The sequence below is a fragment of the Balaenoptera physalus genome (assembly GCF_965194825.1).
Source record: "Balaenoptera physalus genome assembly, chromosome: X".
In the NCBI taxonomy this organism is placed as follows: domain Eukaryota; kingdom Metazoa; phylum Chordata; class Mammalia; order Artiodactyla; family Balaenopteridae; genus Balaenoptera; species Balaenoptera physalus.
Genome location: NC_138903.1, coordinates 35989893 through 36061062, shown reverse-complemented (window position 1 = coordinate 36061062; position 71170 = coordinate 35989893). Strand labels below are relative to the sequence as shown.

The window sequence follows — 71170 nt, the reverse complement described above, 5'->3', positions numbered from 1 at the left end:
CATCTGCTAACCCCAAACTCCCAATCCATCCCTCCTCCACGCCCCCACCCTTGGCCACCAGAAGTCTGTTGAGAGCATCATTTTAAATAGCTTTCTTGCGCCCCATGGATTCATCTTAATTTACTTAGCAATTTTCTTATTGCTGGACATGGATGCAGTTCTCAAGTTTTTGTTAATATAAATAATACCGCAATGAACACCTTTGTCAGGGGTTCCTTGAATTTGCTTCTGACATTTTTTTTTCTTGTTATGAAAGTACAATATACTTGGTATAGAAAACCATCGAAAAATACAGAAGAATATAAAGAAGAAAATAAAAACTATCATTGAGAGAGAGAGAGATTGAGAGGAGGGATTCTCTCCCCAGGAAGAAGGTGTCGGGGCCACTCTGCACTCTGTCCTAGAGGCTCCACCCAGCGCCTGGCAGCATAAACACGGCCAGAGTTAAATAACAACCCAGCACAATATGCAGGACGTCATAGGGCTTTAAGTGATTAATTGCCAAGTAAGCACTACGAGTTTCCTAACCAGCAGTGTTTGCTCCTAGTGACCAGCTGGGACAGGGAGAGTCTTTAGCGGTTTTTAAAGAACGCTTTGTTCTGCTGTGTGACAGGTTTCCCAGAGTCTTTACCAGCCGGGAAGCTTTCTTTCCTAAGAGCCTTTAGGACAAGGAGGGCTTTAAATCATCCTCAATCAAGAGGTCCCTCTCCCTCACCCCATCCTCTGGCCCTAGTCAATTTGGGGGCTGCCTCAGAGGTGAGAGCCTACTCTGGCCTCAGCCATCTCCCCAGATCTCCTCTGAAAGCCCTCAGTATTCTGCCGCTCAGATGACTTCCTCCCACACCGCTGAAGGAGGTTCTAGGGCAGGTCTGAAAGGGATGTACCCAACCCAGAGTGGCTTCAGAGGGGGAGAGATGGCTTTGAAGAAAAAGCCTTGGGCCTGTCAGGAGCTTCTGAAGGGATGTGGGCTATGCAGCCTGGAGGAGTTGAGATAGAGGGGCCATGATGGCAGACTCTACGAAATTAACCACCACCAATTTCTCCCAGCCCTACGTGTGTGCGCTGCTACTCCCATCCAAAAGAAGGAACGGTGAGTCTATTTCCCCTCCCCTCGAATCTGGGCTGGCTTTGTGACCTGCTTGGGCCAACAGAATTCATCGGAAGTGTTGCCACGTAACTTCTGAGCTGGGGCATTAAGAGGTCTGGCAGCATCTGTTTTTGTTCCCTCAAACGGAACTGCCAGGTGAGAAGCCCAGGCCATCCTGCTGGAGAGGCCGAGTGGAGGAGAACAGAGCCATGTCAGCCAACAGCTGCCACCAAGTGCCAAAGACGCGAATGAGGCCGTCCGGGATGTCCCAGACCCAGCCAGACTCCCAGCTGAGTGCGGCTGCGTGAGTGTCTCCAGCCGATGTGGGACAGAAGAACCACCCGCTGAGCCGAGCCAACCCATCAATCGTGAGAAAAAGTCGATTGTTGTTTTATGGCACTGAGTTTTGGGTTGCTTCTCAGGCAGCAGTAGATAACCAAAACACTGCTGTTTCAAATACAGCTAATGCTCCCACAACATGGGCTTGAACTGCACGAGTCCACTTACACACAGATTTTTTTCAGTAAATGCATATGCACGATCGTAATACCCGATCTGCGGTTGGTTGAATCTGCAGATGCGGAACCGTGGAAATGGCGGGCTGACAGTGAAGGTATACGTGGATTTTTGACTGCATGGGGTCCGGCGCCCCTAACTCCCACGTCATTCAAGGGTCAACTGTATTTGAAGAGCTGTTGGTGGCAGAGGAGTGAGATTTGCCCTTGCAAGCCCCTGGGAGCAGAGCAAGGGAGTAGCCCCTTTTGGCTCAGTAGAGGTGGGGACTCTGAGACATCGACAGCCATCTAAATTAGACCATGTGTGACCTTGTGTGACCTTGGTGTGCTCCCTGCGGGGCACGAGGGGAAAGCCCAGGCTGCTTGTCGGCGTCTGGAAGGGGACCTGGGGGGCCAGATGACTGGCACACCGTCCCACCCGAAGCTTCTTCGATTCTTTACTCTCCTCCACATTCCTTCCATCTGTTTCCCACACAGGGAACTCTGCCGGCCCCGCCACCCCTGCTGAAGGGCAGAGCCAGTCCCCCTGCCTGTCCCATCTCCGTGCGCTTTTCTCAGCCTAGGCATTTTTGAAGTTCAAATGCCACCTCTTTCTGAAAGCTTTTCATGTAACCTTGGCTTCTTTGGAACCGATGACCTTTACCAGCTACAGTGCCTGGATGGCAAGCTCTCTAAAGAAAGGGATCCTGTTTTATTTATTTCTCTATTCGCCCAGTGCCTAGCACGGGGCTGATGGCTCGGGCTCGATGCAGGGGTTTGGACTTAGCAGGCAAATCACACACCTGGAGGCTGGATCTTGGCTCCCTTGCCACGTCGGGGCAGGAGGAGCAGCTTAGAAGGGGACCGGCTTGGAACAAGGGGGTGAAGCCAGGGCAACCTGGGGAAGGATCTCCGGAATTCAGCAGCCACCGGCTGGTTTGTCACATCTGTTCTCCGTGTCTGTGGGCCCCACGAGTGTTCAGGAGGGTCTCTGTCAAGCTGGCTGTGGAGCCTGGAGAATCTTCCTCAGAGAAGCAGGATGTGTACACACACACACACACACACACACACAGACTCAGCACTCAAGCACGGAGACTGCCTCAGGGGAGACACTGTCTGCAGGAACCAGACTCCACAGCCTCCCAAGGGACTCGTCATCACATCTCTCGTCAAAGTGTCACTTGTCAGGCGCGGTTCTAGCTCAGCGGAACTCACCCCCTCACTCACACTGAAGGAAGGGCCTCGGAGGGGAGTGGGCTCCGCGGAGTTTGCAAGCAGACACCGCCTGTCTTGTCCTTGGCAATTTCTTGGCCCGGCCCCAGAAAGCCTAATGAGCCGGTGGCATGAAGAGCAGACACCATGGGGGTTATCAGAGGTGCCCACGTGGGGCTTCGGGAACCTGCCTCGTCCTCCGCCGCGTGCGGGCGTCACTCAGATTCCCAGCAATGCCCAGAGAGGAGCAGGTCTGAGCAGGGCTGGTCCTCTCCTTTGTGCACAAAGAAAAGGAAGAAGAAAAGAAAAAGGGATCTCGGGTCAGTCAGGCAGCAGCAGGGAGGGGATGGGAGTCGGGGAAGATGGTCTGAGGGTGAGCGGGTCGGGCGGCGGCCTTTAGCTTCCTAATGGCCTCAGGCCTGGTCCGAGGGGTCTCTCTGCAGAAGGGGAGCCCTGTTGCCAGTTTTGCTTGAGGAGCCTCTCGTCCAGCTCAGCTCTACCCTGAGCAATTCTCCTCCCCAGCCCTGGGGTCTGAACTGCAGCCCCCCACTCTGACCCCAACAGCCCAGAGCAGCCAAGCCCATGGCCCAGCTTTCCTTGAGAAAGGCCTGGATCAAAGCTTGCACACGCTTCTCAACTACAAGTGGTAGTGACCGTCCACTCGTGTAGGGCCTGAGTTCTAGAGGGTCACCAGAAAGAGACAGCAAACAGAGGAATGAATGCTGGGCCAGACCATCCGGCCACACCCCGGGCTGTGATCTGGCATCTGGGGTCACTTGCCCTCCCAGGACCTCAGCCCAGCTAATGCGCCTAGGCAGTCGAAGACCCTAACCCCTGTCCCTTCTCGTTGATTCTTCCGCTCCCCAGCCCTGCCCTCTGTACTCAGGAGCCCCTGGCTGTACCCAGGGAGCCACGGCCCCTTTAGCCAAGGGGCTGGACCCAGTGGTGTGTTGGAGTCGCCTGCAGCTCACAAGAGCCGAGCCCGCTGTGCGTATCCCTTCCCACCTCTGTGTTCAGGGACAAGTAGGTAGCTTGGAACTGGCTAGGGTAGGAGGATTTCTTCTATGGAAATTGGCAAATGCTAGAAATTGAGACTCCTCAGAGCCGGTTGTTAAACCTTCACCAGCACACCACTGGTTAGACCCCCAGAGCGGGCAGCTGAGTGGGTCACTGCCGACCACTGCAGCCTCTCCTGGAGAAGCTCTTCGCTGTGAACGTGGGCAGGGCCAGGCTCCGGCTCAAGCAGGCCTGGGGTGGGCTCCTCTCCCTCCGTCCTCCCCTCTCCACCCAGAAGCCTTCTCCCCAGGCAGCCTGGCCTGGCTGTTTCCCTAAGCCGTTCTCAGGTATTCTGCCCCTCTGGTTGCAAACATCGTCTTTCAGACTCTTGAGTGGAGAGCGCAGATCACCTTGAAAGCCAGGAGAAAAACCCCACCTTTGTCCATGGGCGTCTTGGGTGGGCAGTCCTGGGACAGGAAGTTAGCCGGAGGTAGAGGGGGACACCAAACATCGAGGGCACCAGAAGCTCCCTTCTCTGACCCATCACGCCAACACTCCATTTCTTTCTGCTCCTTGCCATTTCCCGTCTGGGATTTTGCTCAGGACATTCCTCTCCCTGGAATAATCACCCACCCTACCCACCCGGTAAATGCACTCTGTCCTTTCAGTTCTGCTGGAGATGTCACCTTCTTGTGAAACCTTTGCCAGCCCCCAGCTCTCCCCGCCCCCAGAATGCTCCCACCCACCCGGTGGGTCCTCCACTGAATCAGCTGTCACTCACTTGTAGAGCTATAGTCTCCCCCATTAGGCTGTGACTTTTGTCCCCCTCTTCCCAGGGTGTTTCTTCCATAGATATGTCCTGAGTCCCCATAATGTGCTTGGTCCAGGCACGGGGGGGCGGTGAAGATGAGTGAGGGAGTTTGGCCTCTACCCTTGTGGGGCAAACAGTCTGCAGGGAAGATTACACAGACAGTAGCAATACCCGGTGACACGTGCAGTCCTGGGGAACTGGGAACCATGGCAGCACACAGCAGGGACCCCCAACCTATTCGGGGATGGGGGTGTCAGGTAAGTCTTCCTGGAAGAAAGCCTTTTCTTTCTTCCAGACTTTTTCAGTGGAGGCTTCCAAGAGAATCAGAGTTCACAGAGTTGACAGCGTGTGCAGACCTGGGGCACGGAGAGGGTGCAGGTGTGGGTGCTAGGTGTTCGTGGCCTGAGATGTAAGTAGGAGAAAAGGCCGTGGAGACAAATCCATCAAGAAGTCTGGCTGCGAAGGACCAGGGAAAGATGAGGGGCATGCAGCCGGAAGGGGATGAGAGAGAGAAGGACACGTTAATTGCTGATGGGGAGGGCGAGGCTGGGGACACGGGAGGAAAGGGACTAATGTCTAGAGTTGCACTGTACAGTACAGTAGCTACTAGCCATGCTCAATTCTCTCAATTAATTAAAATAAACAAAATAAAACTATTCAGTTCTTTGGTCAGACTAGCCACATTTTAAGTGCTCAACAGCCACACGTGGCTAGTGGCTAGGAAAGTGTAGAACAATTCCATCATTGCAAAAAAGATCTACTGTAGATCTCTGCCCTAGAGTTTGAGCTCCTGGGACTCAGAGTTCAATGGGCTTGGCCACGAGATGAGTGAGAGGATACATTTCCCTTGGCACTGGAGGGCAGGCAGACAGGTTGGTGTGGACAGATGCTGGGGTGGGGGATGGGATGGGGTTAATCTGTGACTCCCGTGGTCTCTGTGAAGTTGGAGCTGAGTGGAGAGTGAGGAGTAGGTGTATGTCAGGTGGGAGAGAGCTGGCTAGGGGAACTGAGGACCCTCAGAAAAGTGGTGGGCTGAAGGGACGGAGCCCAGAGCTGAGCGCCTCGGAAGAGGGGTGGCTCTGTGTACCGTGGCAAGCAGGTCCGTGGTGTGCTTGGAAGGAAGTAGGGGGCTGAAGAGAAGCCACCTGAGCGGGAGATCCAGCTATCTACTACTGGGTAGCAAACTATCCCCAAATTTAGTGGCTTACAACACCAGCATTTAGTTTGCTCACGAATCTGCTGCTTGGGCAGTGCTTGGCAGGGGCAGCTTGTCTGCTCCACTCAGTGTCAGCTGGGTAGCTTAAAGGGTGACGCCACTTGGCATTGACTAGGGTGGATCAAAGGAGTCATTTGAAGGCGCCCTCTTTCACCTATCTGGTGGCTGGTGCTGGCTGTCAGCTAGGACATTAGCGAGAACATCAGGCTGTTGGCTGGGACACCTATCTTGGCCTCTCCATGTGGCCTGGGCTTCCTTACAACATGGTGGCTGGATTCCAAGGGTGACCATCCCGGGAGAGAAAGAGAGTCAGATGGATGCCATATCACCTTCTATGACCTAGACTAGGAAGTCTGCAGTATCACTTGGGCCACATTCTCTTCGTGGAGGTAGTCACAAAGGCCAGACGTGGTTCAAGTGGAGGGGAAACTCCTCCTCCTAAAGGGGGCAAGTGGCAAGGTTCTAGAAGAGCATGTGAGGGCTTCCCTGGTGGCGCAGTGGTTAAGAATCCGCCTGCCAATGCAAGGGACACGGGTTCGTGCCCTGGTCCGGGAAGATCCCACATGCCGCGGAGCAACTAAGCCCGTGCGCCACAACTACTGAGCCTGCGCTCTAGAGCCCGCAAGCCACAACTACTGAGCCTGCGTGCTGCAGCTACTGAAGCCTGTGCGCCTAGAGCCCATGCTCCACAACAAGAGAAGCCCCCACAACGAGAAGCCCACGCACTGCAACGAAGAGTAGCCCCCACCTGCCGCAACTAGAGAAAGCCCGCGTGCAGCAACGAAGACCCAACACAGCCTAAATAAATAAATAAAATACAGAAGAGCATGTGAGACCAGAAATATTGCTGTGGCCATTTCTGGAAAATACGATGTGCCACAGAACTCAAGGAGTGAGAAGCCAAGGTCTTATCTGCTTCTGGGAGAGGAGATGAAGAAGTTGGGCCAAGTTCAAATTTCTTCAATTCATTCATACAACTAATATTTATTGAGCACCTCCTACGTTCCAAGCTTAATTTCAGGTGCTGGGGATACAAGATGGACAAAAATCCCAGTCCTTATGGAGATTACATGGTAGTGGGGAAGACTGATAATAAACAAACAAGAGCTTATTATATTGGGTGATGTTAAATGCTATAAGCATGACTGATGGTCAGCAACAGAAAGTGCAGAATGGAAGGAGGGTAGAAGTTGGAGCTGCTAGGGCCTCCCAGAAGCCCGGATTTTCGGATTTTCTCCAGAGGGAGGAGGGTCTGCAAACCACAGGGAGGATCGGGAGGGTTTGGCCATGCCTTTGAACGCTGTATCCCAGGCACCTAGCTGGTAGGGCTGGATAAACTTGGCAGGGTGTAACCAAAAGGGTTCCCAGGCGCTGAGTCTTTGCCCAAGGTCACCAGCTAGTAAGAAGCAGTGCAGGAACCGGGCTGGCGAAACAGGGAGCACGTTTGATCCGTCATCCCGGAGAACTCTTCCCCCTATCCAGTTTCGGAGCTAAACAGACCGGGGGCTTCTTGGAGAACGGTACCCCGGGGTGTGTGTCTAGCCGCCGTGGTTCTACTCGTACAGAAAGCTGAAGGGGCCGAGGAAGAGCGAGTTTGAGCTGGAAAGGGCTCAGGGAGGAAAAAACGTGGGGATTTCATTGGACTCAGCGAACCCTTCCCGGACCAGCCGGCGCAAACCCTCAGAGGCGGCCGCCAGTGCCTGGCTCTTCTCCGGGCCTGGGGTGCTCGGCGGAAGCGTGGTTGCGGAGGGGGGCGGGGCGCAATCCAGGATCCGTCCTCCCCCTACATCCTTGCGCCTCCCCGACAACCTGCCCTGGCTGGAAGGCCACCAGGACTAGGCTGCTGGCGTGGTGTGAGGACAGGAGGGGACGGAGAGTCCGGGAGGGGTGGGAGGGTGTCCGGGGAGGCAGGGGCCTCCCCGGGAGGGGCAGAGGCTGCGTGGGGGGCGCGGTGGTGGGGGAGATTGGGGGCCCCCGCGGCATCTCCGACACAAAGGGCGGGGGAGCTCGGCCCCGCGGTCTCTGCAAGCAGTATTGATCGAGGGGCGGGCGCAGCGAGCGCGCCGAGAGCGGCTCCATCCATTAGGGCCGCTGTTCGCCTCCAATTAGAAAAAAAATCATTACTCAGCAGCCAGCAGCGGCCTGCGCGCCGCCCGGGACCGCCTGCGAGCGAGCGAGCGAGCTAGGGAACGGCGGGCCTCCCCCCACCCCTCGTGCTCCCCACCCCCAGCCCCCGGCGCCCCGCCTCCCCCGGCCCTAATGACAACTATTAGAACTGCCTCCCCGCACCCACCGCCCGGCGAGCACAAAAGCGCGAGATTCATTTGGTAATCGGGGTAATTACAGCGGGGCGCGGGGGCGCACGCGGCGATGGCGGGCGCGCCGGCAGAATGCTAAGGGGCCGGGCGCGCCGCCCGGTCCCACCCCGCCGCCCTCCCTGCCCGGCCCCTCGCCCGATTGGCGCCCGGGGCCACGTCTCCCCCGCCCCTGCCCTTCCCCCCACCGCCAGCCGTGGGAAGGGGGCTGCCGGGGGGGCTCCTGGGGGCGGGATCAAAAGTCCTCCCGCTCCCCCCGCCACCCCCCGGGCCCCGACCGGCTCCCCATCGGCCTCGGCAGCGCGGCCTGCGGCGCTCAGGACAAGATTTGCCACGTCCGGGAGCCGGAGAAACCCTCCGAGGCCCGGACGCATAATAAATACCGTGTGTAATGTATTTACTCTGCTGCCCCCAGTTAATTTACACACCGCGCCGCGCCGTGCGCCCTCCCCCCGCGCGCGCCCCGGCATGTCGTTCCTACTTACAGGCGCGAGGCGCTGTCCCTCGAGAGGGCCTTTTTTTTTTTTTTGAGAGCTTTAGGATGGATGCAACGTGTCGTTAAACCTGAAAAGGGCTGTTACTTATCTGTAATGGTGTTTTCCACAGGCCTTTCTCCTTACCTGTGCGGGCCCAGGTACTACCTGGATGGTGGATGGGGGTTGGGGGTGCTCCAGGGCCCGGGTAGGGTGGGTAAGCGGCATGTGAGCCCAGCAGGAGGCGGCTGAGGCATCGCTGGAACCCAGCCATGCCCCAAACCGACACCGAGGCCCCGTCTCCACAACCTGGAGGCGGCCCCTCTTTTGCCCCGTACCGTGCTGCACCCCGGGCAGGATTCTTCCTCCACAGCGGCCCGGAACGGCATTGTGTTAGGGGGCCCCTCAGAAAGGCTTCCCCAGCCTTAGCCTGCAAGAAATGCAGCCTCCGGCTTAGCCATTCTTGCAGCAGAAAGGCCCCGTGTGACTCCGGCACTGGACGGCCCTTATCTGGGGCGATTTCCCGTCTGCCTCTCGGGGAAGCAGGATTGTCTTCTGCACAGGACTTATCTTGTTGGGAAGCAGAGCTGTGAGCTAGAGGCAGGCCCGGAGAGTGGAATGCTCACTCGGCCTTGTGTGTGAAAAACAAAACCCTACACCCCCTTAACCCTTCCATGCCCAACCTGGCTGAGAGATTTCCTCGTCCTGCTGTGGTGGCACGCGGAGTCCTCTCGGGACTGCATCCAGGGGCTGCCTCATGGACCTCAGCCCCAGCAGGTCGAAACTTTAGTCTGGCCTGCTACCACTAGGGGTTGGTGGGTGGGGTGTTAACCCTGGTTTTGGAGCGTTTGGAGGAGGGAATTGTCATGCCTTGAAAGCCTGGGGAAGAATTTGAGTTGGTAAGCATTTTTCTGAGAGGAGGGTTCTTAAAGGGATCTGAGATCGCCCCAAAGGTTAAGAACCACCTAGCAGCCGTTTCACCTTGCTCAGATCTTATCTCTGTGCCCAGCTTCATTATCAGGAAGAATGAGGCTGCTCCAAAGCAGTTGTTGTGATCAAAACAATGAGATAATGCTTTAATATTTGTAAACTGTACAGAGTTCTACAAAGATAAATTATTAATGATGCCAAAGATGGCTCTGTACGCGTGCGCGTGCGTGTGTATGTGTGTTTTGTGCGCGCACGCGCATTCATCTGTGAATGGGCAGTGCAGGGGGAGTGTGTGTGTGAGGGGGTCGTTGGGATTACGTTCTCCATTTTAGGGAACTTCTGAACCCCTCATCTCTCTTCCTCAGGGGTGGGGGATGGGGGGGAGTGGACGGCAGGGTCTTCCTGCTACAGCTGCTCTGGTCCTCGGGAGACTCGTGGCCTCTCTTGGGCACAGAGCAGGTGCTTAGTACACCTTTGAGGAATAATCAAACCAACGGGTAGCTGAGTGGTCTTGGCCCGCCCCACCTCCCTTCTGGACTTGCAAATACGACTCTGGACCCTTTCCAGCTTGAATGTAATTATCTCTGGGGTAGAGGCCCCTCAGTCCCCAAATCCTTTCTGATTCCTTATCTACCTTCGAGGAGCTCAAAGATGAAAATAACCAGAATCCAAGGGTGTTCAGCATCCCATAGAGACGAGGACAGATGAGGTGACAGCTAATTCTCTTCATCCACACACCGAGACAAAAAGGGGAGAAAGTTTGTCTGCGGTCAGGAGACCAGGGTTAGAGCTAGTGCACCGCACCCTCCCATACAGCCTCTTGCTTTGGCACAAAAGCACTGTGGCAGCCATGGGGGGGCACTGCCCAGGCTTCCCTTCGGTGGAGAAGGTTCTGGAAGGAGTGCTCTTAGCTGACAGCCCCCAGCCGCTCTACCTTCAGGAGCCACAGCAGCTGAGACCACAGGCTCCCCAGGCTGTCCCACCCAGTGATCGCAAGATGGGGGCACCAGAGCTGGGCCATTCTGTCGGACATGGGACGTCTCTGATGGGCGGTCTTTGCTCCGGGGCTCCCCATCAGCCTGGTGCAGACTTTCTCAGAGCTGCGCTGTGTCTGAGGCTCTTCCCAACCCATCCTCTTTCCTTTCCCCTCCTTTCTCAGGGATCAGACCTGTATCTTGGCCTGAAGGCTCTCCCACCTACTCCTTCTCCCTCCCCCTTGATCCTTCAGGCGCATTACCCCCAATACATCTCCTGAACTTCTGATTCCATGTTGGTGTCTGCTACCTGGAGGACCCGGACAGCCACAGGGACCAACACTCAGACTCCTGTGCTCTCCGTCATTTTAGGTGGAACCCTTGTGTGTGCAGGGTCATGTAGAGTCGAGGGTGAAGCTCGGCGCTCTCGGCTACTCCTTTGCCCCTGTTCCAGAAGGTTGTAGGCACCAGACGCTCTCCCACGTGCCTCTAAGGCTAGGTGGCGCGCTGTCACACTTGGGTGGTCATGATGCTTGTGACTTGTATTTATTCTTCCAGTTGCTCCTGGGTACAGTCGGACTCATCTCTGCCCAGGGCCCCTGCTGCCAAAAAGGCTGGCTCTACCCACCAGCTTGCCCGGCTGCTCTTGGAAAGTCAGTCCTCAGGCCAGGCTGCACTCTGAGGCCCAGAACTCCTTCCGAATGGCCACTCCGAGCATGAATCTGAGAGCTGAACGCCAACCCTGCAAATCTGTACATCGAATCAGAGGCTCCCCTGACCACCTTCCGCCTGATGCCAGGGCGAGCCAGTAGCCTGGGCAGCCCTGCTCTTTAGAGACATGGACTAAAATCAGATTGAAAGGAAGGGAATCAAGGAGAAAAAACATCATTGGAAAACAAAAGAACTGCTAGACTCTCCGCCTGCTCCTGGAAAGGCAGTCACAGCCTAAAGACAGATGAAGCGGAGGGCTGTTTTTTTTTTTTTCTTTTTAAAGGCGGGGGCAGAGGTCATTAGCTCGGAGAATGTGTTATATTTGACATAAGGAGGGTGGTAATTTGAGGCTGGAAAGTGCACTCTGGTCCGGGAGATGCAGTCCGCAGATACTATTCGCTGGGGAGAACGGACAGGCCCTCAACTAGGAGAGTGGCAGAGAGGGGTGCGTTGCGGAGGTCTCCTGTTCTGCCAGCCATTCACAGAACCTCTATCCATCCCCCCACCTTCCTGAAGGGGATCCAACTGTGAACTCTCACTTCTGCCATCCCTGGCAGCTGTGAAGTCTCATGGGACTGAGACCGGCACCCAGTGACCTGGGTTGTAGAGCTTCCAAGACAGCCAGTGCCACCCCTGCAGGCTGTTTGTTTTGTTTTTTTGTCCCCGGAGCCAGACTTTACTTGGTGGTGCCAGGCTGCAGCCCCATGGCCAAGGGCTGTGGGGACAGTACTTTTGGTCATAGCGGGGGTGGGGCTCAAGGGAGATCTCCAAACCCTCCTCGGTTCCTGGGAAACCAGCCTGAAGTGCGCATCCCCTCTGAGGGGGGGTGTTATCTGCTGCTGGGGACCCCTGGGCACTGTGGTTCTTCCCAGTTCTGCGGTGAAGGGAGCCGGAGGCTACGGGGGAGAAACTCGTAGAGGACGTGCTCACCCCGCGGTCCTCATCCACTCCTGCCCGTGCCCCAGACGTCGGTTACAGATGGAAGGATGCAAGGGGGCAGCCAGCCAAGCCTGCGGAGAGCTGGGCGAGCTGCCTCGGATTGCGGCGCGCTAGCTCCGAGCGCATCGTCGCCCGGGGCCCTGTGGATCAAAGGCCGGCTCCTCCAGCTGCACTCAAACTTCATCCACTTCTCCAGGCTTTTCCGGGCCTTCGCTTGGGCCGTGCCCTCAGCCTCAAACACTCTTATCTAACTCCTACCCTTCCTTTCGCTTTCAGCTTAAGCTCCAGGAAGTACGGGTAACCTCCACTGTAAACAAAGCCAAACGTTTTCTTTATCTGGAGCCTTTACTATGCTAATGTACATTGTGAATCTTCGGGGGCGGTGGCGGGGGGAGCGCCAATCTTTTCCAGAGTGTTTGGCCACAAAAGGCCTCCGCCGACCCCCTCATATCTATTAACCCTCTCCCTGAGAAGGAAGAGATTGGGAAAGGGTCCTCTGAGAGAAGCTGGGGCCAGGGAGAGCCGTGCGTTTCTCTGCTAGGTCCTACTTCTTTTAGGTAGCAGCCCAGAAACCCCTCTTTCCCCTCAAGACGCGGGGTGGTGGGAATAGAGTCCCTGTACCGTGGCCTGAACATTAAGCTTTATTAGCGTCAACGTAAAATCCACACCTGTGCAGATGCTTAATTATAGGCATACGTGTAGCTAAGACACGTTCATATGTTAAGCGTGGGTCAAGTGCATGGTCTGGGACAGCTCTTCTTTGGCTCTTTGGTATAGCTCTGCCAGGCCACGGCCAGCCTGGCGTTTGTTCTGCTGGGCCAGGCCTCAAGCAGGTGAGTGGTCTCTGGCGCGTCCTTTTGAGGCCTGCAGCCCGGTGAGGGCAGCACCACATTGGTTGGGCAGATCCGTTTGCCCCCCCCCAGATCTGCTGTCTGTGGATCCCAGGAGGCTGCTCGTCGTGGACCAGATCAGTTGAGTGCCCTTGACCACTGACTCCCGGTTGGGTTAAGGTTTGGCCAGTGAGATGCACCAATGGGCAACCTGGCTGGCAGGAAGAGTCAAGAGGTGGGAGTATTTATTTCCCTGGCTGGGCTGCAGTTTGGTGCGGGCTACATTTCTATGCCCACAGCAGCCTTCACCTATAGCTCTCTCCTGTTCTGCTAACGGCCCTCAGCCCTCGCCTCTTCAGCCCAGGGCCTGGTAGTAGCTTCCCACTGTTGCTAGTCGCAGGGCACTTCCCTATCCCTTGTGGTTTCTGTAATCTGCCCACGTCTCTGTAAATAGCCCCTTCGCTAAACTCTTTCCAATTAACCGTCTTGTTGAGTGTGCCATCCGTTCCTGCTGGGGCCCTGACTCAGGACAGCGTGAGCTGTGCTGTGGGCGGCCTCAAAGTCATCTCACCAATCACAGACAAGATAGCTTGAGTTCCCCATTGGTCAATTTGAATATGCAAATGCTAGGCGTCAATTACTTGGGGTAAGCTTTCCGGAACAGTCTAGGGCCTGGCTGTGGACCCCCTGACTCACCCCTGTCGTGACATTTAGCACGGAACTGGCTTATCTGTGCAGGGTCCCCACTCTTGCTTGTCTAGATGAGGTTATGGAAGGAACATGAGCCCTTTCTCTCCCAACTCTCTGTTTTTTTGAGGTGGGGGAGGACATTGTCCTTTTGGGAGAATGCGATAAAACTGTCCAAAGTGCATGAAAATTGGCCACCTAAATTCTGAGCTTAAATTCTGGTTTCAGCAGTGTGCTGGTAAATGCTTAACGACTGGCTGCCCCACCCACCTCCCTTCCGGAGCTGTAGCATCTGTTGATTTCCATGATGGAAATACTCCAACCCCGGCCAGTCTCAAGCTACTCAGGCGCTGGCTCTGACTGTGGAGCTGGGGAGCGACGTACAATAGCACACCATTAAGTAGCATTTCCACCACACGGATACACAGATTAGCTAATCTCAGAAACACAGATAATAGAAACGGCAGCAAAGTCATCAGGAAGGCGTGAGTTTTGAGTATTTATCACCGTTGTTTTTAATATGGTTTATTCAATGCTCAGTTTTTAATTACTTTAATTGTAATTTAATTTTAGTGATTTTAATTTCATTTGTATTGGGGGTTGCGTTTAACAATTGACTTACAAAACTCCTGAAAATTTAATGATCAGCTCTCACAAACTGGTACTATCCAGCTCCAGCACACCATGGAAGGCTTCTATTTGCTCTGTGGCAATGGAAAGAAAAATTAATTTTCATCAAGATAGAAAACAAAAACAAAGAAAAGCTACGAGTATTTCAATTGCGCCACCTTGTGGCACAACCTAACACTACCACACCCCCTTGTCTGAACTCCCCCACTTTGGACATGTTGGATCTATATCTGGGGTGACAAAGGGTCCTCGTTTGCCTGGGACAAGTCCTGCCTTATGCCTACAACCTTGGTTTAACTATTAATCGCACACCCTTTTGTTCTCAAAAGTGTCCTGGCTTGAACAATAAATGATGTAGTCACCGTCCCTGTGTCCCGCTAGACTGTAACTTCCTTGAGGGTAGGGGTTGTCTTGTTTGCCACTGCATCCCTCTGGCCGAATAAGTCTTTGGGATCTGTTGAATGAGCAGTGAAAGTCAGGGTTACAGAAAAACTTGGTTCTTTGGTTCCATTGATAGCGACTGGGATTTGGACATCTTTTCGTTTTGCAGAGATTTTTATTGTAATGTGGTTGGCCCTGTAATCTCTGACCCTGCAGCCCTCCGCACATAAAAAGCCAGGCGGATAGACGTCAGAGCCTCGTCTCCCAGGGGCGTGTGGCAGCCAGAGGGTGTTGGTCTGGCCATCTGGTGCAGGAACAGTGGAGCCGTGTGGGAGCCCAGCTGGCACGGGAATCCTTGGCTGTCCCCGGCAAACAGCATGGGGAGGCGAGCTGTGGGATCAATAGTAATTTCCTTCAGAAGAACGGTGATGTAGCGCGGTTGGCAATGGTACTGGGCTTTCCCTGGCACGGAGGTCTCTAAATGCACTTGTGCACTTGGTCCTCTTAGCTAGGAAATAGACTTGCAGCAGAACGCTGGACAGGGAAGGAAACAAGGACAGGACTTTCTTGGCTTGAGCCCAAGAGAGATTGCCAGGTTGGCTGTGGAAGCAAGCTTTCTCTGTGCTTGCCTGTCATGGGCAGAAGCCACGTCGACACTTTGAGGCACTGACAGAGTAGAAATCGTGGAAGCTGGAACATTCCCATGGACCTGCCGGCACCTCCCATGCAATATCCATCTACTCAGCACTTAGGGAGAGACTTGCGTGTGGCAAGAACAGTGCTCCAGGCTCAGGGGGTCCCTGGGAAGTAAAGGAGATCCCTGCTTCTCACTGTGTAGACACGGAGAGTAAGGAGTTGTCTGACTTTTCTGAAGCCCAGTGATCAGTACTGAAATAGTGGCGAGTCCCAGGCACCTAGGGAGTGGCTAGAGTCTGGCAAGGATGGGGCAGGCTGTTAATGGAAGGCTGAGCAGGAGTTTTGTAGGGATGGGGTACTCGATGCGGTGGTGTACCACCCAGATCCCCCCTTCAGGGGTTAGGGGGGGACTGCTGTCCACTTAGAATTGCCCTTAGCTGAGGGGTGCTGAGCTGCCTTACCCAACGTAATGCCTCCCTACCCCGGGGGGGCCAACTTGTATTCAATTACTGGTCTTGGCGGGGGGTACTAGGGCACACCCCCTTGCCTCAGTTCGAGACACCTCTGAAGGGCCATCCCAGCTCCAGAACTTTTGGTCGGCTGAGGCCTTTGTTGCAGCTGCACGATAGTTCAACTTCTGTGCCCCATCCTGTTGTTGAACCATCTGGGGGCTCATCTCCCAGGCAACCTGACACAAGCCTGGGAGGGAGGGACGAAGGGAAGGAGGGAGGGGAGGAGGGAGGGACGGACAGTCCTTCTGAGGGAGAGAAACAGTGTGCAGAGGGGCACGGCGCATGGAGAGCAGGCGTTACCTGGGACAATGCAGGGGAGTCCGGATTTCCTCCTGTGCATGGGGACCGGGTCTGTGATGGGCTGGTGACAGAGACGGACAGTAAGTCCTAGGAAGGTCAGAGGAGGGAGGAAGTGTTAGGATGGGCGTAAGGAAGATTGAGAAGGGGCTGTGGGCACAGAGGGTATCAGGAAAGTCTGCAGTGCACATAGTCAGAAGGAAAAAAAGATAATCCTGGGAAGCAGATTCTTGATCCCTAATTTGTGATGGTCAGCGAGGATTCATGGCCCAAAGATCTTGCATTCCTGTGCTTCTGACCGAGGTGTAGCCCGTAAGCGTTACTTTCAGCTGCCTAGTCAGACTTTGGGCTCTTCTTAATATAATTTATGTGTTCCTGCAATGAGCCACGTGTCCCCTGGCCTCTTACCTTCTTAGGTGGGTGCTGTGCCCCGTTTGATCTGGAAAAGTGAGGCTTTGAAAGCAGGTGGGTGTGGGTCCAGATACCTCCCACTACAACGTAGTAGCCGTTGTGGAACTAGGGGCAAATGCCTTGACCCTTTAGAGTCTGTTTCCTGCAAAATGGAGATAATGCCTATAAACGCTTAGCGCGAGGCCTGGCACATGGTAAACACTCAATAGTTACCTTCATTTTCAGTCCTGCCATTTTGGATTCATTTGCTCTACTTTGTACCCCTTTATCACAACTGTTTGGTGTATGGGTCGGGGGGGTCATTGCGGGGGCGTGGTGTTGGTAGGAGTGGGAGGGGCAGAATACACAGACAGACCCCTAAATAAGTCCTTTAGAGATCCGGCCCTCTCCCAAAGCCATCCGACGTGCGGGGCAACCTGACAGTGGAAGCGGGCTTGTCTTTATCACCTCCATTTTCCAGAGGGGAAGACTGAGGTCTGGAGGGAAACTGACTTGGGCAGGTTTCAAAGGACCTGGGTCCTGGGCTTCCAGGGCCCCAGCCCTTTGCCCATCAGGTCTTGTGACACCATGTGCAGGTTTCTGTAATTCCCAGAGGCTTACCCTTGCTGTTTCTACAGCTGGTTCTCCCGGTCTCCCCAAAAGCTGTGAAAGAAGCTGCAGCTTTGGGGCGTGGGCGGGGCTCCCCATGGAGCCAGGACCCGGGCCAGGAACTGCTCTTGTTTGTTCCCGAGCTCGCCAGAAGGACACCTCCTTCCTCCCCACTGATGTCAGCCGATGACGTCTGGGCGCATTCAGGCCATGCTGTCATTTGTCCCATGCTCATTCAGCTGATTAAAAGTCATCAATTGTTTTTTAAGCCGGCAGCAGGCGAGCCACCAGGCGCCATTTGTTATTGCTCGGCCATGCTGTGAGATGCTGTTTAAACTCATGGAGCAAAGCTTTCACCAACCAGAGGCCAAAAGCGTTTTGGGGAGGAAAGAAAATAGGAGAGAAACGAGTGGGCCCACATCTCCGCCAGAAGGAACAATCGGGCCGGCCAGCTGAGGGGCTGGTCCCCCTTTTTAGCAACTCCCACGCGGTTCTTTTCAGGGCCTTTCTTTTGGGGCCAGAGCTCCAGAGGGAGCCCCCTTCATCTCTCTCCCCGGCAATATCATCACCGCTGTGGCTGACAAATGGTTCATTTGGGGACTTTTTCCCTTGTCGCCCCACCTCGGAGTTATTCCCTTGCTTTCTGGCCAGGTTAATGTTCCCCAAACACAGCTCAGTGCCACCCCTGCTCCAGCACCTTCGGTGGCTCCCCACTGCTTATGAATGAGGAGTAAAGCTGTTGCCTGGGACAAAGGCCTTGCCTTCTCCACGGGGTCCCCCAGCTCCCCCTCCGACCTTCCCAGCCACTGCGCTTCAGCCAGGTTGCCCCTTTCAGCCTCCCGCAGACATGACCCTCGCTTGGCTGTCACTGTTCCTGCTGCTCCAGCTATGTGAAATGATGCACCTCTTCCCCACCCCCCCTCAATCAACATATTGGATTCCAGACGATCTTTCGAGGACTATTTTGGGAACCCATCTCTGTCCTGGTGTCTTTACTGAGGTCACAAGTCCATGTCCTCTTCTCCCCCCCTGCCCCATTTCAACCACATGTGCAGCAGATGTTATGCATGCCTCACCCCCATCGCCTTGGGCTCACATTTCTTTCTTTCTTTTTTTTTTTTTTGGCAGCACCGAGGTATGTGGGATCTTAGTTTTCCGACCAGGGATCGAACCCGCGCCCTCCTGCATTGGAAGCGTAGAGTCTTAACCACTGGACCGCCAGGGAAGTCCCTGTGCTCACCATTTCTGTCCTCAGCTGCCAGCACCTGTGTCTAGCCACCCAGGAGCCAGGAAGTGCCAGGGGATTAATGCTGCCTGGGAGCAGCCCTCAACCAATGACTTCGGGGAGCTGGTGGATAAACACCCCAGCTCCCTCACCCCGTGGTGGAACATTCTGGAGTGATTGTCCTGTGCCGGCTTTCAGAGGTCCCCAGTGGGACTGAGCCTCGATTGTCCACAGGGTAACCTGCTCACTGGCTGCCTTCACTTCCTGGCCTCCTACCAGATAAACCACTTGTCTTTGTCTCAGTGGCGGCTACTGGGGGACCCAAGTTCAGATGACATGTCACTTTGTTCCGGTCCTTTGTCCTTGTTTGTTTGGTCCTGGTCCTGCTGAACCAGCCTCAGATCCCCTGCCTGACCCACAGCAGGTACCCTGTAGTGGGTGCCTGGTAAATGCTGAGTGGCTCCAATCTGTATCAGAAAATCCTCTAAATGAAGTAAGCAAACGCTGTTTTTCTGTGGATGGTTCTCTCTGCTCGCACAGGCCAGGGGCATTCCCACCTCTGCCTGGCCCTCCCCTCTCAAGTGGGCCCACCCCAAAAGCTCTTGAATTGCTATTGAATTTAAATAGAGCCATTCCGCTTTGCCCTTGCCCCTTATTTGTCACACGTGTTAATTTTCTCTCTCCTCTGGGCTCTCCCATTCCCAAGGGTGAAGGCCCACAATCCCAAGGGCTTCCTGTTTGTCACTTCTTCTGCACCCGTGAGGAATCAGAAGGTCTGACTCCATATGAATCAGAGAAGTTCAGTGTCATCGGCAGAAACATCTGTTTTTCCAGCCATAGCTCAGACTTTTCCTGAGTAAGAAACTTACAAGCCAAGGCAAGGCCAAGGCCGATTTTGGTGTCCACGGGGGCAGGGGAGGTGGGATGCAGAGAGACGGGAAGGAAGAAAGGGTAGAGCAGCCGGTGGCTATGACCTGCCTTGGCCCCATGAGCTTTATCACCCTGTTCTCGGACTTCAGTGAGAAGTCATGAGTCCCACAGGGGGCGTCTATCACCCGGCTGAACGCACCCCCCTTCAGCTGTCGGGCCAGAGCTGGGCTGGATTAGGCAGCGCAGAAAGCTGACAATCACAGGGGAGAAAGCCTTACACGGACAGCGGTTCCCAATGCTCGCCTGCGGGCCTCCCTCTTCATTTCCAAGTTTCCTTATCAGATGGGGGAAATGTCTCTTGTTCAGGCAAGAAGGACACTGATGTTTTATCTCTGCACCAAGGTCAAAGGGGCACAGTCAAGCTCTCCGGGCCTGGAGTCACTCAAGCACCTGGAAAGAGCATTCTTTCCCCTTCGAGACACAGTTTTCATTTCTACCTTGCTCCAAACAAAAGCCAGGCAGCTGGCCTCGAGCCCCACAGTGGAAAAACAAACTCTGAGCAGGAGTCCCTCTCACATCTCTGCCGACTTTTCCAGACCACAAATGGGGACGTGCTGACGAACAAGAATGGGTGGATTTATGGCAAGACAACAGGAAGAGGTATGGGAAGCAGGAGGTATGGCCTTAAGTGCACCGGGACTGGTGGTGTGTCCTCACCGTGGGTGCTGGCTCGTTGGGCAGGGACCAGGGGAAGTGTCCCTCAGGCTCCAGGCCTGTGTCTCTCCCCAGTGGCCTGAACTCTGAGAGACGTGCAGGACAGGAAAGGCCTTGCTTCCTTAGTGTGGAGCTGCTGTTACCCTGGAAACGGCCCTTCTGGCCTACAGGGCCTAATAACATTCCTCAAAGTTTTTAGGAGTTGTGAGTTTTGGAATGATTACATAAACGTGGCTTTGTGGGCGCAGAGCTCTGCACGGGTAATACCCTTGGAGTTGCGAAGAAAAACACAGCAAAACAAAGGAGAAAATGCAGCCTTGTGGTTTTGAAAGACTGGGGTTGCAGAATCGTAGCTGCCGGATGGGAAACTTCCGTGCGTTTTTCTGCGTCTGAGATGGTAACTCTTTGAGGTGCCTTAGCGCAGTCGGAACTGGGACATAGACGCGGGTATTTTATTTTCTTTTTTGTTTTTGGCCACGCCACGCGGCATGCAGGATCTTAGCTCCACCCGTGCCCCCTGCAGTGGAAGCACGGAGTCCTAACCACTGGACCTCCAGGGAAGTCCCCAGATGCGGGTATTTTAGGATGGCCTTGGCCACGTGCAGGGGCTCCTCATTCTCCAACTATTTGCTCTCTGGGTCGCTGCAGCTGTGTGATTGGGCAGGAAAGCAGAAGTTGTCGTATTAGATAAACAGTCAGTAATGAACTGACCACATGAAGTCGGTCCCTGCTCAAGCATCCCTCCCTGCTTAGCAGCCAAATCGCTCCCGAGTCCCTGAATCTCCAGGATGCGGGCTACAGCCCAATACAGTGCAGTGCAATTGCAAAGTGAAGTCAATAGCTGCTAGATTTCTTGAAGTCAATGAAAACGATGCCAGAGAGTTGCTCCCATCACACAAGAAGCCTCTAATTGGGGTCTGGTCGAGTTGACCAGATTCTCAACGGGAGAGACTGTTCACAAACAGGGAGCATGATGGGAGTTTCCAAAAGAAGACCCTTTGAAGAACAAAGACTCAAGAGAGACTTGGGCTAACTCATGGAGGCCTTGAACCGTTTTGCCAAATGACCCTCTTTATGATGGCATGTGAAATTTAAGGGTGAATTAGAGGCCGTTGTGCCACTAGATGCTTTGGTGGGGCGAGGGGAGGGAAAAGCTTTGAACTCCCAACCAAACTTGTTAGTACTTTGCTACTGTTAAGAATTAGTGCACAGTTGCACTTAGAAGCTCTATTTTGTTAAAGATGAAATAACTTATTTTTATGATTCAGGTGTCATTTTTGAGATCGAGTCCCAGTTAAAAAAATTTTCCCGTATGTACTTGGGAATGTTGATCTCTATTTGAGTGGATTCAGGGTAAGTGGGCTTTCCCCATGTTGGCTGACCTCAGGTGACAAAGGTCTCCAGTATTTCCAGGAGCTGATGAGCCTGGGAGCTTTGTTGTTGTTCTTTGGTGGGGGGAGAGGGCAAAGACTCAGGAGGATGGAGGGATGTGGGCTGCCTATGCCCCAGCCCAGGGAACACAGCAGGATGCTCCTGCCTCAGGGCCTTTGCACTTCCCCATTTTAGGGTCCAAAGCTCAGAAACAGGGCATGGAAGCCCAATCATCTACCAACTTCCTTGACATCACCAATGGGATGTCAGAAAGGCCCCTCCAGCGTGGCCTGGTACCCCCCTCCCCAGCGCCTCTGATCTCCAATCTCCCTCCATCTCAGTAAACAGCTACCCCTTTGTCCTGCATCAAAGGCCCTAACCCTTCGAGTCCCCCTTGCCTCTCTTTCTTTCCTACTCCACATCTGCTTGGTTAGTAAACCCCGCTGGCCTCACTTTCAAAACACCCCCAGACTGTTTTCATGGGTGCCTGCCACCAGCCTGGGTCGAGCCCTGATTTTCCCTCTGCTGTGGCTCCCTGCTTGCCTCTCAGCTTCACCCCTGCCCCCTGCAGTCCGAGTTTCAATGAAGAAGAAGCGGGCCCCTGTCAGGTCATATCATTCCTCTGCTCAAAGCCGTCCAAAGTTTCCCAGCTCACCCAGAGTGAGAGCCTCGCTGACGGCAATTCTATTGTCTCTTGGTGGTGTCTTATAAAGCCCGCACCACCCAGGCTGCCACCTGTCTGACCTCATCTACTTGTCTCTCTTCCTTGATGTCTCTGCTCTGGCCACACTGCCCAGAACACAGCAGGCTGCTTCTGCCTCAGAGCCTTTGCACTTCCTCTTCCCTCTGCCCGGAATCTTCTGCCCCCTGACACTGGCTGATCCCTTCCTCCCTTCAGGTCTTTATGCAGATGTCAGCTTCTCAGGGAGGATTTCCTTGGCTGTTGACTCCCGCACACCCTGTGCCCCCTCCCTGTTTCTTGTACCTCTTGGCAGTTATTACCATCTGAACCACAATATAGTTTATTTGGTTATTTATTTATTTATTTATTTGGATGTGGACCATTTTTTTTTAAAAAACATCTTTATTGGAGTATAATTGCTTTACAATGTTGTGCTTCTGCTGTATAACAAAGTGAATCAGCTATACATATACATATATCCCCATATTCCCTCCCTCTTGCATCTCCCTCCCACCCTCCGTATCCCACCCCTCTAGGTGGTCACAGAGCACCGAGCTGATCTCCCTGTGCTATGCGGCTGCTTCCCACTAGCTATCTATTTGACATTTGGTAGTGTATATATGTCCATGCCACTCTCTCACTTCGTCCCAGCTTACCCTTCCCCCTCCCCGTGTCCTCAAGCCCATTCTCTACGTCTGCTTCTTTATTCCTGGATGTGGACCATTTTTAAAGTCTTTATTGAATTTGTTACAATATTGTTTCTGTTTTATGTTTGGGATTTTTGGCCGCGAGGATCTTAGCTCCCCGAGGAAGGATCGAACCCGCACCCCCTGCATTGGAAGGTAATGTCTTAACCACTGGACCGCCAGGGAAGTCCCTACTCGGTTATTTTGTTTACTTGGTTATCTTGTCTCTGGCCTTACTTTTACCAGAATGGCAGCCTCCATGCTGACAAGGATTTTTTTTTTTTAAATGAAAAAAGCTGTTTTGTGGTTTCTTGCTGTATTTTCAGCATCTAGTTCAGTGCCTGGCACACAGTAGGCTCTCAATATTTGTTGAATATGTGAATGAGTGGGGCTGGGGGCAAATACTGGACTCGTGCGTTGGTAATAAAGTGGGGCTGGAGTGTGAGAAAGAACTATTCTCTCCCCACACCCAGCCCCTCAACTCCCTCACCCCCGACTCCCATGTCATTGACCGAGGCCTTGCCTGGCCACCCTGATGGCCCCGGGAGTCCTGTATGCAGTGCTGTCAGGAAGGCCTCCCCGCTTCCCACCATGGCTGGAGGGCCCCTGAGCAGAGCAGACAGCTCAATGCCGGGCACCTGGGAGGCCCTCTGGGGGGATTCAGGAAATACCCAGGGGAACTTTGGCTAGCACTCAGCTGAGGGGTAGCGTGGAGGAATGACTCGGGGGCATCTTGCTGTTGCTGCTAAGGCTGTTTTCTTTATGCACACTGGCAGGTAAGGCTAGACATAGGCAGACCCTTTTATATCTACCGCAACCCCTAGACCAGCTGCTTGGGCTCTTGCAGATGTTTTAGCTCTGTTTTTGTTGAGTGAAAGGGAAAAAGACACAACAGCAGGTGTCTACACTGGCCGATCCCCGTCAAAGCAGGACGGGCAGTCTTACTTCAGAGAGCTCCTAGAATTCGCGTCTCATGTCTCTAGCCCGCCGCTGGCCTGCCTGCAGGTTTCTTCTTTTGGAGAGCCTTCTTGCCCTGGCAGTGCCCCGCCCACGCCCGCCTATGCCTGGACCTGACCTCACTCAAATTAAATCCTAATCTCTGAGGATGGGACCCAGGCAGCACTGACTTAATAAAAACAAAACAAAACAAAACAAATCACCCCAGGCGATCCTGCGGCGCGACCAGGTCTGAGGCCCAGGGGGGAACCAGTGTAACCGGTGGAGAGATGTACCCTTGGGCCCTGGATCCGGACCTACTGATCTTTGCCATTGGGCCCCCTCCCCTTGGCCAGCTTACATCTTGCCGGCTCTCAAGGCCCATCTCTGGCCCTTACGTTTGCAAAAGGCTTCTGGACACAGGGTCTGATCGCACCAAATGCTCCCTCTCGCCACGTGCTTGCTTTTGGATGTGGGTGTTGGGTAATTCATCACTCCTTCCTGGGCCTGATCTGACCCTTGTGTTATTATTTATTTTCCCCGGTGTTTACTACTTTGACTCGAAGCCGGGTTATGTACTCTCTCCTCTCACTTAACCCCACTTCCGTTGGGTGCAGAATCAATGCGACAAAGAATTTTGAGCCGCAAACGCTCCCGCTTGGGAATGAAGGGCGTTGAGAGATGAGGAGGACAGTCCTGGTCCTCTCAGGTCGGCTGGGGAGGGCGAGAGCCGCCCATAGATCATTCGATTGCAAGGCAGGCGGCAATAAGGGTTTTTGGAGTCGCACCAAACTCCTGGAGGGGAGCTGGCCAGGAAGGAAGTCTGCATTTGGGGCTTTACGCTAGCTTTCAGGTTCGGGAGGGGAGGCCCGATTACATTTGGGAAGCAGAGGGGCGCCCCTCGGGGTTTCCAGCCTCTTAGCACAGGGTGAGCCCACATTAAACATGTATTGATGGGTTGGAGATAGCTCCAGAGGCAGCCGTGGAGCTTCTGGGGACAAGCACACAGCCAGAGGCTGCAAAGAGTGCCTAAGTGCGACCTCCTTTCTTCCCCAGAGTGGACCAGGGCCAGAGGGAGGAAGTAAGCTCTGGAAGGCCACCCAGTGAGCTCCTGGTAGAGCCAGGCCCCAAATCCAGCCCAGCTGCCCCTTCTCCTTCCAGGGCCTCCGGCTGCTTCCTGGAAGGCAGGATTATTAAACTGATAGACGCCAGAAGGTCCGTGAACTTGGATGAGAAGAAAATTTACATCTTTCTTTTCACTAACCTCTAAGCAAAATCTAGCGTTGCCTTTAACGGACGTAGGAAAGAAACCACAGTGAGATTGGCAGTCGCTGTAACTTTGTCACCAACAGAAATCACAGATATTTTCATATCACATTACCGTTATTGCAGATAGTTGCAAATATCATTTACACTCATCATTATTTTGAAATTCTAGCAGTTATTTTGCCTCTCTATTTAATGCATTAAATACGCACATATATGGCTATATCACAAGATATTTGGATGCCTCTTTCAGTATAATTGGCTTGCTTTGCAATCCATGGTGTTTTATTGTATGCGTTTAAAGCATTATTCTGAGAAGGGGTCCATAGGCTTTGCCAGCCTGTGGATGCCACAGGGGTCCATGGTTTAAGAGAGTCCGACCCCTTCTTAAGGACCGCCGTCTATAAAACACACAGGACACCTTTTGTGGCAGACTCAGTTTGATGGGAAGGTTAGCACTCAGCCTTGGTGACAAGAAGGCTGGGTTCCATTGTTAGCTGCTACTCAAGCTTTCTGAACCTCAGCTTCCTTATCCATGAAATAGGATACTAATTGTCCCCATATTTCCAGGCTGTTACGAGGTGAGGGCACACATGCAGTGTTGGTAGAGGCTTGGTCCAGGGTAAGCGTTCAATACGTACTAGTGGTAGTTGCCAAACCCCAGTGTGCTGCCCTGTGGGGTCTTGGGCTGGCGAGAATCATTTCTTTATCTTGGCTGATTCAAGAAGAAGGAGAAGGAGAAGAAGAACATCTTTGCTAATTGGTCCAACTTTTTCAAACCTCAGTTCCCAGGTATCAAAAACTATCGTCTGAGGTCACATGGACTAAAATACTTTTTTTAACTGAAACTGTAACTTATATATCAGAAAGTGCACTTATCTTAAGTGTACAACTCAATACATTTTTACCTATGTCTAGATTCGTGTCCTCACTACCCAGATCAAGATACAAAATATTTCCAGCATTCCAGAAGGTTCCCTCTTGCCCCTTCTCAGTCAATGCTACCCCACCTTTTATTTATTTTTAACACAAACCTCTTTTTAAAATTATTTATTTATTTATTTATTTATTTATTTATTTATTTATTTGGCTGTGTCGGGTGTTCGTTGCGGGCATGCGGGATCTTTCGTTGTGACACGTGGACTCTTTGTTGTGGCGTGCGGGCTCTCTAGTTGTGGTGCACGAGCTTCAGAGAGCTTGGGCTCAGTAGCTGTGGCGCTCGGGCTTAGTTGCCCTGCGGCACGTGGCATCTTAGTTCCCCGATCAGGGGTTGAACCCGTGTCCCCTGCATTGGAAAGCAGATTCTTAACCACTGGACCACCAGGGAAGTCCCAACACAAACTCATTATTTTATTTTATTTTATTTATTTATTTACTTTTGGCTGTGCCACGTGGCTTACAGGATCTTAGCTCCCCGACCAGGGACTGAACCTGGGCCACGGCAGTGAAAGTGCCGGGTCCTAACCACTGGACCGCCAGGGAACTCCCCCTACCCCACTTTTTAAATCACCATCCCGAGTTCTACCACCATTGATTCATTTTGCCTGGTCTGGAACTTCATGTAAATTGAATCAGAATGTAGGTACTCTTTCATGCCTGGCTTTTTTTCAGTCTGAGTGTCTGTGAGGTTCATCTCTGTTGTTACATGTGTCACTAGCTCTTTCTCCTTCATTGCTAGGTGGTATTCCATTGTATGAATACACTATAATTTATGTATCCATTCTCCTGTTGATGGCAATTTGGGTTGTTTCCATTTTTTGGCTCTTATGAAGAAAGTTGCCACAAATGTTCGTATCCGTGACTTTGTGAGGGTGTGTGTACTCCTTTCTCTTGGGTATTCCTAGGAGTGGAATTCCTGGGTCAGAATATTTGTGTGTGTTTCTGTTTAGTTCCAGTTACCTTTAAAAAGATGGATTTTATCAAGAAGGAGGCTTAGATAGTGCGTTAGGTGGGACAGCTGCTCATGAACCAGGGGTTTCCCCATACCTGCCTCCCCAGTCTCACCTGGTGATTCTCCAGACACAAGGCAACAGGAATTCCAGTCCTGAAGTTTTTTTAAAAAGTTGATATTATTGTCATTAATAACCAGCCTTTGTTTGCCAAGCATGGCTCCCTATTTTAGTCCAAGAAAGGGGCTGCAGTGCAGAAGCAGGTGAGGGTGAATTCGAGATAGACACGCGGGAAAGAACTTCCAAAGGGAGTTGAGAAGCCAGGTCCAGGGGCCTGACATGCCCTTGGAGGGGATTAGAGCAAGCCAGAGCAGCCAGCTTGTGTATTCATACAATGGAATACCACCTAGCAATGCAGGAGAAAGAGCTAGCGACACATGTAACAACAGAGATGAACCTCACAGACGTTCGGACTGAACAAAGCCAGGCATGAAAGAGTACCTACATTCTGATTCAATTTACGTGAAGTTCCAGACCAGGCAAAATTAATCAATGGTGGTTGAACTTGGGATGGTGGTTTAAAAGGTGGGGTGGGGGAGTTCCCTGGCGGTCCAGTGGTTAGGACTCTCCAGAGGGAGACAGCCCAGCTCCCCCTCTCTCTGCTTCTTCCTCTGCTTCCCTGCCCACCCCGCAGCAAATCCCTCAAGGTGACCAACTAGGGCTGACCAACCTGACCTCTGTCTCTCGGTATGCATTTTTAATTAAGCAGGTGGCATGTCACAGCTCAGTCGCCTTTCACTAGCAGGCTTCTGCCTCTTCCTCTTAACAAATAGCTTCTTCACGGGAGGGAGGCTTTCTGTAAACCCCAACTCCAGGGCTTCCAGTTAAGTAACAGCTTTATACCTTGCACCTTCTTAATCAGGGTGAACCCCAGGTGGTTGACGCCAGGTAGGTTTTTCAAAAACGCTGGATCTCAAAGTGCGGTCGCTGGAGCGGCCTCAGCATCGCCTGGGAACTGGTGAGAAATGCCGATTCCTGGGCCCTACCCCAGGCCTCAGGATCAGAAGGTCGACAAGCACTCCAGGGGGTTCTGATGCACACTAAGGTTTGAGAACCACTGATCCATTGAGGTTTACAACCTTGGCCTCACATTGGAATCACTTGGGGATTTAAAAATACTGCAGCCTGGTCCACCCCCAGGGATGCAGATGTAATTGGCCTGGGATGCGTAGTCTGGGTCTACGCATTTTTAAAGCTCCCTGGGTGATTCCAATGTGCAGCCAAATGGAAAACCTTGCATCTAGGAGAAAGCTCTTTTGTTCTATTATCTCCCTGGGCTTCCTGGGGCCCTGGCTTAATGCCTCGAGGATTCAGAGGCCAAGTGGCATTGCACAGGCAGCGCTCATCTGCACACACAGCAGATAGTGGGCTTCTCTTCTTGAAATTGCCTGTGGTGGGAGTGTTTACATCACCGAAATGGGCACATGCTACAAATCAGGGCTGTCATCCCTGGGGAACCTTTGTTCATCATCAGCAGGTCACCACTGGGCCGGTACCCTGATTGGAGAACCCAGGCATGGCTGCAGACGGGGAGGGTCAGGACCCAGGCCAGAGGGCCCAATACAGATTGAAATCAGTGAGGGGCAATCTAGAAACTGTGTCAGCACTGAGGATCAAAATATGGGTAAAACATGGGGACAGGACGAGCTACATAATTTGGGGGACCTGGAACAAAATGAAAATTCAAGTTTCCTTATTCAAAAAGCAGGAAAAAAGGTGCCATGAAAGGTACTAACATATGAAACTTTTCCCTTTCTTCTGCAGTCTCTCTTTCAACCACTCATGTTTTTAATTTGTTACTTCATGTCATGTCCCTTTGGGTACAGGGATACTTCTGGGGCAAGTGTACACCGTCACAGGGGCTTGGGGGTCCCGCCTCACCGTTCTGCACCCTTGGCCCACCAGCTGCCAGGTTCCCCCTTTCTTCAGCCAGACCTATGGGGTCTTCCGGCAGGGGAGTCATTCTCCTTTTCACACAGGAATACCCTAAGCTGCCTCCCTGCTGAGATGTGCTTGGTACCAGATGTGGGTGGTGCTACCAGCCTGGGGTGGGCGTGGCCTCCACCGTGCCCCTCCCTACTGTCCTGGGAGAGCCCATCCCACCTCAGCCCTCCTACCAGGGATGGAGAGCCTGGGTGGTTGCTGCGTGGACCGGCAAGGAATGGGGGAGACTGTCATGAGCTGAGCCTCCAAGTCCCCTTTATTATCCTATTAGACTTCACTTACCAAACAACAATCCAAAGATAAATTGTTCGGCATTTCAAGATGGCCACCGCAGAGCATTAAACCCCCAGCACAGGACCCTTCTGAGCCCAGGGCCCTGTGTGATCAGCCATGAAGCCGGCCCTGCCTGATGGTACGACTGACGCTCAAAAGGCTTAGTTTGACAAGACTTGCTACTAGAGGGGTTGCCTATATGTCCTCAGTATTTGGCCTCTAAGTCAGAGTACAACCCGGCCAGCTGGACACCCACCCTGGGCGGCGGGAGTCCAAGAGAGTAGATTCAGCCCACGCCTGGACCAAAGTAGGACATGATGTAGCCACTACCGATTTTCCTATAGAGTGTGAACTTTTCGTTAGAACAATCACCTAAATTATTTAATGCACCCCCGCATAGCAGTCTCTGGTAGTGTATATAACCAAGAGGGACGAGATCAGGCAGGGCCTTGAATAAAGACTCCAGAGCATGTGGTCCATGACTTGAGGGGGTTGGGGTCATGACTTAATAAATCTGTTTTTGTTTTTTTTTTCTCTAGAGCATTGGGATCACACATGGTCCTATCCCTTCCATCTCTGGAACTGCTTTCATGGCAGCTTGGGTATCAGGAGCCACTCTTTTTGAAATGAGACCACCTTCAACTCCATCCTACCCTTATCACCCCTGTTTTAAAAGAGCAAAGCGCTCCTAGGCACTTTGTCAGTTGTGGGCCGTCCCCACTCTCTTTTTTCTGCCTTGGTCAGAAGAGTGGGGAGGCTGGGACCGGTGAAGCACAACTGGTAAAATGCCACCCTTTTCCAAAATGTTGCATAAACCCTCCAGAAAGCGACCTTCCCCACTGTTGTGCCAGCCTGGATAGAAAAGTGATTTTTGCATCGAATAGCTAATTATGATCGTTAAGTAGCCAACAGCTTCAAACCTGCTTTGGGCCTTTCGGATTTTTAAAGGGATTTTTACCATTTGGCCTGTAAACATTTCGAATTACAGTACATTTGAAGGAAACAATTTTTTTTTTTTAAGACAGTAGGTTATAGGGTAATTCCCTTGCTTGTGTGCTTACTTTTTTGGAGATCCTGGTGTGAAAAGAAAAGCCATTCACTTCTGCCCAGGCGGAGGAGGGTGGAGCCCTGCTTGTCGACTGAATGGCCCCCATCTCTGCCTTTTGTCTTTAGCTGTCTTGGGTGGAGGGCTACTGCACATGGGGTTAATTGCCCAGTCGTAACTCTGGTCGTTAAAATTCAAGAGGTGTGCGCTGTAAGACACTTGAGGTAGATGAACTGTCCCGTAACTTTTTATATATGGCACTTCCCCCATTTGCGTTCCCACACTACTGTTGGCCTAAGCCAATTAGGACTCAGTGAGAAGGCCCCAGCCACGTCCCTTCTTGTCTTGTGTTAACTCTTGTTTCCAGCCACAAAGGGTTTGCGTCTTCAATTACAAAATACAGCCACCTCTTCCTTTCCCTCTACTCACAGTTCCAACTTAAATTAAGATCTAATTTTTTTATTATCGTTTTTTTTCTCTTTCCCATTGCCTTTCATGCTCCTTTTGGAAGGTTCCTTTTGAAATTTATCTTCTTTGGGTCAATACTTCACAGCGGTCGAACTGGAAGATTTTTCACCAATGCAATATAGCAAAAGCCACACCTCCCCCCCACCCCCCCAAAAAAAAGAGCCCAGAAGATTGCCCCTTCTGGTTAAGATTCTTCAAACTGGCCAGCAGCAAACGGCTTCCTCATTGGCTCTGTCACTTGGAATCCTCCACTTCCTTGTGGTGCCATCTTGTGAACATTTGAGAACAAAATGGAGAATGAGGAAACTTCATCTGCCTGGGCCATGGAGACGGTCCACCATCTGTGGGGAAGCTCTCATTTCACTGGCTGGGTTCCTTCCCTCATGCAGGACTACAGGCCACACAGATCAGGCTTGTAGGAGCCTTCCAACGATGTGGTTAGCACCTCATTCTCTGTATCTTGTATTCCCTGCTGCGAACTCTGTCATCTCCCTGCCTCTGCATTCTGCCCCTGCCATCCCTCCCCTGCCTCCTGCCCTGTTAGAACGTTCTGCCCTCAGTTTCTCACATACCCCCAGACTCCTTTCTCACTTGTAGAAATCCTATCTCTCCTTTCCAACCCTTTCCAACTCCTTTTCGGCACACAAACAAATCATCTTCCTTAACAGATTGTAAATTTCTTGAGGGCAAAGACCAGTGATATGAGCCTTTCTCACAGCGTAACACACCAGAGGAAGTTCTAGAAAGGACCAGCGACAGTGAGCCAGGCCAAGCACACCGCTTTTCTTCTGCATGATAACCCTTGGGTCAGCCTGACTGCCCCCTGAAGGAATTGGAAAAGTTAGGGGAGCAGGCTTCTGGCATCTATAGGAGACCTGCTGCTCTCTGAGAGTTATTTCATTCTCTCCTTACTTTGAGAGAGAGAATTTTTCCTCCGTTGGATTGCTGGTAGCCAAGCATGGGTTCAGGGCCCTGTTTTTTATAAATGAGGGACTTATCTGGACCTTGTTTGACACAGTTTACCTTCCGCCTGCCTCTCTGGAGCAGTTCCTCAGAGCTCTCTGAAATGCCGTCTCCTGGGCTATTGTCCTCATTTTGCCCCCAATAAGACTTAACTCACAATTCTCATGTTGTGCATTTTTTTTCATTCGACAGCTGGATCATATGGTAGCTCTATTTTTAGTTTTTTAAAGAACCTCCATGCTGTTCTCCATAGTGGCTGCACCAATTTACATTCCCACCAACAGTGTAGGAGGGTAACCTTTTTTCCACACCCTTGACAGAAGTTTTGAAACCTGTGCTGCCTCTTTTTGGGGGTGTTCTTCACTTTCTTTGGATTCACTGACACCTTTGCGAATCTAATGAAAGCTATGGACCCATTCCCTGGAAAAAATGCACACATGCATGCACTTTTGCTGATAGTGCCAAGGAATCCTGAACCCCTTGAATCCTGGTGCATGGCTTCTAGGCTACAAATCTTTGCTTTGGATATTCTGAAGTCTGTCCCATGGGAACCCACCCCAGTGCGGAGACCGCTTTTGGTCCCCACAGAGTGATTTTCCTTGAACGGCATCTAGAAGTTCTCCATCAGCCTATTTTGAAAGAAGCTGAGAAAGTCTCTATGGTGTGTAGAGGTGTACCTTGCTCGCCCTCATTGCCGTATAGCAGTGCGTGTGTGGGTAGAAAGCCTTGTGTTCTGTTGCTGTGTGTAACATGAGAATATTGTTCATGATATTATATTTATGATAATCCATGGTGGAAACTTGCCTCCTCCTTGATCTGCATGTTAAGAATACTTGTGCTTCTCCTGATTGTTGGCTTTGTTTTTACATCACCAGCTCTGTAAATCACAGTGTGACCCGGCTTCCTTTTTCACATGGGTTGCTAGGGAACTCAGCCTCAAACTTGTGTTCTGCTTCCAGTATTTTTGTATAGTCTCCTCACTCTTGGCTCCATCTTACTTCCCTATCCTTGTTTTCCCTTTATCTCCTTTGTTCTTATTTGTCTCTTATTTACTTGTAATTTATTTTATGCTGTTCTAGTGTATGCATCTTTGCAAACCTTAAATACATCTTTGGAACAAGGCAGATATAAATCAATAAAAATGCATAGTGGCTAATGGAAGCTCTGGACAGCTTTCTCTTTGTGAAAACAACTGTCCCTGAATATAGAGGTCTGTTTCATGGGGATGTGGAGGGCAGTTGAGGAGGGAGGTGAGAGAAGAAATGAGGAGAGCCTTGAGGCGTCTTTAAGTGGAGAAGTGCGCATGGCTAGGAAATCTACCCTTACTGGACTAGAAAGAAGTACAGGTCATTGAATTTGGAGTTTTTTCCCCTATCTTTCATTAAAAACAATAATCACAACCCTCCCCCACCCCATGCCGGAAGATATGTATTTTAAAAATAAGGTGATTTTAAAAAAGGTATTTTATCATGGAGAATTTCAAATATACCTGGAAGTAGATTAAACAGAATAGTGAGCCCCCATGTACCACTCACCCAGCCTCAATAACCATCAATCCATGGCCAGTCTTGCCCTATTCATGTGCTTCTCCTGTGTGATTATGATTTTTAATTTTTAAATGAAATATATATATATATATATATGCGTACATCCTGTAAGTAGACACTGAGTTTTCTATCAAGTAAGGAGTGTGGCTCTGGGCTGACGGCAGCCGCTGAAGGCTGGAGTGTTGGTCCCAGCCATTCACCCCCACATCCCAGCTTCCGCTGTCTTCACCTGACAAAGCACTCCGCTCCATAAATTGTCTCAGGCCACACCGTGATTGTCAAAGACTCTTTCAAACAGGGGAAAGGAAGGCGCCGCTCTCCCTGCCCGGCTGTCTGAGAATCACTGGGCTAGAAGACAGCCGCAGAAACAGCTTGGAGAAAATACTTTATTCAGTAGCATTTATTCTTCAAACACTGTGTTTTACTTTCTTCAAAAACTTTTAATTATGGAAATTTTCAAACATAGTCAAGAGTAGAGAGAAGAGGGTAACGAACCTCCATCATGAATCCATGACCCAGCTTCAATAACTCCTCTAAAAAAATTTTTTTTTTCTGGCCACCTCATGTGGCAGGTGGGATCCTAGCTCCCTGAACAAGGATTGAACCCTTGGCCCCTGCAGTGGAAGCACGGAGTCCTAACCACTGGACCACCAGGGAATTCCCTCCTCCAGCATTTATGAGGAAACGAGCTTGCGTTTCAAGATTGCCGATTTTTCATTTGTCTTCCCTCTTCAAACTCCATCAAAATGGTCAAAAAGTAAAAAAAAAAAAAAAATGTTGGGGGGTCCTGAGGGGAAGTGTGACTACAGATGCACCAATTTTGTAGTCATTAAAGCTGGGTGATGGGTCCATGGGGGATTCCTTACAATATTTAAAATATTTAATTGTAGTAAGATACACAAAACATAAAATTTACCATCTTAACCATCTTTAAGTGTCCGGTTCAGCAGTGGTAAGTACAGTCACATTGTTGTGCAACCAATCTCCAGAACTTTCTTCATCTTGCCAAACTTGAAAACTTTTCATCTTGCAACTCTATTCCCATTAAACTCCAACCCTTGCACCCCCTACCTCCCGTCCCATTCTCCCCTCCAACCAGCCCCTGGCAACCACCTTCCTTCCACTTTCTGACTCTATGATTTTGATTACTAGGCACCACACATAAGTGGAATCTTACAGTATTTGTCTGTTTGTAACTGGCTTATTTCACTTAGCTTAATGTTCACTATACGTTTTATCTACTTTTGTACATACATGAAGTTTTTCATACTGAAATGTTACATGAAACCAAGAGCTTAGCTGGGAAGCTGGGAAAGGTGTTATCAGTTGCTCAGAAATTTGGGGAAGATGTAAAGGAGGTAGGATCCTCACAGCGGTGCTGAAGATCCCAGAATTCTACACAGGAGAAAGAAAGCTCTCCCTCTCAAAGGTGAATTTTCTGGAAAACTCTGGAAGAATCCCAAGATCAGAGGCAGCAAGGGCTGGAGGAGGGAGGATGAACTGTGGGACTATTGGTGAGGCTGTGAGTTAAAGGCTGTTTGCCTCCAGGCTAAAGTTGTGAGAACAATTCTCCAATATGGGGGTTGTCACCCAGGAAACCAGCCCCTCCCCCAGTGGCTGGAGAAAAGGGCATGCATGGCCCCAGTTGGTGGACAGTAGGGAAGGCAGTCCCTATGCTCGGAGAACATACTGGCAAATGTCAGCAAGGAAAGGTGGCTTGATCCAAGTCCTTCGTCACCGAAACAATCCTGAGAGTCCAGGCTTCCATAACCAGAACTGGCTTTCACTGTCTTGAGAGCGGGCATTTTTCACTGGAGCTTAGAAAATGCCCACCAGCCTCCACCGTAGATAAGCCTAGAGCTTCGTCTATAATAGGAACAGACAGTACAGAATTATCAAACGTACTCGAGGAAAACCAACACTGTGAAAGAGAGGGACCAAACTAAACAAACAAGAGAACTAATCCCCACAGAATTCTCCCAGGATATGGAGAGAGATTTCAATTAAGTAAAAGTGCTATCCATAAATAAAGAGCTGATTGCTGTCAAAAGAATATATCGGAGTTCTGGGAATGAAAAAAAACTGCTAATATCAGAAGCTCATTGGATGCAGTAGCTGATCGGCCATGGGCAGAGACTGAACCGATGCCTAGGCTGAAAGATTCTCTCAACGCGTACAAAAAGACAAGGAGATTAAAAAAAAAAAAGTATCAGAGAAAAATTAAGAGACATGGATCAAGACCTGAAATTCACATATCGATCTAATAGGAATTTTCAGAAGCAAAGAACAGAGAGCTTGAGGGAGAGGAAATTATCAAAGTAATACTAGAATAAACAGCTTCCCTGAGCTGGAGAAAAACTTCAATCTTTAAATTTAGAGAGCAGACCAAGTGCCCGACAGGAAGATTTATAAAAGACCTGTGCCTAAAGGCATGGCGATTTTGAACTCCGGGGGTAATTACAAAAGAAATCCACATTTTCCAGAAAGATAAAAAATAGTAACCTAGCGTGAAACACCTCAGCTGGAAAGCTAGAAGACAATGTTGCATTTTCTTCAAAGTTCTGAGGGAAGATTATTTTGAGATTTGAATTCCATACTTAACATCAGCCAGGGTCCAACCAGGGAAAGAGGGACCAGGGGCTGCATCTCTTCGGAGGCAGGAACGTCAAGTTTCTCCCTTTCTCCTGCCTTCTCACCTCCTGCCAATGCCTCCTATTGGCAGAACCTACGAGAAAGGCAGCTGGGAAACGTCGTTTGCTGTCTCCCAGCCCCAGCAGTACACAGCTGAGTTTCCAAGGGCGGGTAGAGTGCTGAGACAAGTAAGTATTCAAGTGTGGGAGCATGTGAAGGATGTTTTCGGGTGAGTGAATGTGCGGGAAGGTGGCCTCTGAATGTTGTCTCATCAGAGGTTGAGATGCGGTGGAGGTGTCGGATCTTCCCTGGGAAAATACTTGACCCCGATCCCAGCGCCTTTCCCCTTTTAGCAAAGAAGGGTGAGCCCAGCAGTGTTCCGGGACCCCTCTCCTGGTAGCACCCCACCTGGGCCTCCTGTGCTCTCGTTCTGGCCTCTGGCTCTTTGGTGCCCACTTCCCAGCCAGCCTCTCTGGCCCTGCCCTGTGCTCTCCCCATCACAACCTGCTCTGGGCTGACCAGAGCTACATCATTTGCCATTTAATTTGCACTTTCATAGGAAATAATAGATTAACCAAAGGAACGAAGCACTGACTTTAGACTTTCAGGCTATTTATGGCCAGTGGAAGGGAGGGAGGGCTATTTCGGGACTTCGCAAATTGTTCCAGAGAGGCCACAGTTTTATATAAGCATTTCCAGGGAGGAGAGTCATGCAAAGACAAGAGAGAAATGGAGGTTGGTGGAGAGCTGGTTAGGGAAGGGTGGGGACGGTGCAGGCCCTCTGGATGCCACCTGATGGAAACCACCTTAAAAAGGATCTTAAGAAGCTCAGGTAATAAAGACACGGATTTCCCAAATGTGCCAGGTATTGCCTACCCCCGACCATTCTTCTCTTTTCCTTACTTCTTGTCTTAGTCTACTCAGGCTGCCATAGCAAAGTGCCACAGACCAGGTGGCTTAAACAAGCAGCAATTTATTTTCTTACAGTTTGCCAAGTCCAAGGTCAAGGTGGTGGCACCTTGGCAGGGCTGGTTTCATTTTGAGATCTCTCTCCATGGCTTGTAGATGGTCACCTTCTCTCTGTGTCTTCACGTGGTCTTCCTTCTGTATGTTGTCTGTGTCCTGACGGCGTCTTCTTCTAAGGACACCAGTCAGATTGGATTAGGGCCAGCTCTAATGACCCCATTTAACTTAATCACTTCTTTAAAGACCCTATCTCCAAATACAGTCATACTCTGAAGCACTGGGAGTTAGGACTTTAACATATGAATTGTAGGAAGACACAATAAGCCCATAACATTCATAGAGCTCCGATTTTATGGACGATGGCAATGTACCCAGCTAAAAACATAGATTTGCCAGGCTCGATTGTAGCTACCGGTCAATGAAATGTTAAGCTGGAGTTCTTGGGTGGGATTTCTGGAAAGCTCTTTAGAAGGGAGGCCGAATCAGCTTGGGAACCCCCTCCTGCCCTTTCTCTTTACCCTGCCTGAAATTCTGATGTGATGGCTGGAGGTCCAGTGGCCACCTTAAGAGCATGGGGTGATGGTAACCCCCTCAGAATGAAAAAGAAAAGGGCTGGGTCCTTGGTGGCTGTATGGAGTAGCCGTACCAGCCCTGGATGGCCCATCTCTGGACTGATATTACAGGAGAGAAAAAGAAATCCCTCTCTTTTTGAAGCCACCAGTTTTCAGGCCTGTGTTACTGCAGTTGAACATAATATCTAATTGTCAGGGCAATAAGTACTTTCATTGTCCAGTCCTAGAAACGTGTTCCCTGCAGCTTGACAGGGCAATCTGTAAGGTTGGGCCTGGCTGGAGGAGAAGCAGGTTGGGGAAACCGTGTCTCCGCCACTGATGGAAAAGAGACAGAGAGCGACGCTCCGCGCGGATGACTCCGTAGCTGAGAAATTGGCAGGCGGCGTTAGGCCCTCTGAGGATCTCGAAACAGACGGTGTTTGAAGTGGGGTGGGGATGCCATCCTGCGTCTTCTGAGAAGCACCTGAGGATAAAAGCTCTGGAAGCTGAGGTGTCTGTAAAAGTGACATGCCGAGAATCACTGAATGGCTGTGAAGGCTCCTCAGGTCCTTTATGTTCCCTCTGCGTAGAGCAGGAGGCCCCTCCGCTTAGGCAGACGTTGTCCTACTCTCGAGGGGTCAGTGTGAGTGGCGTTCGTCTGGTGGGGTGTCACCGGTGGGGAGGGAGGGCTGTCGCCGCACGGAGCACGTGGGCAAGGCTTTCAGCGGCATCTTCTCCCTGGGCATGCACTCAACATACCAAATGAACCTGAAGCTGGGATTCGTACATGACAGCAGGGAGATAAGCAGGGAAGAAAAGGCACATGAGGGGGATGATGAATATTCTATTTGTGACATTTTTCCTGTATTCAGTCAAATAGAAGAAAGTGTTCAAATAACGAGCAGTCACTTTGGTGGCTAGTGTGGCAGTTCCTTGGTAACGCGGCACTTAACTCGCTCCCTTCTGAGGAGGGGCGGCCTTTCGTGGGGTGCTGGGGGCAGGTGGGGCGGGGGCGTAAGAGTGGGAACAAGGTAGAGATTCTGGGAGAACGTTCCACGCCCACGTCTGCCCCTGATTTTTGCTGGAGGGGCTCCCTGGGCCTCTTTCGCTCTGATCTTCCTCCCATGGAAGGAATGGAAAGGAAGCTCTTCTGCGGTGGGTGGGAGGAACCAGATGGGGCCCTGGTGTGTGAGGGGGATATGAGTCCTAGGGATGGATACAGGGGTGCCCAGTCCTGGGCCTGACCCCTGGCCCTGACCCCTGGTCTGTTCCTGCTTTGCCACAAAGGCACACACGCCAGCTGTGAGTTGTTTTGGGGGGGGGTCTGTCTTAGCTTGGATGAAGGAGTTGATTCGTGATGGGGGTAGGTATGAGAGAGAAGGAAAGGAAGTCGACACGGAATGTGGTACAATGAGCAGATGAGCGCTGGGGGCCATCGGGGCTCAGCCCCACTGAGGACCTCTAAGAGACAACGTAAAGCTTGCTCACAGGGTGAGAGGCACGAGCCACCAATTCCGTCCAGCAGCAGGAGTGCCAACACTGCAGCCCTTCAATTTCCCTAGCACGCAGCCCAAGCGTGCTCCCGTGCACAGGAAAAGCCCTCGGGCAGAGCTGCAGGCGTCTTCAGTAAAACACTGGTGGTGTGGGATCAGTCAGCGCCAAGGGGTACGGATGGGGCGTGGGGAGTGACTGCTACTGTGCTTGGGCAGTGTGTTGCCTGGGTGTGCGTACAGGTCTGGGCCAAGTAAATGCTATCACGTACACCAGTTTGTTTCCAGATCCATCCCTGCCTTTTCTACCCTGCTCTGTCTCAAGGGGAACTGCATTTCCCTGCTCCCTTGCTTTCTGACTTCCTGGTATGTTTGGCCAACAGGAGACACTGATGGAAATCCCAGGGCAGGAAGAGGGAAGACACCAGGGTATTTCTTCCCACATCCCTGCAGCAGCTGGGTCTCCGCCACAGCTTCAGTTTCTTTCAAAGACTGTGGCTGCAACTTTTGCCAGGTGGCCCCAGCTTCTAAAGCTGTATTTCTACCACCCCCTCCTTTTGACTTTCTAGCTGGAAATGTGGTTGCATGGTTGGACTTGCCCTTTTGCACCTCTGTCATTGCCATGAGAAAGCATTTTCCCCTGTAGCTGCCCCTCGTCCTGGGACCCAGAGTCAGACTTGACCCCAATCTGTGATGAGGAGCCACACCCGGGCAAACTAACAGCCAGAATCAGAGCTGCCCAGTCGAGCCCAGCTGAGATTAGCTGACCTAAAGATGTAAAAGCAAGCATAAATGAGTGTGGTTTTAAACTACTAAGCTTGAGGTGATTTGTTACGCAGCAAACGCTGACTGGTAACACTACCCATTCTCAGCTTCCTTTATAACAAGCACTACTGTATCGTCAGGGAAAGCTGAAGCATGAGAGAATCATCCAGGGTAGTTAGAGAGTTCAGGGAATATGAGATAACATTTTGTTGAGGAGCCATTATGTGCCAGGCACTGTGCAAGAGACTTTGTGTGTGTTTATGTGTTCTTCAATTCTCGTGAAAACGTTGTGAGATGTATACTGTTTGCAGCGTTTTACAGTGAGGAGGATGAGGTTGAGCGCCATTCATTCTCATCACCTCTCACCTGCTTGTCACACAGATGCCCATTCGTTCTTTGGTCCAGGTCTCCGGCCACGCCCACTGTTCGTGGCCATGCCCCGGAACCACCCGCCATCCCTCGCCCTCTGTGGGTGGATACTCAGCAAACGTGGCTCCGTTAAGTCTCTCCCTGAGAGCTGCCAGATCAAAACTGCTTCCCAGGGATTCAGCCATTTCTGGGAACCTTTGAGTGAATTTATTTCACCAGGATGTGTTCATCATCTCTCTCTTTTAGGACATTTCCTACAAGGATGAGATTAGGTCCGTTGAATGCTAATCACATCCAGTGATGTCTGCATGACATCAAGACTGTAGCTTTGTTTGATGCTTCAAATTTATTGGTAACTCAAATTAATTCACTTGGCAAATAATTACTGCTCTCCCACTTGGAGGCAGGCACCATGTGAGGAGCTGGGAAGGCAAAGGTGCATAAGTCACAATCTAACTGAAATTTGAATTTTAAGGATATCATTTTTCATTTGGTATGGCTACCTAAAATATTCGTATGGTTTTTAGTTCCCTCTGAAGAAGTAAGACCAAGTGGCATTTTGGGGCCACCCATGTCTCTTTTGGGAATGATAACCCAAAGGGAAAGTCTGCTGCAGACAGAAGATGGGCGTTTTCTCTCTCTCTGCTCCCATGCATGGTCCTCTGAGTAATCAGTAATGGTTGGATGCCTTTCCTGAAAATTCTGCTTAACCTGTAATAAGAATAGTTTGTTGTTTGTTTTCTCTGTTGGTTTTCAAATAGAAGATGAGGAAAGTTCTGTGATGGGCAAGTCTATCTTTATTCCAGGTAACCCTCCCAGGCCATCAGCAAGTTCTGTAGTTCGGGGCTGGGGAGGGGGTTATGGGAATCTTCTGACTCTGAAATCAACAGCCCGTTGCCACTGTGGATTAATACCCTCTGAAGCAGCATTCTGCAAATTGCAGTCTACCAAACGCCTCCTCCAAGTTATGAGGGGAGGGCTTGGAAAAGTACAGATGCCTTGGCCATACCCCAGATTTACTGAATCCAAATCTGGGGGGCTGGAGTCAGAAGAGCTGCATTTTTAATGTGCCCCCAATCCCCCCACCCCCGCCCCAGTGAATCTCAAGCACACTAAACTTTGAGGTTATACTCTCCTGCTTCATTGCAACTTGAATCTCACCCTAATATTGTCCACTTAGTGTTCTGATTCTTGGGGGGAAAAATCTAGAATTTTCTCTTTAAGATCTAAAAGCACACATTACGAAAGGGGAGGGATACTGTTGTAGTTATCTGTTGCTGCCGAACAAACCATCCCAAAGCTTAGTGGAATTAAACAACAGTTTATTATTATCGCTCATGATTCTGTGGTGGTTTTTGCCTGGGGTCCCTCACAAGGTTGCATTTAGAATGCAGCTGGGGCTGGAGTCATCTGAAGGCTCGACTGCACTGGACCTTCAAGGTGGCTTCTGCACTCACACGTCTGGTGCCCCAGTACTCTTGCACATGACGTCTCTCTCTAGCAGAGTAGCCTGGACTTCTTTCCCGGTGGCTCAGGGCTCTAAGAGGCAGGAAGTGGAAACCTCCAGTTCTGTTAAAGGTAAAGTGTACAACCAACAAAACTCATGTCTACAGAATTCTACTGGTCAAAGCAGTCACAGGTCACCTAGATTCAGGAGGTGAAGGAATAGACTCAACCCCTCAGTGGGGAATGGAATGGACGTGGCTGGTTCCACTCCACAATTTGTGGAGCTGAGCGCAAAATAAAAATGTAGGGCCCCTTGTTCGAAAAACCAGGAAAAAGTGCTGTTACAGATACTTAAATATAAAGCTTTTCTCCTTTCTCTCAGGGTCTTTCTCTTGATCTGTCATGGTGTTTTAAAATTTTCTATTTAATGTAGTTCTAAGTAAAGAAAAATTAAACATTTAAATTATTAACATGAATTTACCATTTATCTATATGTTGTGCAATGTCAGTTTTACATGCAAATGTAAGAGCATTGAACTCACGCAGAATCGGTGAAATTACACAATTTGTGTTTCGAAGCTTGTACACCCATATGTATTTTGTTCTTAGCAGAACAGAGGAAACGCTGCACAAAACGAACTCGACTGTTTTACTTGACTTGATATGCGTGCATTCTGCCAACACTCTACATTCTGCTCACTGATAAACAAGGAAGGGGAAGGAGTGAAAGAAAAGGAAATCCAAGGTGCCTTCTCTTTCCCTTTTCTTCTACGTACATCACCATTTTCAGTGTGAGCGGTTGGCTAACACGGAAGTAATGCAAGAAGGAATATGATAGGGCTCCTTGGTCGTTTGTGTTTCTTCAAACGCCAGTACTTTCTTTCTGCATCTGGAGCAAATACTGTTTCAAATGGAAAGCATGGCCTCTTAGGGCTGTCAGCTCCCCCACTTACTCAGCTGTAGACATCACATACTGACTTTGCATTTGCCTTGAGTCTCACTGAACTCCCATGCCTTGTGGGTTCACCAGAATTCTGTGCTCATGGGGCATCATGAACCCCAAGGCTAACAGGGCAATAAGAAATGGTGGACACACTTCTTGTATGTATTTCCTCTCGTCACGTGATGTTCCATCGGCCCATCAGACTTCACTGACAAAACACAATTTCAAACATAAAATTATTAAGATTGCTCGTCCATGAAGTTGGCCGTGGGTGTATATATACACAGCGGTATGCTGGTAAATGTTGAATAACCAGATATCTGGGGAAAGAAAAGCCCTGATTGATAGTATTTACCACCATGGCTGATTTCAAGCTATCAACATGATGTCACTTAACACAGAGTTGGGAGGAAATGCCCACTATCAGCTCTGGAGAGTTGGTATGAGCTGCTTCCAGAACAGAGGGGAAGGCATTGATGATGGCAGCCATCTTTGGAGACAAGCTAGCACATATACAGTGACCCTAAAAAAATAAAGATAGAGACATACATATACATACCTGTATGTATAGAAAGAAAAAAGACTGAAAGGATATATACTAAAATGTTAACAGTGATTATTTCTTGGTCATAGGATTAGAGGTGATAATAATATAATAATTATTTTTGCTTATCTGTAGTATCCACAGTTTCTAAGATAGATAGGCATTACGTTTGTAATAAAAACATCCACAAAATGTCTCCAAAAAGTTAGTACAATCTTTAAAGCATAGGTTTAAAGGAGTGCAACTCTGTAATAGTTGCTACACGCCATGAATAATTTACAAATTAAATTGATTTTAAAGCACAGCTAAAATAAATTTGATAAGATGGGCCACAGTTATGTTCTTTCTTATCATTCACATTTGTACACTTTATAGTCAATGAGGAGTGACAGCCATTATTTAGAATTCCAGCAAAGAGCAACCGTAACTCTTTGTCACCTACTCAGCATCTAAACAATGGCCTGACTGCTCACCTGCCTGGCCTGGGCCCGAGGGAAGGGAACCGGAGTCCACACTAAAGAACCAAGTTTATGACCGCTGAGCCAGAAGGGAGGAGACGATGGTCTCTTTGCAAAACTGACGAGAACAGTAAGGAGGGCTGAAATATGTCAGCGAGACCTAAGAGGAGGGGAGAACGAAGGGGGATATCAGCACGTACCAAAATCTCACACCGAGGCCGTGAAATTGAGTTTCATAAAGATGAGGAGATAGGGAAACATTTCAGGCCAGGAGCTGGGGAAGGAGAAACAAAGCAACGAGGGATGGAGGAAAAGAATTCAAATGACAAATCCCAGAGAGCCCCTGGGGAGTAACCGGCCTGTAATGAGCCTGCGTCCTACGTCCATGTGAATGTTGGATGAGCACAGGACCGGCCAGAGATATTCCTAATTATCTTGGGGGTGAATGGGGAGCTGCAGCATTGTAGTAAAATGAACTGTGGTCACAAGGAACCTAGCTGGATCCTGCTAAGAGGTTCCTTTCTCCAAAGGAGAGTCCTGGGAGGAAGCCCGCCAGCGGGGGAGGGGCGCGCCTCTGGTCTGTTGGAAGGGAGGAGAACTGAGCATCTGTTTGGCGCATTCGATGCAACATCAGGGACTCTACCCGCTTCTCAAACTCTAGTGTGCCCATGAATCACCCGGGGAGCTGGTTAAAATGCAGATTCCGATTCAGCAGGGCTGGGGTGGGGCCGGAGAAATTGTATTTCTAAAAGGTTCGCAGGTGATGCAGACGCAGCCGCCGGTGAGTGGACCACAGTTAGCAGCTGGGTCACAATGGCTGGATAGGACAATCCCCTCCTCTGTGCTCAGGTTCTAATGAACTGGCGGAGCATCTTGCCCAGTGCTGTTGGCTTTTGCAGCCTGCCTGGCCGGGCATCGGTGGGTGGGGAGGAAGGAGCCAGGACAATTTCCCCACATCCCTTCTTCCTGTTTGGGTATTCAGTATCTCTCCCGCCTCCCTCGGTCTTTCCTTCTCCGCACAGCCTTCCTCTTTGCAACAGCCTCGTCATTACTGCAGGAGATTTATTTTTAGAGTCAAGGCCACAGAGTTGCAGATTCGGCAAGGCCTAAAACAAATCGACAAACGGAAAGTGTTTGTCTTTGAAGCGGTGTGAATGAGGGGCCCGCTAGCCCAGCCTGTCGAGAAGCTCTTATCTCTGCTTGTTTCCCGAGTCACCCACGTGGGCTGCCTCTTCCCCCCTCCCAGATCAGAAAGGAGGTGGAAACACAAGAAGCAACTGAAATCTCCTAATCGTTCCCCTTGAGATCTTGCCCAATCCCCCGTTTAGCCAGCCACCCCGACAGAGGTGGCGGCTTGCAGAAAAGGGGCAGCACGAAATAAGACAGAGTTCGGCCATGTCTGAGCCCCAAATCCCGAGTGAAGGGATCAGGGTCAAAAAATAACATTCATAAAAATAAGTAAATACGAGGTGGAAATGATGGAGGTCGTGAGAATTGTCTTTCATTTTCCTCGAGCTCCTAAGTGGGGACTCAGTGAAGGACATGGAAAAAACAGCCTCGCTGCGTGACAACTGTCTCAGAGCCCTTCCAAGCCCCGCCCTTGGGGACAGAACAGCGACTCGGCTGACTCTTGTTCACCCTCCCAGAGGCCTCACCAGTAAATTTCGTCTTGATTCCCTCCTCTGGGTTCCGGGGCCAGGTCCCCCCAGCTCCATTGCTGTGCTCACCTGAGGTGGTAATTACTTGACAGTCAGTTCTTAGAAACCAGCTCAAGACCACCTTTCCCAGGTCCTCCAGTGTGCCAGGCACCGCGCCACATGCATCCTGATAATAGAAGAAAAGAGTCCTAAGCTAGCATTTATTGAAGGCTAGCATGCATAATGTACAGTGCTGAGTGTTTTTATGTGAATTTAATTAGCTCCCTTAATTCTCACAGCAGTGCTCTCAGGTAAGTATTACACCCATTTTACAGAGGAGGAAACAGAGGCCCAGGTGGGGTTAGAACGGATTCCTTCTAATTTTTGGCACTCCTGATTGTGTGAGCTTTGGACTCGGGGTACAGAGGTATTCCCCTCACCCACACACACAGTTTCCCAGCTCAAGATTCTGAGTTCCTGGTTTTCGGATTGCCTCTTTTTGGGGGCCTGGCCTGAGAATCCCAGAGGTCAGTGACTGCGTAGGTCAGAGGTTTATGGGGAGTTGGCAAGGTACGTGGGAGGAGGCAGGAAGCAGTTTTAAAGGCTTTACTTTTTAGAGTAAATACACTAGCTATCTATTTTACATTTGGTAGTGTATATAAGTCCATGCCACTCTCTCACTTCGTCCCAGCTTACCCTTCCCCCTCCCCGTGTCCTGAAGTCCATTCCCTACATCTGCTTCTTTATTCCTGGATGTGGACCATTTTTAAAGTCTTTATTGAATTTGTTACAATATTGCTTCTGGCCGCGAGGCATGTGGGATCTTAGCTCCCCAAGGAAGGATCAAACCCGCACCCCCTGCATTGGAAGGTAATGTCTTAACCACTGGAACTCAAGTCCATTCTCTACGTCTGCATCTTTATTCCTGTCCTGTCCCTAGGTTTTTCAGAACCTTGGACCAACCCCCCACCCCGCCCCCCACCCCACATCCAATTTCCTCTGCTTTGTATGAAGAGGTAACTACTCCTAAAATCAGATCATGAAGGAGGTAGAGGTGCCCAGGTCTGTTCATTTAACCAGTATTTCCTGAGTGCCTGCTATGTGCTCAGGAAAGCACATCCCGGTCCTCAGGATTCGTCCACTGAATGGGAAGCCGGGCAACAAACAAGTAAATGAATGAATGTCTCATGTAACTTACACGGAAAGGAGTCACATTGGGTAAGGAGAGGGTGGGGGCGGGCTATTGTAGGCAAGCTGGTCAGGGAAGGGATTTGGAGTAGAGACCAAGACAAGGTGAGGCAGACGGGGAGCAGGGGGGAGCTGTTGCCTGGTGGGAAAAGCAGGTGTCTAGAGGCAGGACCAGGCTTGTAGGGTTCAGGAAACAGGCCAGCACAGCCTAAACAGGGGCTGCCAGGTGTCGGGGCAGGGAGAGCTGGGGCCTGATTGGTAGGCAGGACCAGATCAGGAGGGTCTTGCGGGCCATGGTGAGGAGTTGGGATGCTTTTCTTGAGTAGTAGGTCAAGATGGCCTTTGGTGGCCATCACTTAGCTAGAGAGTGGGTAAAAAATGTCTATTCCAACCCCTCCTCAGGTACTCAAGCCTAAGGTCTGCACGGCTGGGGGAAAACATAACGAGTCACACTGGTGATTCCCAAGTGGAGGGTCCTGGACCACACTTTGAGAAGCTGGGCTCTGAGCTCTGATCCCTGGTGGAGCAGTCACTGCTAGTGTCCTGCCCATTGCTTCCCAAGTCTTTCCTCTTGAGGGCTGTGATTGGCTGCCTGCAGTGGGAGTTAACCCATCCCCTCAACCAATGACCATCAAGGAGTTGATGGATGGGTACTTTGCTTCCTTGCCCCTTGGTGGGCCAATTCAGAGGTGTGTTCCACATGGTCTCCAGTGATTTTGAGTCCCAGTTGCCCACAGTGGGAACTAGCTCATAAACTCTCCCTGTATTGCCTTTCCTCCTCTCTCCATCTCACTTCCTCATTTCCCTGCTGATGCTCCCTGGGCTCACCTGCCAAATAAACCACGGACACCCAAATCTTTGTCTCCAGGTCTGCTTTTGGGGGAACCCAAATTAAGACATCTGGTCAGGACTTCCCTGGTGGCGCAGTGGTTAAGAATCCGCCTGCCAGTGCAGGGGACACGGGTTTGAGCCCTGGTCCGGGAAGATCCCACATGCCGCAGAGCAACTAAGCCTGTGCATCACGACTACTGAGCCTGCGCTCTAGAGCCCGTGAGCCGCAGCTACTGAGCCCGCGTGCCACAACTACTGAAGTCCACGTGCCTAGAGCCCGTGCTCCACAACAAGAGAAGCCACCGCAATGAGAAACCCGCGCACTGCCACGAAGAGTAGACCCTGCTCACTGCAACTAGAGAAAGCCCGTGCACAGCAATGAAGACCCAAAGCAGCCAAAAATAAATAAATAAATAAATTTATAAACAAAACAAAACAAAAACTTATTTAAAGAAAAACAATATAGGCAGAACACTCTATGACATAAATCACAGCAAGATCCTTTTTGACCCACCTCCTAGAGAAATGAAAATAAAAACAAAAACAAACAAATGGGACCTAATGAAACTTAAAAGCTTTTGCAAAGCAAAGGAAACCATAAACAAGACGGAAAGACAACCCTCAGAATGGGAGAAAATATTTGCAAATGAAGCAACTGACAAAGGATTAATCTCCAAAATTTACAAGCAGCACATGCAGCTCAATATCAAAAAAACAAACAACCCAATACAAAAATGGGCAGGAGACCTAAAGAGACATTTCTCCAAAGAAGGTATACAGATTGCCAACAAACACGTGAAAGGATGCTCAACATCACTAATCATTAGAGAAATGCAAATCAAAACTACAATGAGGTATCACCTCACACCAGTCAGAATGGCCATCATCAAAAAATCTACAAACAATAAATGCTGGAGAGGGTGTGGAGAGAAGGGAACCCTCTTGCACTGCTGGTGGGAATGTAAATGGATACAGCCACTATGGAGAACCGTACGGAGGTTCCTTAAAAAACTAAAAATAGAACTACCATACCACCCAGCAATCCCACTACTGGGCATATACCCTGAGAAAACCATAATTAAAAAAGAGTCATGTACCACAATGTTCATTGCAGCTCTATTTACAATAGCCAGGACATGGAAGCAACCTAAGTGTCCATCGACAGATGAATGGATAAAGAAGATGTGGCACATACATACAATGGAATGTTAATCAGACATAAAAAGAAACAAAATTGAGTTACTTGTAGTGAGGTGGATGGACCTAGAGTCTGTCATACAGAGTGAAGTAAGTCAGAAAGAGAAAAACAAATACCGTATGTTAACACATATATATGGAATCTAAAAATAAAAAAAAGGTTCTGAAGAACCTAGGGGCAGGACAGGAATAAAGATGCAGATGTAGAGAATGGACTTGAGGACACAGGGAGGGGGAAGGGTAAGCTGGGACGAAGTGAGAGAGTGGCATGGACATATATACACTACCAAATGTAAAATAGATAGCTAGTGGGAAGCAGCCGCATAGCACAGGGAGATCAGCTCGGTGCTTTGTGACCACCTAGAGGGGTGGAATAGGGAGGGTGGGAGGGAGACGCAAGAGGGAGGAGATATGGGGATATATGTATATGTATAGCTGATTCACTTTGTTATAAAGCAGAAACTAACACACCATTGTAAAGCAATTATACTCCAATAAAGATGTTAAAAAAAAAAAAAGACATCTGGTCTATGTGATAAGCAGGAAACCCCCATTTAATAGTCTCTCTCTCACAAGTGATGGCACAAACCAGTTATCCAGATATCTTGTAGGTAGAATGTGGGGGCCATTAGCTGGGGAAAAGGACAGAAATAGCAGTTGGGAGGGCCACAGGCCAGCACTATCACATCCCATACAAGGACCACAGTGGACCTCAGGAACATGGGCACAAAGAAGAGAGAAAACAGTTTGCGTAGAAAGTTGAGCATAACGTCAGCTCCATGAGAACCGGGATATGGTCTGTTTGCTTCACTGCAATAAAGCCTGGTCTGGCATCTAGTAGGTGCTCAATAGTATTTGTTGAATGAATAGATGAAGCAAAGAAAAAGTAAAAAACCATGGGGTCCCATAGAATGGGAAGCTATTGATGATCATTACTCTCTCGTCCAGCCCCTCCTGAATCTCCTCAATCAACTTTCTTTTGGACTCTGTGAGGTATCCAGCATCCTTTCGGTCATCGCCATCCAATATTTTCCTGCCCCACTTAAGCTAGTGTCACGTGCAACCCAAAGAACTTTACTAGGACAGTAGTATATCATTAATGACCATGGCCATGCCAACACTGTTCCCCACTGTATCCATTTCTTCATCTTCCTGAGTCCACAGCTAGACTACATTTCCCAGGCTTCCTTGCAGTTAGGTTGGGGCCATGTGACTGAGTTCTAGCCAATGGAAAGTAGGCAGAAGTAGTATATCTGAACCATAAAAATCTGTCACTCAGGAGCCTCCATTTTCTCATCTTGCTCTACCTTGACCTTGGAAGCCACATATTGAAGTTCGTAGTGCTGTTTTCCACAAGATGAAGGGATCCTGGATCCCTGAATCACCATGTGCAAGGCCGTCCCTGGAACGCCTGATTGGAATGTGATGTGAACGAGAAATAAGCCTTTCACGCATTCTGTTAAGCCACAGAGATTTGGGGGATGTTCGTTACAGCTCCTTGCCTGTCTCCACTAACTGAAAGACCTTGTAGCTCAGGCGTGACTGTTGACTGAAAGGCAGTGGGGAAGATTCCTTGGGCAAAGGAGCAGCTACACACCAGAAGCATCCTGAAAGCATTGTCTGTGATGCTGATGGAAAATAGGAGGGATCCACCCTTTACCCCACACTTCTAGAACTCCTCAAGGGGTCTTTGAAAATAAAAACAAACAAGAATTCTGCACAGAACCTTCGGTCGTGCCAGGTACAGAGAATCTACTGGGAACAGAGCCCCCTGGAGCAGCAGTAACCCCAATTCCCCTGACTTCATCAAATGGTGATTTTGTACGGGGATGAATTTGCAATTTGTTTCCCTGACCTGAGACAGATGGTTACGATGCCAAAATCTTACATTATTTATGAGGCTGTGCAACGTTGGGGAAAGGACTGGCCGGGTGGTTTCAGGTCTGTGTCACAAGGGCAGGTCATGCTGCCTCTCCCAGCTTGTGTCCTGGTTTGTAAAGCGAAGGGTGGGGCGGGGAGGGGCGGGATGTGTGGAACAGACAATTTTTGGAGGTGTCTTCCAGGACAAATAGCTGAGAATTCAACATCTGCATGCCCAAAGGAAGGAGAATACATGCGTTTTGAAAATGAAAGGAAAACAGCAAGGTGAGCCTGAGGACTGGGGATGTAGCCTGCGCTCCGTGATTGAAATCTCCAGGCTGTCTTTCTCCCCCACGCTGAGGCTGAGAAACAGGCAACCAGACACAGCAGGAAGATATCCACGAAGCCGGCCTTTCAGGCTCCTGGGGAACAGCACGGCAGAAGGGCAGGGTTGCTATAGGAGAAAGAAGGCTGGAGCCAAACACGGAGCTGCCGTGTCTGTGACCCAGACTGGCCATCGCTGTGGAAGGCCAAACCGGCGAGGCCTGGCACAGGGCCAGAGCTGTCACCGTCTGGGCATCTGAGCCCAGGGAGCCCCCGAGGTCAGCTGTCTCCCCAGAGTGGAGAGCGGCCAATTTGCACTATCTCAGCTGCCAGTTGCCGCCAAGTCACAGCAAAGCATTCAAGGTACCAAAGACAGCCCATGTTGCCCACATCCGCTCCTGTGACTGAAGCCGAGGCTGGGAGGGGCCCTGGCACACAGGACTTGCAGGCAGCCAACTTTGGCAGGGGGGTTTTAACCTTTTGTGGACCATGCACCCCTTTGGCATCTGGTGAAGTCTGTGTGCTTCTTCTCAGAATAATGGATTTAAATGCATCGTATAGGATTACCGAGGAAACCAATTCTATTGAAACGCAGTTATCCAAATATTTAAAAACAAGTTTGTGAGGGAGTCATATATGTGCTTCTTTATTAATGCATTCAACAACAAGATTTAGTGGCAGATCTAATAACTACTCTCATTTCACCCTAGTGAGGAGTGTAAGCGATCTTTAAAGATATCTGCAACAGCTCTGATGTGCTGTAAAGATAGCTGTGGCTTCTACTGGTGACAGTCACAGGGACTGCTGATGCTACTATGGTTTCTTGCCTACGTTCATGATGGAAGGAAGTGCTCGATTTCAGTTAGAGGTTAGTAAAACTGAAGATGTAATTTTTTTTCCCATCCGAGCTCACGGACCCTTGAATGTTACGCACAGACCCCTTTGCCTGGTATGGAATGGCTGCTAGGGGACGGGAGTGCTCTGGGGACACAGAAAGGGCTCTGGAGCAGTTCTTTTCTCATCTGTAGGCAGGGCAGGTAGGACTAGATTGGGGTTGGCTAATCGGTGCGAAGTGCTGCCTCCCCGCTCCCCTGCCCGTGGTAAGCCTCGCTAATTGATCGAGGCTCGGCTCCCCACAGAGCCCAGCGATGGGCAGCCTGCTTCCCACCCCAGCGCTTCAGGCAGCCATCGCTAAACGATCGGAGCTGGCACCAAAATGAAACCGATTTGCCATTCCAGGGCTGGAAGCTCTCTAAGGCCCATTTCTGCCCTGACATGATATGATTACCCATGATTAAAATATGGTCCCTGCCCTCAAGGAACTTCTGAACCAGTGAGCATCTTAAAGGTCGGTGGGGAGCGAGGAAGGGGGGACATCCCTACACAGTTCCTCACCAGGCATTCAGTCATTTCACAGTCAGGGCATCGATTTTACTTTTCGACTTGTAATTTCCACCTCCTGGATTCCATTATCACTCGCTCAATACCCGATGACTTGCCATTTCTCTGGCCACCACTCTGAGACTCATGCATTGCTGAGCATAAGCTGAAGACATTGCCTAAAACACATTACTACCTGGAAGTAATGATTGGGTTTTACACAGCCAAGACCCTGATGCTTCCGTACATAAGCAATCATTCCACCTTCCTCTTTCCCAGTCACGTGGACTCCCCAGAGGGAACCCAGAATTAACCCGCTGTGCTCAAGCCCCAGACCCGGGACACCCCAGCCTCTCTCATCCACGCTCCTTCCCTTCATGTATGAAATACCCCACAGCTGGGAGCTGCTGCTCCCGTCTTATGTTTTAGATATGCTGCCATTAACAGATTTTTTGGAAAACACCCAAATCTGTCCAACCATAGCTGCTGGAAGCATTTCTTTATTAACCCGATGGGGAGGTATAACGTAGTGGCAAAAGTTTTAAGCCAGTGGTTCTCCAAGTGTGGACCCCAGCTCTGAAGCGTCAGCATTGGCTGGAAGCTTGTTAGAAAAGTGAATTCTCTTCGGGATACTGATTTCATTTCCTTTGGATGACTGTGGTGATTATTTCACAATGTATACATAGCCTGTGCTCTAGAGCCCACGAGCCACAACTACTGAGCCCGCGTGCCACAACTACTGAAGCCCGTGCACCTAGAGCCCGTGCTCCGCAACAAGAGAAGCCACCACAATGAGAAGCCCGCGCACCGCAACCAAGAGTAGCCCCTGCTCGATGCAACTAGAAAAAGCCCGAGTGCAACAACGAAGACCCAATGCAGCCAAAAATAAATAAAAAACAAAACAAAACAAAACAAAACATCAAGTGTGACTCCTGAAATATGTACACTTTTTTATTTGACAATTATACCTCAAATAAAGATGGGCGTGGGGAGAAAAAAGAAGCAAAGCTAATTCTCATCCACAGGAGAGACCCACTACTCAGAATCTCTGGGGGTGGGGCCAGCCCCTGAGGCCCCCAGGGAATTCTAATGCGCTAAAGATGGAGAACCCTTGGATTGAGGTCCATTGCCATCACCTTTTTTGGCCTCAGTTGATTCCTCTGTAAAATGGGAGCAACAACACTCACTTCCCTCACCTCATGAGAGGAATGACTCAAACAGTGAGTGTGAGAACCGTTTGCAAAACCAAGGCAAGGCCAGCTATTATTATTGTTAGGCACTTTGTTGCAGGATTTTGGGGGTGATGGGGGAGAGTTAGGGGAGATTTCACTTTAAGCTGAGAGACGAACTCCACCCCGGTTGGAGGAATGCGGGGATCGTTGTTTTCCACAGCTGGGATACTCTGGGGCTCAGCCCCAAGGGCTTGCCTGGCTGAGGCCATGTCTCTACTCCCCATTGACTGGCTCTCTGGGGACTTGACTTCCCCACCTGAAAGTCACAGGCATTTGAATCCCCCTCAGATCTTTCTCCAGTGACTCTGGTTCACACAGTTTCTAATTCAGGTCAATTAAAATTCCTGGGTCTGAGCCGCCTGGTGGGGAGGGAGATGACAGGGCAGCAGCTTTGGCAGTGGAGACCAAGTGACAAAACAAGCCGGCCTGTTTGCAGCCGCGGCCACCCTCTTAGGGTGAAAAAACACAGACAAATGACAGGCTCTGGTCAGGTAAGCCAGCAGATGGGATGAGCTTACTGCCCCAGTTTAGCGGGCCAGGTGGTCTGTCAACCTCAGATCAAACCAAACAGAAGGCAGGAGAAAGAAAAGCTGGCAGAGAAGTCCTGTGGGCCCAGTGGGTTGTCCTCCCTGGCTCCCTGCTGAACCCGGCTGGGACCTGTCGGTGGCCTGCTCTTTGGGCAGGACCAGAAGGAATACCAGTCTCATCCTTCTACTTTACTTGCCATGGGAGATCTGAGGCCCTGGAGATCCAAAACTTTACTTAGATAAACTTAGATATACTTAGGGTACCATTTAATTTTCTCAACAACCCTATGAAGGGGGGGGGGTACCATTATTATCCCCATTTTACAGATGAAGAAGTTGAGGCACAGAGAATTAAGTAACTGGCCCACTTGACAGAGCTAGGATTCAAACCCAGCAGCCTGGCTCCACAGCCCAAGCTCTAAACTGTGAAGCTAAACAATCCCCCCTCCCCAGAAGGACCTTGCAGACAGGAAGAAACCAATGTCATCTAACCTGTCAGAGGGATTTTGCAATTTCTTAGGCGCTGGAACATTTTCCTCTGAAGGATCTCATCTTGAAACCATGTTCTGCCCCCAGGGAAGGACTTTTTAAGTTTGGATGTGACAGAGGGAATCAGAAAATAGAAAGTAAAAGTTAACTACACAGATAATCAAAGATGCTTAACAGAAAGACAAAAAACTCAAACCACATTCCAATCAGCTTATGAAGAAAAAGCAGACTGAGGACAAAAAATATGGTTGATATAGTTATTTTAGGAAAGAGCTCATCCGAATTGATGTGGAAATATTAAGAAATGAGCAGAATACCAGATAACTTTTTAGTTATCTGTGTATAAGTATTGGTATAGCAATACTTAAGAGGTCAGAAGGGTAAAACTGCATACATATGTAGCTTGTGGTGGTTTAAAAAGGGGCAGCGACAAGAACTTCTGTTCTCCTTGTCCAAGTGATCTGATTCCTGGGAATTTATTCAAAAGAAGGAAAAAAATTACAGTAAGTCCCCTACATATGAACAAGTCCCGTTCCGAGAGCGGGTTTGTAAGTCCAATTTGTTCCTAAGTCCAACAAAGGTAGCCTAGGTACCCAACTAACACAATCGGCTATATAGTACTGTACTGTAATAGGTTTGTAATACTTTTCACATAGATAATGTGTACATAAAAAACAAACACAAAAAATAAAGAAAACATTATAAATCTTACAGTATAGTATCTTGAAAAGTACAGTAGTACCAGTACAACAGTTGGCATACAGGGGCTGGCATGCACGTTCACATCTTTGAAAGTTCGCAACTTGAAGGTTCGTATGTAGGGGACTTACTGTAGATAAATTAGCTGATATATGCCCCTCCTCTTCTGTCTGTGGGCTGCCAACGGAAGCCATTCCTCCTAGCCACTGCACTGTCCCCACATTCTAGGCCCTGGAAGTCATCTAATGACTCTGATGTCTGACCAAGGGATGGAGGCCCAGGGCATTCTGGAGTCCCCAGGCCTATTGGCCTCAGCCTACTTTTGTGTTTTGGTTTAATTCCAAGGTAATTATTACTGGGAATGTTTGATATCTTAAAAAAATATATGGGCCAATGAGCACCTGAAAAGATGCTCAACATCATTAGTCATTAGAGAAATGCAAATCAAAACCATGATGAGACACCACTTCACATCCATAGGATGGCTATAATATTTTTTTTTAGATGGAAAATAACAAGTGTTGATGAGGATGTGGAGAAATTGGAGCACTCCTACGTTGCTGGTGGGAATGTAAAAGGTATAGCCACCGCAGAAAAGAGTTTGGCAGTTCCTTAAAAAGTTAAGCACAGAGTTACCATATGACCAGCAATTTCACTCTTAGGCATACACCCAAAGGAGTTCAAAATGTAGGTCCACACAGAAAACTGTACACGAATGTTCTTAGCAACACTATTCATAATAGCCAAAAAGTGGAAACAGCCCAAATGTCCATCAACTGATGAATGGATAAACAAAATGTGGTCTCTCCACATAGTGAAATAGCTTTCCACCATAAAAAGGAATAAAGGACTGACACATGCTACCACATGGATGAACCTTGAGGACATTGTGCGAAGTGAAATAAGCCAGTCACAAAAGGCCGCATAGTGTATGATTTCGTTTATATGAAATGCCTAGAATAGGCAAATGTACAGAGACAGAAAGGAGATTAGGGGTTGCCAGGGGTGGAGGAGGAGAGAATAGGGAAAGGCTGCCGAATGGGTACAGAATTTCTTTTGGGGTGATAAAATATTCTAGAATTAGATAGTGGTGATGGTTGCACACCATTGTAAATATACTTAAAGCCACTGAAATGCGCACTTTACAATGGTGAATTTTTATGGTACGTGAATTTTACCTCAACAAGACAAAATATGACCTACCACCTCTTTTGTGGACCAGGTACTGTAGTAGGAAGACCACCCTGTTACTTCTAACTCTTAGACCAAGCCTTTGGGCATTGAGGCAGGTATTAATATCCTCATTTTATAGGCACCGAGGCGTCCAGCAACCTGTCCCGGGCCCAAGGTCACAAGGTGGTAAATTTGTGAATTGGATCCACTTTGGGAATCTGCTCCCAAAGTGTGGGACCCTTCTGAGAGGGTCCCCACCTACTTAGTCTGTGTGGCATCAGGGATTCTCAGGGGTGCCCCCATTCTGAAGCTGGCACAGAAGCCCAACCGCATTCTAGTGGCACACACTCACACTGATACATGTGTGTGTACCTGTGCGTATGTGTGCGTGGGTTGGCTGTTTCTACCCCATCTCCCACCATCCCCTCCGCTCCAACTCCCTACAGGCTGACTTCCTCACAGAGCAGCTGGAGGGCCTTGAATATTCTGGTCTCAGGTGCCAGGAGGGGCAGCTAGTGCAGGGAACACAGTAAGACCCTGGATTCACAGAGAACTGTGGTCAACTTCTGCAGCAGACGGTCTTGGTGCCAGGCCCAAAGTCCCTTGGCATTCATCAGTCCAGAACATTCTCAAAGGGCATGAGATCCCCACCTGAGGGCTTTGAGGCAATGCCCCTGGGAGCATCTCCCAGGCACTGATACATGGGAACGAGAGGACGAAGGTTCCAGCTTTGCCATTGCCCAAGTGGGGTGGTGCTGAGGCATCTTATACAGGGTCTCTCAGAGAAGCCCAGTGTGTTGACTACCAACGTCTCACTCTGGGAACTGGCTTGACAACACCTTCCTTACTGCCCACTTCCCTTCTCTGCCTCACTTCCCCGCTCCCAAATCAATCACTTGGCCCCAAATCCTTGTCTCAGGTCCGGAAGAGCCCAGCCTAAGACATTTTCCCTTGGTTACTCTTGCTGTATGTCCTTGGGCAAGTCTCTCAGTCTCCTAGAGCTTTTCAGGGGTGAAGAGGCCGACCCAGGGGACGAGCTCAATTACGTCTGGATTGTTCATCTGACCAGGGAAGACCTAGAGGGAGGATTAACTATGATCAATTCTACTCCTATACCTCTGAGGGGTTCAAGATAAGCCAGATCACAACAGCAGGGGGGAATTTGCCAACCTAAATCTGACCACTCAGGGGCTGTAATCTAGAAAATGTAGCTGGAGGCTGTGTCTCTTCCACCCCTCGCCCAGCCCCCAGGACAACTTCTTGGTCAGCCCAGGAGGTTGGGGAGGGATCTGAGTGGGAGTGGGTATCAAGAGTGCCTGGAGGGACAGAGCCCCTGACCACCCCAAAGACAGTGACTTTGGGTTGGCCTTGCTTGGACTACCCCTGGCCTGCCCAGAATGTTCCAGAGCAAGACTGACAGGTCTGGGGGCTTCAGCTGGACCTCCAGTGTGACAGATGGCCTCCCTTGGCTGGGCTGGGACTAAGCTGGCCTTGGGGACGGGGTGCCTCTCGTCCCCCTCCCCCCGCCCCCCTTCTTTGTCTCCAGGCCTACTGCAGGCCTGGCTGTAAGCATGTTCGCTTTCGGTCCTATGTGCTTGTCCCTCGTCTGTACAGCCGACTGACCTTCTCAGAGGGTGTGTGTGTGTGTGTGTGTGTGTGTGTGTGTGTGTGGTGGGTAGTGGGGGGGTGTGGGCTTGTCTGTAAATGAGAAAGAAGCAAATGAAATACCTCGGGAGGGTGGGTCCCTGTTCCGTGCATTGAGGCCGCCAGCCTGGCACCTGGAAGAGCAGGGCTGCCTGGGGAGGGGAGGGGGAAGGGTGTCTCTGAGTCTGTGACCTTGGCCTCTAGGCCTCTGGGTGACTCTCCTGGGTGTCTGGCTGGTCTTGGCCGGCTCTGTAGCTGTTGAGGCTGCCTGGGCTGCCCGAGGCCGCTTTCTGCCTCTGCCACATTCTTTTTCGCAGACAAACAGATTCCTTTGCTCCCTGGAACAGCCGAGCGGGAGGAGCAGCTGTGAAAATAAACACACGGCAGCTGATTGGAGGGCTGCGGGCTGTTTGCTGGGGTCTGCCTGGGTCCAGAACTCCCCAGCCCCAGTGGGTGCCCTGGCCTGAACCCAGGCAGGGGAGGGTGGGCCTGTCCCTTTGCTGCCTGGGAGTAGGCCAGCCCTTCTCCCTGGGTTTTCCTCACAGAGACAGTCGTCAGGAGGCTCTTGGCAGGCCTGGTCCTCTCTCCAAGCCCCCTGACTGGTTGTGACCGTCTCCAGCCAAACCAGAGAGAAAATATTTAGAGAAGGGCCTTTCCTAAGCAGAGTCGGTCCTTGGGTCATTGGGAGTAGTCCCGGGCCTCTGTCCTGAGACACCCTGGGGTGCCTTGAGTGGGCAAAGCAGGCCACGTGGATACTCCCTGAGTCTGTGGGCTGGGAGGACAGCTAGTTATATCTCTGATTCTATTCCATGGTGAGTGGCGAGCCATATGCCTATTGGAACTGGGAAACCTTTCCTCAGAGGTAAGGAAACAGATGCAGACAGTGGTGGTGGCCCAGAGCTGGTCAGAACATTCTCTCTTCTCCCCTTCATGGTGTGGAGTGTACACGGTATGGGGCTGCCAGCCACAGCGTCAGGGCCGCAGCTAACAGCTCTTCGCTTTGCAATCAGCGCGCACCTTCGCTTCCCGTGCAGCCCTCCCAGAGCCCGGCCGTGTGGTAAGCGGGAGGCTTGCCCAGCCCGGAGCCCAAGCACACCAGCTGCAGATGATCAGCCAGGAGTCCCTCAGCAGTGCCTGGGCCTCCCCATATGGAACAAAACCCTCCAGGGCTAGGTTTGGAATTGTCTATACATTTAATCAACCAGTGTTATTAGTCTGCTCTGCTCAGGCTGCCATAACAAGGACCACAGACTGAGTGGCTTAAACCACAGAAATGTACTGCCTCCCAGTTCTGGAGGCTGGAAGTCCAAGATCAAAGTCCCAGCAGGGTTGGTTTCTTCTGAGGCCTCTCTCCGTGGCTTGCAGACGGCCGTCTCCTCCCTGTGTCTTCAAGTGGTCTTCCCTGTATGTGTGCCTGTGTCGATAGACTCCAGTCAGATTGGATTGGGGCCCACCCTTGTGACCTCATTTTACCTGAGTCACCTCAGTAAAGGCCTTATCTCAAATACAGTCACATTCTGAAGTCCTGGGAGGTGGGGAGGGCAGGACATCAATGTATGCTTTTTTCTTTTGCAGGGGGAACAATTCAGCCCTTAACAACCAGACTGCCACTGACCTCTCTGAAAAAGAGAGGGGCCACCTCCCTTGGTAAATTCCACTCTGTTTGCTCAGCTCTCTGGGCCATGTGCACGAGGCCCAGGGCCACAAATGCAGCCTAACACGAGGCCAGAATGTCAGAGCCAGAAGGCCTCAAAGGCCACCTGAGCCACAGGTGCACATTTCTTATCTGGCAGGTGAGGGGTCGGGCCTGGAGAGAGGATCTGTTCAGTGGCCCCTCAGCCCAGCCCGGATGGGAGGGAACTTGTGTCTCCCAATGGCCAGGCCAGGGTCCACTCCCTGCACTGCACCACTTCTCCCCACTGATCTCTTCTTCCCACTCTGGCCTGTGGGTCTGTTTCCCACCCTGCTTCCTGCCTCTCCTGCAGCTTCTCCAGTCGGGCTCCCCCAGCCTCCCACCTAGCAGGTGCTACTCCCACTGCTTTTCCTCCGAGGAAAAGTCGGGGGAGCAGAGACCTGTCTTCCTGGAGGGGTGGCTTCCCCTTCCACGGCAGTGGAAGTGGTACCAAAAACTTGGCCTCTGTGCACCAGTGCTGAATCGAATCTCGGAGACAGAGTTTTGAGTGAAGTAGAAAAGAATAGCTTTATTGCTTTGCCAGGCAAAGGGGACCACAGCGGTCTTGTGCCTCTCAAAACTGTGTCCCAACCCGGGGGGGATTTGATGAGGAGTTTTATAGCAATGGTTCAAGGGCAGGTTTGCTGATAAGGATCAGGGTGTGTGTAGGGCCTGCACTCCTTTAATCTGGCCTCAGGTGGCCTCCTGATGAGCTTCTTGAGGTTATCCAGAATGAAGAATGCTAACATCTTCCATTTGTTGGGGGTTTTAGTTCTGTAAAGAGCTCAAAGATATTGTTATGTATATCCCTAGACGGGGAACCAGGACCCTGTCCCAAGGTTGCACTACTGTTTCTTTCTTTCTTTTTTTTAAAAAAATTTATTTATTTTCGGCTGCGTTGGGCCTTCGTTGCTTCGGGCTTTTCTCTAGCTGCTGAGAGCGGGGGCCACTCCTCACCGCGGTGCACAGGCTTCTCACTGCGGTGGCCTCTCCAGCTGTGGAGCACAGGCTCCAGGCACGCGGGCTCAGTAGTTGTGGCTCGCGGGCTCTAGAGTGCAGGCTCAGTAGCCGTGGTGCATGGGCCCAGTTGCTCCGCAGCATGTGGGATCCTCCTGGACCAGGGCTCGAACCCGTGTCCCCTGCAACGGCAGGCGGATTCTCAAGGACTATGCCACCACGGAAGCCCCTGCACTATTATTTCTTGACTGCTTCTCCCTTGTCTCTGCATTCCGTCCCTTCCCTGATTAGCAACTGTTAGGATCTGCCCTTTGGAACTCAGGGAAGGTCATGGAGGCTGGAGTCTATTCCCTACAAACAAGAAATGGGGGGGGGGGTGGACATCGAAAGGCTTCTGTGTCCAGGAGCCCCACAGGGTCCTGCTCGGTTTCAGAAGGGGCAGGATGGAGCCCAGGCCCAGCCTTGTGACCCCACTCTTTCTCAGCACGGGCCCAGGGACAGCTACGTCTTGCTCTCCCATCTCCCAGGCTTTGAGGGTGATGAGGGTCGGGTTCTCTGAGAAACCGACTCTGAGATGGAGTTTAGCACGCAAGGTGTTTACTAAGGAGGGCCCTTGGGATCCACACCTGAGGAAGGGAGAGGAAGGAAGCAGGAGTGGGTGAGGGCAGAGGGAAGAGCTGAGCTGAGATCTGGACCAGCAACAGCTTGGCCGAGCCCATAGAGAGCTCTGCAGCTTGATGGCCCATCAGAGTGGTCCCCAGGTGACACCCTGCAGCCATCTGTCAGTGGGTGTGGGCTGCCCCGGGAGGGGGCTACCTCAACGTGGCGGCTCTCAGCAGCTGAGGCAGACCCTGCCCAGAAGGGGCTGGAGCTGAGGGCTGGGAGGTGTGTCAGAACGCCCGCCACAGGGGCTGATGATGATGTCGTCACCCTAAGCTCGTGAGTGCTTTGAAAGCAGGACCTCGATGACCTGTCTCCCCAGTCCCCACCCCCGCCCAAGTTACCTGGCACCCAGGAGGTGCTCACTAATTCCCTGCGGGGTGGTGGAGGCATCTGACTCCCCAGCCGCAGGCCTCCCTAGGAAGTGTGCTCCATTTCCAAGTTGCCAAGAGACTGGTCCTTTTGTAGATTCTTGGGTCTAATGAGAGGGACGCCTCCATTTCCCATGAAGCAGCAGTATTTTCATGTGGATTTTCAGCGAGTCTCAGGTTTCCAGAGCATCAGGGGATGGCTGTGACTGCTCGCCCAGGAAGCTATTGTTCAGCTTTGGTCAAATTAGACTGTGTCTGAATCCACAGGGAAGAAATTGGGTGGAAGTCAGGCATTGTCCGGAGAGACTGTTCCTGTAGTTCCTGTTTTGTGTCAAGAGGGAAGTCATGACCAGACAGCAAGAGGAATGCACAGAGGCTGATCCCTCTGCTTTGGGAGGATGGTGGGAAGATGGGGGCTGGAGCTGTGGTAGCAATCTGGGGGAGTTCTAGTCGCCCACTCTGGAATCTGGCCGGCGAGAGGTACATTTGAGAAGTGAGGGGGCGTGTTTGCCCCTGGTTGGATTGGGGGCTCTGGGAGGACAGTTTGGAGGTTGCACCCCACACTCATCTGGTGGACTTCACATTAAAGAAAACTCAGAGAGTGGCACAGTGTGGTGAGCCGAGCTGCCCTTGGTTCCTGGGGGCCGGCAATGGCACCCAGCAGTTCTCTCAATGGAAAGTAGCTGTGTTGAGGGCCAGTGGCCCTAGCCAGAGTCCAGGTGGGGGACATCACAGAGTTTTCAAGGTTTCATGGTACCAGTGAGAGGTGAGGGAAGGCAGAGCTGGCTGGAATGATGGGGCTGTGACTTCGCCCAGGGAATCGGACTTGGGGTTCTCCAGGCTCAGACTTCAGTCAGAGAGGCAAGGCCGTCCGCGCCTCAGCAATCACCATTCCAGGAGCAGCCAAGATCAGCCACTCCACTGAAGAGACCTGGAAGCTTTGTGGGGTGGGGGGGCGGGGAACGTGGGAGGGAGTGTCCTAGGACCTGATTCCTCCCCCTGCATGAGCCTCCTACGCCCTCCAGAAGCTATTCAAAGTGTGGTCTCAGGACCAGTATCCTCAGCGTCACCTGGGAGCTTGGTAGGAATGCCGAGTCTCAGGTCCCAGCCCAGACCTGCTGAATCAGCATCTGCCTTTTAACAATCTCCCCAGGGCATTTGTGTGAGAAGTGCAGGGTAGAAACCTGAGAGAGCCCCGGCATTTGCTTGAAAGGACCATTTACACAATTGCACTGCACTCCGTCTCCTGGCTCCAGCTGAAATCTCGTCACCCCGTCCTGTCCAGTGATGCCGAGAAGGATTGGATGGGATATGGACAAAGAAAAAAAACTGGCATCTTTCTTCACTCATCTGACCATAGTGTGAGTTGATTTGTGGGTCTGCTATGTGTAAGGGAAGGCGGCGGCTCAGAAGGGGAAGCCATGCAGCCAGTTAATGGCGGAGATGGCATGAGAACCCACACGCTTTGACCTTGACTTTTCACCGCCGACCCTCAAAGTGGGCCACTACCACAGGCCAGTGCCCGTCCACAAACTGGAACCTGTCCACCGTGAGCTGAGTACAGAAATTGGGGGTGAGTGTTTAGAGAGTTTGATAGCAGCTTGACCGACCCTGTTTATGTCTGTTAAAGCGAACGATAAAAGCCAGGACTTGTATTTCCTTTTCATTTCATTTTTTTCTAGCAAACCATTTTTATTGTACTTTACAGATGTATCCACCCGTGGCGGATTGAAATTAATTAACAAGCAAACAAACCCAAACAAGACGGGTCCTACATCCCTAGATGGTTTGAGAAACCCTGCTTGATGCCATGCCACTTCAAGTCAAAGGGAGAGATTCTGGAAAACAGAAAATCATCATAAGCTTGCCCCAGCCTGGGCAAAACTTGTGAGCGCTGCAGCCTGGGGGGTAGGCTAACTTGGAAGGCGACGGTCATTGTAGCTCTGTGTCCCCAAGTTTCCCGGAGGCCTGGCTACCATAGGGAAGTGGAGGTGTTGGGGGCAGGTATTAGTGGGAGCCTTAGGTTAAGTCATTCCATCTCCCTGCGTCCCAGTTTCCTCACCTGCTACTGGGTCACCTGCAAGGGGACCAGTGGAGCCGTCCTCCCCCGATGCTGTTGCCACCTGCCCTGAAGAAGCAGCAGATGTTCGCCAGCCTCCCGATCTGACGGGTGACACTGCCTTGGGCAGAAATGTCCCGGCAGCAGTAGCACTCTCCTCTTCCCGCCGAACCTGGCGCGTTCTCGTCTGGCAGAGGGACAAGCGCTTTCTTTTTATGAGCCTGCAAACCTCCAGCCTCCCAGCCTCCCAGCCGGCACGGCGCCAGGGGCTGGGCCTGACACACAGGCCAACATCACCATCCAGACCCACGGCCCAGCTGCTCCCAGTTCTGGAGCGTCTGAGCCACCCCGCCTCGGCCGTGTCCATGAAAGACTTTACAAGGATAAAGGAACAGGCTCTCCTAGGGGCCTGCTGATTACAATCTATCACCGCGTCCACACTTGGGCCTCCTTTCCCTGCAGGCCATGGATGCCGCTAAACCAGCGAAGAGGGTCATGGGTGTCCAAATGTGAACTGCTAAACCGGGGAAGGAGGCCCAGCAAATGTGCGATGTGTGAGCCTCTCTCGTCCTTCCTGACAGTGTTGTCTGTTTCCGTGCACGGTAAAGGAGGGCTGCAGGCACCGGCACATTTGTCCGGAATCATCAGACCACCCGGCATCCGGAGCCCTCAGGGCCGAGGCGCACCCGTCCACCTGCGGGAAGCCGGCGTCTGGAGGCGGCCCGGTCAGATGCGCCCCGAGGCTGGCCTCTGTTTAATGAGCTCGGCGCCTGATGTGCTGAGAACCCCCTGCTTGTTTAGACAGCCTCACTGGCCACGACACGCGTCCCCTGCACCAGACCAGGAGGGGCAGGCCCCTGAGGAAGCCTGATCCTTTATTCTTCCAGAACCTGCCCCGGCTTGGGTCAAAAGGATCTTGACCAAGGTCTGCTGGGGCCCAGAGAGCCTTATTTCCTGAGGGGCTGAGGCCGGCCAAGGGGGTGACAGGCAGTGCGGGATGCTTGGGTTCGCAGGGGATGCTCGGGGTTACAGGGGATGCTCGGGGTTACAGGGGATGCTCGGGGTTACAGGGGATGCTAGGGTTGTAGGCGATGCTCGGGGTTACAGGGGATGCTCGGGGTTACAGGGGATGCTAGGGTTGTAGGCGATGCTTGGGGTTACAGGGGATGCTCGGGGTTACAGGGGATGCTCAGGGTTACAGGGGATGCTTGGGGTTACAGGGGATGCTCGGGGTTACAGGGGATGCTCGGGGTTACAGGGGATGCTCGGGGTTACAGGGGATGCTCGGGGTTACAGGGGATGCTTGGGGTTACAGGGGATGCTTGGGGTTACAGGGGATGCTTGGGGTTACAGGGGATGCTCGGGGTTACAGGGGATGCTCGGGGTTACAGGGGATGCTCGGGGTTACACGGGATGCTCGGGGTTACAGGGGATGCTAGGGTTGTAGGCGATGCTCGGGGTTACAGGGGATGCTCGGGGTTACAGGGGATGCTAGGGTTGTAGGCTATGCTTGGGGTTACAGGGGATGCTCGGGGTTACAGGGGATGCTCAGGGTTACAGGGGATGCTTGGGGTTACAGGGGATGCTCAGGGTTACAGGGGATGCTTGGGGTTACAGGGGATGCTCGGGGTTACAGGGGATGCTTGGGGTTACAGGGGATGCTCGGGGTTACAGGGGATGCTAGGGTTGTAGGCGGTGCTCGGGGTTACAGCTGATGCGGCAGCAGCGGTTGCAGCCAGTCCCTCCTTCCCCTGACGGGCCTCCTGGAGCCGAGTGCCAGCCACATTGCTCCGGCCTCTCTGGGCTTTCACATTTGATTGCCTTTCAGTGTTGATGGCAAAGGAAAATTGCAGGAGCTGTTTGGTGGGCACAGACTGGGCCCCTTGTTAGCAGACTGATGGGGGACCGGGTGGCTTTCCCTAGGTCCTGATTTCTGAATCAGGTCTGAAAGCCTTGGTCCTTGTTCCCTCCTAGGTCGGGGGAAGGGGCTTTCAACCTTGGCCCTGCTTCCCCTCCTGCTGCCCCCGCCCCCAAAGTTTGTACTCCACCTAGCAGCCAGAGTGAACTTTCAAATTTTTATTTTATAAACTTTCGATTTTGAAATAATTTCACATTTGAAAAGTTGCAAAAATAGTGCCAAAAGTTTCTGCCTCCCCTTCACCTAGATTCCCTGAATCTACCAATTTTCGAGCTCTTGCTCTCTCCACACACACACACACACACACACACTTTTTTCCCCTGAAACTTTTAAGATTAATTTACAGACGTGATGCTCCTTTGCCCCTGTATATTTCAGGGTGTATTCCATAAAAAAAGCAAAAGCAGAGCAAGGACATTCTCTTAAAAGACTACAGTATCGTTTATCAAAATCAGGAGATGAGCACTGATATAATACTATTTCTTGATTGACAGATCTTATTCATATCTCATTAGTTGTCCCACTCCTGTTCTTTATAACAAAAGAAATAAAATTTTTTTCTTGCCCAAGAGCCGATTTAGAATCATTCATTGTATTCAGTTGTCATGTCTCTTTAATCTCCTTTAATCTGGCGCAGTCCCTTAGTCTGTCTTTGTCTTTCGAGACGTGAACGTTTCTGAAGAGCACAGACTGGTGACTTTGTAGACGGTCCCTTAGTTTGGTTCTGATGTTTCCTGACTAGATTCAGGTTCTGCATGTTTGGCAGGAACCCCACTGAGGTGACATGTGTCCTTCACGTGATGTCCATTTGATCCCTGACTGGCCATGTTCACTTTGATCATTTGGTAAGGTGCTGTCTGCCAGGTTTCTCCACTTTGTTACTAGTTTTCCCTTTATAATTAATAAGTATCTTATGGGCAGAGGAACCTTTTAACAACTAGAAATCTGATTACGTCACCTCCCTCCTCTAACCTCAGTTGAAATCCCAACTCCTTACCTTGGTGTCCCCAGCCCTAGGTCTTGGCTCCTGTTGAGATCTGTGTGATCATCTCCTATCACCTTTCTGGGAATTGCAGGCACACTGGCCTTCCTGCTCTTCCTAGAACACATCAAGCTCGTTTCCACCTCAGGGTCTTCGTATTAGCTGTTCCCTCTTCCTGGAATGCTCTTCCATCCAGTCATTACATACCTGGCTTCTTCTTCTTCTTTTTTTTAAGGATTAAAAAATATATATATTCTTCATGCCTGGCTTCTTTGTGTCTTTCAGATCTCGGCTTACAGATCCCCTGAGGGAGGCCTTACCTGCCCACCCACCTAAAGGAGCTCCCAGTCGCCCCACCACAGCACCTGGTTTGGGTTCTTAGCATAGGATTTACTACCATCTGCCACTTGCTCATCTGTTTGCCATCTGTCTCCCCCATAAGAAGAAAGCAGGGACCCCGTGTACCTTGCCCCGTGCACCTAGCACAGGGCCTGGCCCACGGCTGTGGGAAGAATATTGATTGAGAATTTGCTGAATGAACTCCTGATGAAGGATTGCTTAGTAACGATTGCAAGCTGGGGTCTTAACCCGGAAGTCTTGGAGTTCTGCCAGATCATCTATGTTGGCCGCAGTGCAGCTCTGCTGGGCTCGTGCGCAAATAGGGCAGATGGCAGCCCCGTGGCTTAGGGGTCCCTGCACGGTGCCCTTAAGGGGGAACTAGAGGAAACAACGAGAAGGCATAATGAGATGGGGTAGGGGGATGGAGGGATCTTTCAGCCCTGCAGTACAGATCCACCCTTCCTTCCTTCCTTCCCTGTAAAGTGTTGAGAGTGGGGGGTAAAGGCTGGGGAATCAGTCATAAATACATGTACATTTAAAGCACAAAGGCAGCCTAGAGGGAAGGCTTACAGAGCAACAGGAATTGCCAGGCCAGCTGGACCACTAGAACAGAGGTGGGTTGGCTCGTTCTGAGTGGAGGAGAGGCTGCCAGGTTACCAGCTTCAGGGAAAGAAGCAGGGGAAGTCAGGCAGTTGTCTTCAGATGTCGTCTCCCCTGTGTTCTGGCCAGAGGGTTCACCCAGCCAGCCCTAGCTCCTGCGCCTGGCAGATAAACATGCACACAGGGAGGGCGTGGTGCCCCTCTGGGAGACTTTGCGTCTGACCACAAGACTGTGAAGAGAGAGTAATACTTAACACAAGGGGCAATTTCAGGGGAGAGATGTAAGGATGGGGATTTCCCAGCAAACGTTCCCCCAGTCATGCTGCCTGCCGGGGATGTCTGCATGGGACTGTGCTGCCGAAGATGTGCCAGGACAAAGCCCTTCCCTGTGCCACCAGCAGCCAAGCTACAGGGACCTGGGATAGCGTCTCTCTCACACTCCTTCCCTCTTTGTTTCTCTCAGAGAGTGTCTTAGTCAGCTTGGGCTGCCATAACAAAATGCCACAGACTGGGTGGCTTCACCAACAGACGTTTATTTTCTCATAGTTCTCGAGGCTGGAAATCCCAAATCGAGTAGGGTTGGTTTCTCCTGAGGCCTTACTCCTTGACTTGTAGATGGCCACCAAAAATGCTGTGTCTTCACATGGCCTTTCCTTTGTGCACACGCAGAAAGAGCAAGCTCTCTGGCATCTCTTCTTATAAGGACACTAATCCTATTGGATTAAGGCCCCAGCCTCATGACCTCATTTAACCTTAATTACCTCTCTGAAGGCACTAGTTCCAAATATAGTCACACAGGGGTTAGAGCTTCAATATATGAATTTGGGGGGGGGGGAGACAAAATTCAGTCCATAGTGGGGAGGGACCTTTGACTCTCAGCAGAGAGTTGTGGAGATTTTCCCACAAGATAGGTGTCTCAGGAGGCATCTCATCTGTCTCTTAATGCTGCTAGGGCTCAGGGATTAGTTTTGAGAAATCCTCCCAGAAATGTCAGGGTCCACCTAGGTAATGCCGCTGACCTTAATGAAATGAAACCCAGGCCCTCTCAGGTGGCCCTAGAAGGAGAAGCTTCGATTGGCAAGATGAGGGGTGAGGAGTGCTGCATGTGGGCCCCGGGGCTGGGATTCCTGCCTGAGGTTCATCTTCTCCCATGTCTCTGTATGTGTAAGTGCACTTCTGTGCACACAGAAGCATGCGTTCTTAGATTAGAGCTGCCAGGCAGGGAGGGGCTGCTGGCTCCCTCTACCCTGATCTCCCTCACTTTGGACACTTGACACCACCAAGCTGTGCTCCCTTTAGCCCTCTAGCCTAGGTGTGGCCCAGGACCCGGCTTTTTTTCTCAGGAGCCTACTAAAATAAAATTGGAACTTTCCAGAAACCTCTGTGGTTGCAGGGGACTCACATATGCTGGCATGCAGGCTTGTGGGGCAGAGCAGGTGTCTGCTGTAATGATCTCTTGCTATATAACAAAGCCTCCCAAAACTTAGTGGCTTGAAATAATGACATTAATTTTGCTCATGAATACACAATTTGGGCAGGGCTCAGCAGGGACAGCTCATCTCTGCTCCACTTGGTGTCAGCTGGGGTGGCTTGAAGCTGGGGGTTGGATTATCTGAAGGCTCGCTCACTCATATGTTTGGTGTCAATGCTGGCTGCAGGCTGAGACATCAATTGGATTGTCGATCAGAATGCCGATATGTGGCCTCTCCGAGTGGCTCTTGGCTTCCTCACAACATGGCGGCTGGGTTCCAAGGGCCAGTGCCCCGGGAGAGAGCCATGTGGAAGCCATTACACCTTTTACAACTCAGCCTTGGAAGTCACATAGTGTCACTTCCACCAGATTATATCTGTTAGAAGCCATCACTAAGGTTGGCCCACATTCAAGGAGAAGGGACTAGACTCTACCTCTTGATGGGAGGAAGGTTAAAGAATTTACAGCCATGCTGGAAAACCACCACAGTGGTTGACAGCTTCCTTCCCATTCACACAGGACTTGGGATCTTGCCCTTTCCAATGCCCGGTCTCTTTCTTCACAGGGTCACCATCATACCAACTACCACCCAGCAGTGCCTTCATGGAAGCCAGTCCAAGAGAGAGAGCATGCTCTCTCTGATCAAGGCCACACCAAGACTCAACAGCACTCTGCATGGGGGAAGAATTTTGTGCCCCTTCGCACTGGGAAAAAATGGATTTCCTGTCAGAACAGCATGGGCGACAAGGCACAGAGAGATGCAAAATGAGGTAGAGGTGTATTCCTCTCTCACTAGTGGTCCACGCCTGGTATGGAAGTTCTGCCTTATGATGTCCTTAGGAACCCACACTTCTCTATCTTGCTGCTCTGCCATGCATGGCCTCCAGTGCTCAGGTCACCTCGTGGTCCAAGATGATTGTTGCAGCTGCATTCGGATCTGAAAGGATCAAGAAGAAATAGCAGAGTGTTCCCAGAGCTGTCACATGATATTTCTGATCGTATCTCATTGGCCAGAACTTATCCACATGGTCACTCCTCGCTGTTGAGCTGGGAAATAGAGTCTATTCAGGGTGGCTGTGTGCCCAGCTGATATTCTTAGCACAGAGAAAGGATACTGTGGGATGAGAAGCAGACTCTGCCAAACTTATTAATTAAAACATTTTATGCAGACAGATTTACTCACTAATTTGCCTCCCCTGGCTGTAGAAAAAATTAATGGTCTAAAAATATGGCAAAAATCTCTTACACTTTTTGTATTTCTTTGACTCACATCAGTTTTCTTTGGCAATTTCTCAAGGCAGACAATTTGGTGGCGGAAGCATATTGAAGGGTTTACAAATTACATGATAAAATGAATTATCGTTTGTGGTAAGTAAGAAAGTTATGCCATGCTTTATTTGGTTTCAGAATTTCAGTGATCGCAGCTATATGTGTGTATTACAAAAATACCCAAAGAGAGGGGTCAGCGCCGGCTAGGGGTGTTTTTAAATTTTCCATATAAGGCTGCTGTTTACTTTGGTAGGAACTTGTGGAAACTTACGTCAACAGGCCTAGGTATTTCTATTTATTCCAGGGATATTTTGGACCCTCTAACAGACTGGTGTTCTGGACGGCTGCCCAGCTGGCCTGCCCAGCTAGCCTGGTGTCTGAGGACACTAGGAGGCACTTAGCAATTTAGAGAAGACCTGGGCTCTGTCTGAAAGGTATGGCCTTGGCCTCATGGTCCTCAATAGGTGAACTCTGCCTCTGGATACCACCCCAACCCTGATATTCATCTAAGAGACTGGTCTAATTTCCTCAGGCTATTGTAACAGATCACGACAAACTGGGTGGCTTAAACAACAGAAATGTATCGTCTCACAGCTCTGGAGGCTAGAAGTCCGAGATCAAGGTGTCGGCAAGGCCACATCCCCTCTGAAGGTGCTAGGGAAGGATCTGTTTCAGGTCTCTCTCAGGTTCTGGTAGTTCCTTGGCTTGTGGCAGCATAATTCCAATCTTCACATGGCATTTTCCCTGTGTACTTGTCTGTGTCCAAATTTCCCCTTTTTACTGGGACACCAGTCATATTGGATTAGGGTCCACCCCACTCCAGTATGACCTCATCTTAACTAATTACATTTACAATGACTCTGTTTCCAAATGCAGTCTCATTATGAGGTACTGGGGATTAGGACATCAATATATGAATTTTGGGAGGGACACAAGCCAATCCACATCAAAGACGTCCACATATGAGATGAGTGTGTGTGTGTGTGTGTGTGTGTGTGTGTGTGTGTGTGGTATTGTCTTTGCAAACCCTGACCTAAAGTGTCCTGATTTTTTGGTGGGGAGGGTGGTTTCCACCAGTGATAGCAAGATGGCAGTCGGGAAAGTGGTTCACAGGGAAGCCTTTGGTTCTTTCCCAACAAAGCAAAGGCTACTGGAGTCTAGGGAGAGTCTGAAGTTGGACAACCACATACAATATCTAGAGCAGGGCCATTACCATCTATTGGAATGGGCATGTTTCTGGAGGGAGTTTGAGTTTGAGTTGGTTACAATACAATGGAGCAGGATGTTTGCAGCTATATTCAATTCAGTTCTAATTACAAAAAGCTCACTCAAAATGGCAGAGACAAGAGGGAGATTATCATCTCCTGTGACCCAGAAGGCCAGAGGCAGGACATTTTGGGGGCTGGTTAATTCACTGCTCATTGATGGCATCGAAGACCCAGGTCCCTCCCACCTTTCT

General features: G+C 50.8%; 1 long non-coding RNA gene across 4 annotated transcripts; it reads right to left on the bottom strand.

The window, feature by feature from the left end:
* Nucleotides 1–38908: 38908 nt before the first annotated feature.
* Nucleotides 38909–63811, bottom strand: LOC309652642. Of its 4 annotated transcripts, none has more exons than XR_014258837.1 (3): nucleotides 63136–63811; nucleotides 42266–57777; nucleotides 38909–41410 (listed from the first exon to the last, which is right to left on the bottom strand). It is a non-coding gene; the product is annotated as an uncharacterized lncRNA (long non-coding RNA). The 4 variants fall into 4 exon arrangements; XR_014258838.1 differs by having other exon boundaries at nucleotides 38909–42438; nucleotides 43248–57777; XR_014258839.1 differs by having other exon boundaries at nucleotides 38909–43392; nucleotides 44960–57777.
* Between the last annotated feature and the right edge of the window lie 7359 nt (nucleotides 63812–71170).